We start from the raw sequence: 72,089 nt of genomic DNA, 5'->3' as shown, positions 1-72,089 counted from the left end.
TGGGGCTGTGTTTGGTTAATTTTTCCTGCAGAGCGACGACTTGCACAAGTATTTCCAAAGCTTTGGTATATTGGCCTCCCCTCAGACAGCCATAAGCTTCCTCCATCTCTGGTCTTATTAAGAAGTCGATAAATTTTTTGGATCTCCGGACACATTTCATAGAATACAGAAATCCCAGATAGTCCCTGAAGGCTAATTTTCTCTCATTGATCATTTCCTCTGTGAAATTTCCAGTTAGGCACTTTTTGGGAAAGGTCAAATCTTCCATTTCTTCATCAAAGTCCTTCAAAAGATTTTTGTGCAGTTTTTCAAAATCTGAATATCGACGCTCAATTACAGTTTTGTTGCCATCAAAACTGCCTGTCTGGATGATGATGATTTTATACAACTGGAAGGGGGAAAAAAAAGTAGCAAGAAATATTCAGTCTTGTTACATAAAACTGTAGGCTTGCTGAATGTTGACAAACATATTTTAAACTTTACTTTGGTTTTGTCTGCATTGGGATTTTGCCCTGATAGGACTGACACCAGGGCAGGTGTAAATGTAAACAAGGAAAGCCACAATTTGCACCAATGGAGTTTGTCCCAGCTTGAAAAAGCCTCCCCCCAAAAAAACAATTTTCACCAATTTACATCTAATTGTGCTGATCTGCATTTAGATGATTGTGTGCAGCACTGGTTCTGCTACATCAGTGACTGGCCATCAGTTGCAAGAAATAGAGCATATTCCCAAGATAAACAAGGTCTTTGAGATTGGTGTCCATTGAGTCAGTAATTTCTAACCACTACTGTTTCAGACTGTTGTTACTAATACCTAGTGTTTGCATGTAGTGCTTGCATATAGGGCACCTTAGGGGCTTAATAAGAAGGCACTCAGCACCTGGGGTCTTTAATTTGGTAAATTAGCAAATTGCTTGTAAACGTTTAGAAGGAGTGCTTTAAATAATTTATGGTTCATTCATGTAACTGTACTCCTTAATAACACATATGGTTACTACAAACAATCATCCATAGCAAACTGAATGGATTTCCCAGAACTAATATTGAATTTAATATATTTTTCATTGGTTATAACTGTTAGAAATATTTCTATCAGATATTTCTGGGGATTTCTGGGCATTATTAATGCTCTGAAGGAGAGAGCTGGAGGGGACATTTGGTATATGCAAAAATGAGATGGAGCAACTTCAGAGATATTTTTTTTCTGAATCACTGTCCTATTATGCAAAGCCTACCACTTTATATAAATACTGAAAAAGTGAATGCCACATTTCTAAAACAATCTGTTTGCTATCCAAGATCCTTCTGCAACCTATAGCAGAAACACTTTTAATACAATAATTCACAATTTAACGATACTCAAGAATACATTTCTCTGAATTTTGGACTGACTTTGATACCAAAATGAATTTAGTAAACGTGACATTAAAAAAAAAAAAAAAGAAGAAAGAAAAGAAAAAACTCTTAGAGCTGCAAAACAGATTTTTGATGCTACATATTCTTCAAATAGATTTCCACCCAGGGCTTAATCCACAACCCATTAAAGTTGAAGAAGTTTCCAATTAGGCTAGATCCTCGCCCTGTATAAATCAATGTACTTCCATTGAAGTCAGTTGGGCTATGTCAATTACACCAGCTGAGGAGACAGCCTGTGGACCTGAATGGGTTTTGGATTGGGTCAAGATGTTACTCACTTACAATCTCATCCTGTTCCCAGTGATTTAAATGGATTTAGGCCCACAGTTTGCTTAAGTCAAACTGCTCCTTTGTGGAAATGGGCATTAGATGTTACAAACCAATACTACCATAAGAAATTCCCTCATTCTGTTATAAAAGACATTCTCCATCCTTTGATTTTAAGCCTGATAAATCATTGTTTTAGCAAGCTTCTCAGTAGCTTCCTAAAGCTGAGGTGCCACTGCTCTGATCTCTCTTCATTCATTAACACTGTGACATTTTCCTATACTCTGCCCTGCTCCCTGATGATAATAAAGTACCTACTGGTTATGCAGATTCCTAACAACATTGCAAGAGAGCAAGAAAATTGCATAGAAGGTAAAACAATGATTTAAGAAATCTGACTACCAAGGGCAGCTGTGTGAATAATTCACAACAAACAATCTGTTAGATGAATTTATCCCTTATCCCTTCATCACCCTCCCCCCACCTTTTCCCTGGTTTGTGGAATGTCCATAAGCAAAAGAGGTTAATGTCTACTAAAGACATTATTCAAATTTGCTCAGCAATTTTTTTAAGTCGTTATTGATCTTGGAGCTAAGTTCTACCACCCTCACACACACTACGTGGTACCTTTATTCCTTGAGCACTTTTATTGAAATCAGTGGGCCTATTCAAGAAGTCAGATATTGTTCAACCTGTGCAAGGGTAACAGAACCTAACTAGAACATGTATAGCATGTGAATCTCCTTTGAAAATATAAGATCATACTAGGCCAGACTCTGAAACCTTTACTCACATGCTAAATAGCATCTTATTCCAAGAGTCCCCCCACTGGGATCAATACACCAGTGTGAGTAATAATAATACAGTACATAGTTCTCAGCACTTTTCATCTGTTTACCTCACTTCACAGAGGAGGTAAATAGCATCATTCCAGTTTCACTGCTGGGGAAACTGAGGCATGGAGTAACTCGCCCACAATCATCCAGCAGATCTGTGGCAGAGTTGGGAATAGAATCCAGGTCTCCTGAGAGCTCAGCACAGTGAGTAAGAATACCTGGCCCATTGTGTTGGTTTTCCCCTCTTGACATTCAAATGTTAGATGAAAGAGCAAATTTTTTACACTAATTGGAAAAATGTGATTAATAAAAACATGGGTTTTTTAGATATGATCAATAGGGGATTTTTCCCCCTTAATGTTGATAAATAGATCTGAGATGTCACAACAGTGGAAATGCATAATCACAATCGCACAGTGTCAGGAAATGTCCTTTTCACTTGCTCTTGTCCCTGTCCCTCGCCCTCATGCTTTTTTTTTTTTTAAATGACTCTACTGCAGGACTGTGTGTGCAAGAGGATACAGTCCAAAGTTGGTCTAGTTGTAGGATTGAAGCCTTAGGGTTTGTCTGCATATGGAAATGTGTACTTACACCGGTGCAAACCTCAAATTATAGGTATGTTAGACTGCCACAGTGTGGGGCTTACCCCAGTGTAGCTTTGATGTGCTTGCAGCAGTATGAATTTCCTACTGTGTGTCTTGTCTTAGTCTACATTGTAAACTCTTTGGGGACAGGAACTGTCTCTTTGTTTTGTTTGTACAGCGCCTGGCGCAATGGAATCCTGGTCCATTACTAGGGCTGCTGCGTGCTACAATCATACAAATAACAATAATGAACACAGGGCCTACATAATTAGCCCCGTTACTGTGTTTTTTTCCCCCTTGGCGCAGCCTTTATTATGAACTGCTTGTTGAAGGGCTTTTTTGGGGCAAGATTCTGCCAGCCGTGCTTGCTTTAAGTATTACCTTACTCTAAGAGTAGGGTCTACCCAATGGGAACAAGGGTTGCAAACAGGGTTGCCAACTTTCTAGTCGCACAAATCGAACACTGTAGCCCTGCCCCTTCCTCGAGGCCCCCCCTCCCCCTTCCCTGTGTCCCCACCCCCACTCACTACATTCCCCCTCCCTCGGTGGTTCACTCTCCCCCACCCTCACTCATTTTCACTGGGCTGGGGCAGGGGGTTGGGGTGTGGGAGGGGGTGTGGGCTCTGGGGTGGGGCTGGAGACGAGGGGTTTGGGGTGCCGGAGCGGGCTCCAGGCTGGGGGGTGGGGCCGATGGATTGGGAGTGTGTGAGGGGGCTGTGGGTTGAGGCGGGGGTTGGGGTGCAGGAGGGGGTGAGGGCTCTGGGGTAGGGACGGGGATGAGGGTTTCAGGGTGTGGGAGGGGGCTCAGGGCTGGGGCAGGGTGTTGGGGTGTGGGCTCTGGGGTGAGACTAGGGATGAAGGGTTTTGGGTACAGGAGGGTGCTCTGGCTTTGGGGGGGGGCTCAGGGCTGGGGCAGGGGTTGGGGCTCGGGATTGGGGTGTGGGCTTACCTCGGGTGGCTCCTGGGCAGCGGCGCAGTGTGGGGGCTAAGGCAGGCTGCCTGCCTGTCAGGAAGCTCCACGTGGTGCTCTCACCCGCAGGGAACTGGCCAATGGGAGTGTGGAGCTAGTGCTCAGGGTGGGGGCAGCACGCAGAGCCCCATGCTCCCCCCTTCCCCCGCAGCCTCCCTGCCTAGGAGCCGGACCTGCTGGCCAATTCCGGGGCGCAGCGCGGTGCCAGGACAGGTAGGGACTAGCCTGCTTTAGTGGCGCAGCACTGCCGACTGGATTTTTAATGGCCCAGTTGGCGGTGCTGATCGGAGCCGCCAGGATCCCTTTTTGACCGGGCGTTCAGTCGAAAGCCGGACACCTGGTCACTCTAGTTGCAAAATCTGGTCCTGAGTGACAACCGATGCTGTGCAGACATCTGCAGAGTGAATTAAATTATGTTACATATTCATTTGTTAGCTTACCACATATTTAGATAAGTATTGTTCTACAATTCTGGTTGATGGGATTTCAAAAAGGAGTTTGACTTGTCTACAATGGCGTTTCTCATTCCTCCAGTAGTCCTGAAGCTGCTTAGTTGTCATTGACGAGCTGGGACTTGGGGAGTTACTGGTACCTAAAACAATATATTTAATATCTCATGTTGTAGCCAGTGCATCTGGGAAGAAAATCCATGTACATTCACCAGGAAAGTGGAGAATTGAATTTCTGATACTATATTGCATGAATAATGTGTATATCACTACCTTTAAGACTGATAAAATAAGATAGTTCACAGCTAATAGGAACAGCTTTAGGTCATCTAATTGTGAACACTGTTGCTCTGAAATTTGAAAGAAAATAAACTGATTACACAAAATTAAACTCATCTAGTCCATTGTAAAATATGAAGGCTTGTTAGTAAAGCTTGTTAGTAAAATCCTGATGACAACTACTTTGCCTGAAAAAAACATGGTGAAAAAAATATCCTACAAGCATATTGTAGAGCTAGGTTGTGAGTTCACTATAGGTGAACAGGATGCACTCTCCCAGGAGTAGCCACAGGGAGGTCATGACTCTCACGTGCCTCTGAATCACACTGTCCTCCTGTTTACTTTTTGCTGGGGCAGTGGAGGGTTGGGGAGAAAGGGAAGGGGTAGTATATGGATGGCTCATATCTGCAGCAAATTCTGAAACCCCCTGCACCTGCTCATGTGCTCTGGGTTGATGACTAGGATGGGGTGAAGCCAAGACTCCATCCATACTCTGCACTTTCTATTGGCTCCAGGTAGCCAGTGCAGGAGCAAAAAAGGGAGTTACTGCCCCAACTCCTTTTTGTGTACACATAGTCCAGGCTACAATCTAGACCACAGGTCATAACCAAAGCCAGAATATCATTTGTTGTAAATGTAAAAATGGGGTATAAGAGGAAGTTAACTTACAGGGAAATTGGGACTAGATTTTAGCAATGATCTCTGTCTTTGGAATCCAGCCCTGATAATTTTGTTCAGGCGAACTATGGCACAGCAATGTGGATAATGTGGCACATCACTACAACTGCTGTTTCATATGGCATATCTGGACTTTGCATCACTGAAATTATTTGTCTAGACAACCTAGATCATTATGAGCAAATTATTCAGCATTGCAAACAATGTAAATGCTTGGTCACAATGGATAAGAAGGAAATCACTAAACACTTAGATTTTTCACATTCAAATTATAGGTGCCCAGAAAGTCCCTTAAATAGTTGGATTTCTTTAACCTGCTATTTAGGTTAAAATACCATTAAAATGAGTTTCTCTTCCTCAGGGTTTGACCGAGTCTTTCCTAAATGTATATGGTTTTAAGAAAGGTGTGCTGTTCATGACAGCATTACAGAAAGAAACATGAATCGACAGTTTTCTTTTAAATAAAATCCATTCCTTTAAAAAATTACCAACACATGTATTTGCACAGTTAACAGCATTGGAGTTCTTAGTCATTGTACAAGTTCAGTGCAAACCTCCCCACACACCATACCACAGCGTGCCTTCACCCTGGCCTGAAGAGACTACCACTGGAGTAGAAGTGGTCATTCACTTTTCATTCCTGTTCTCTCCTTGGACTCTGTGCAATGGGCTGGCAGATTTTTGTGGTGTATGTGAGAACTAAACGGAGAGCACCAATTTATTTCATATAGGCCACTTAAGAGTCACCATATGGTCATGGTAACTAACTTTGATCACTCCTGTGCAGTTAAAACAGAGTAAGATTTTGAAGAAGACTTTTGAAAAGAAAAACTTGTGCTTGTGCGTGTGTGTGTGTGTGTGTGTGTGAGAGAGAGACTGACTGATTTGCCATTGCATTACTCCTGTTAGCTCCAAGTTCAGTAGAATTATGCCAATGTAAAACTGGAGTAATGCAGGAGTGAATCAAGTGCACTGTTTGTAACTCATGAGACATGTAGCACTGATAGCTCCATGAAAAAAAGTAAAATAAATGGTGGGTCCTAACCTGAGAAAGCAGCAGTTTCTGGGTTGTCATTGTTCACTTGAAATGAAATTTCAGCTTCCGTTTCATTTTGTTCTTCATCTGACTGAGCGGCTGCAGGACACCTAGTTATGTCAGTTACAGGCTCCCACTGATCTCCTTCTGCTGGGTGGTGCTGGTCTCTGTCCATCGCAAAGCTGTCGCAGAAGGAATACAAAATCGTGCACTTCTCATCATCAGACACATTAAGAGCTTTAGAAGTCTCCCAAAGTCCATTCTAGATAATTGTTTATTTTATTGAGTTAGGGCTTGAACCTTGATCTGACTCCCACTGAAATAAATGAAAAGATTCCCATTGATGTCAGTGGGCTGAAGTTTACAGAGCTGCTAATTCCTCAACACCTATGTGCTTAGACACAAAGTTAAAGAAACAGACGTATACAAATATCCACAAGGGAGAGCAATAAAGGAATGCTGCAGCTGCCAGTAAGAGTGCTGGGACCTATACGGGCATTTTGTCAGCAAGAACTTATGCCAACTAATTTGTGTATTTAAGGTGAAATCTTGAATCCACCGATGTCAATGGGATGTTTGCTGTTGCTTTCAGTGGGGCCAGGATTTCACCTCTTGTATTGTGCCTCAAAGTTTTCTGGACTTGGCCACAGATCAGTTGTTGAGGGGAACAAATTCTGGAAGCCCTTAAGGGAAACAGCCAGACTGCTGGAGAGTTTACCCCCCAAGATTTAACCGTCTCACTGTGGCTGCCCGAGTACATTCAATCACATCTGAGAGCCTAGGTATCTGGGCAGCTGGCCCAAGCTGCTGCCTTTGCCACCGCAGCAACACAGCTGTTTAAGCATGCGAGCTCAGTCCGTCTATGCGAATGTCCACCCACACTGGAAGTTACACCTACTGCTGCATTGCAGATGAACCCCCGAATCTATCAATGGCTAGGCAGGTGAATTACTAAGTTTTCTATTTATTATGTAACAACATGTTCCTCCTGTCCCCCTTGCTTGTCTGCTTCAGCTACTTGCTGTGTCTTGTCACAAGCTAGATTTGTAAACTCTCTGGGGCGGGGTTTGGCTTTTTTTGTGTGCGTGTGTGTGTGTGTGTGTGTGTGTGTTTTAAACTATACATTTGTATAGAGCTTATTATAATAGGGTCTATATGGCAGTACTCAAATACAGCTCCCTAATAGGGACCTATAGGTACTACTATAATATAAATAACTATTTATAATATCATTGTGATTAAAGGGTTTTAAAAATTTGTAACAACTTTGTCAGTGGTTTGTGTTTAATCAGTTATGTGAGATGAACTTTTTTGCTCGCCGTTTGGCTAAAAAAGAAGGAAAGACAAATAATATAGGTTACTTTAAAAAGTCACAGCTGCCATTCCTGCAGTAAAACAAAAGATTAGTGAAAGATGTTATTGAGAGTGAACTGCTACAGTATGTTTAGGAAGTGGGAGCTAGTCAAGACTGCTTGGTTCTCATTTCTGCATAATTTAAGGATCTTTGTGTACAGTCACGCAGTGCTGTACTTAGAGGTGGGGGAATTCCTTCATGGACTCTCTTGCAGTCTATTGTATCAGTAGACATTTACAAGGTTGCAAAAGCACTTACGTTAATCCCTCCCTGACAGTAAGGTGGAGCAGCATTGAGGAGAATGCAGCTTCCCCAGCTCTACTGAAAGTGCTGAGGGAGAGCTGCCTCTGCTCCCTGGCTTGGGGAAGCAGCATTCCACAAAACTCTCCCTTTCTCCTTGGCAGGGACCTGATTCCAGGGCTGCCCGGGGGGGGGGGGGGGCAAGTGGGGCAATTTGCCCGGGCCCCACAGGGGCCCCGTGAGCCCTGGCCCGGTGGCGGTCCGGGTCTTCGGTAGCATTTTGGCGGCGGGGGGGCCCTTCAGTGCTGCTGAAGACACGGAGCGACTGAAGGGCCCCCCGCCGCCGAAATGCCGCTGAAGACCCGGTCCACCGCCAGATAAGTACAAGCACCGCAGCTCCCCCGCTTTGCCCCAGGCCCCCTGAATCCTCTGGGCGGCCCTGCCTGATTCAAAGTCCATTGGCTTCAAAAGGTTTTGGATCAAGCCCCTGATGCAGTGAGAGGTGCAGTCACAAAAGTGAAATACCTGCAAGCTGCATGGAAACTTTTAAAAAAACACCATAATAGAGGCTCAAATTAAATGTATACCCCCAATTTAAAAAACATAGTAAGAGGACCAAAAAAGTGCCAGCAGCGCTAAATAACAAAGTATAAAAGAAGTGGTTAGAGGCATTTTTTTAAAGCTGTAAGTAAAATCCTACTGAGAAAAAAAGAAAGGAGCATAAACTCTGGCAAGTCAAGTGTAAAAGTGTAAAAGTATAATTAGACAGGTCAAAAAGAATTTGAAGTGCAACTAGCCAAAGACTCAAAAACTAACAGCAAATGTTTTTTAAGTACATCAGAAGCAGGAAGCCTGTTAAACAACCAGTGGGGCACTGGATGATTGAAGTGCTAAAGGAGCACCCAAGGAAGATAAGGCCATTGTGGAGAAGCTAAATTAATTCTTTGCATTGGTCTTCACAGCAAAGGGCGTAAGGGATATTCCCACAATGAAGCCATTCTTTTTAAGTGATAAATCTGAGGGACTGTCCCAGATTGAGATGTTAACAGAGGAGACTTTGGAATAAACTTATACATTAAACAGTAGTAAGTCACCAGCACCAGGTGGTATTCACCCAAGAGTTCTAAAGTTCAAATATGAAATTGCAGAACTACTAACTGTAGTATGTAACCTATCATTTAAATCAGCTTCTGTACCAGATGACTGGAGGATAGCTAATCTGACACCAACTTTTTAAAAAGTCTCTAGAGGGGATCCTGGCAATTACAGGTTGGTAAGCCTGACTTCAGTACTGGGCAAACTGTTTGAAAGTATAGTAAAGAACGGAATTATCAGACACATAGATGAACACGATTTGTTGGAGAACAGTCAACACGGCTTTTGTAAAGGGAAATCATGCCTCACCAATCTATTAGAATTCTTTGAGGGGGTCAACAAACATGGACAAGGATGATCGGGGGATATAGTATGCTTGGATTTTCAGAAAACCTTTGACGAGGTCCCTCACCAAAGGCTGTTAACCAAAGTAAGCAGATAAGAGGGAAGGTACTCTCATGGATCAGTAACTGGTTAAAACACAGAAAACAAAGGGTAGGAATAAATGGCCAGTTTTCAGAATGGAGAGAGGTAAATAGTGGTGTCCCCCAGGGTTCTGTATGAGGACCAGTGCTGTTCAAGATATTCATAAATGATTTGAAAAAAGGGATAAGCAGTGAGGTGACAATCTGCAGAAGACACAAAATTACTCAATATAGTCAAGTTCAAAGCAAACCGAGAAAGTTACAAAGAGATCTCACAAAACTGGGTGACTGGGCAACAAAATGGCAGATGAAATTCAGTGTTGATAAATGCAAAGTAACGCACATTGGAAAACATAATCCCAACTATACATACAAAATGATGGAGTCTAAATTAGCTGTTACCACTCAAGAAAGAGATCTTGGAGTCATTGTGGATAGTACACTGAAAACATCTGCTCAGTGTGCAGCGGCAATCAAAAAAGCTAACTGAATGTTAGAAACCAGTAGGAAAGGAAAGACAGAAATATCATAATCATAGAATCTCAGGGTTGGAAGGGACCTCAGGAGGTCATCTAGTCCAACCCCCTGCTCAAAGCAGGACCAAACCCAACTAAATCATCCCAGCCAGGGCTTTGTCAAGCCTGACCTTAAAAACCTCTAAGGAAGGTTTTTAATGCCACTACATAAATCCATGGTATGTCCACACCTTGAACGCTGCGTAAAGTTCTCATCATCCCATCTCAAAAAAGATATATTAGAATTGGAAAAGGTACAGAGAAGGGCAACAAAAATGATTAAGGGTGTGGAGCAGCTTCCATATGAGGAGAGATTAAAAAGTCTGTGACTTTTCAGCTTGGAAAAGAGATGACTAAGAGGGGATATGATAGAGGACTATAAAGTCATGAATGGTGTGGAGAAAGTGAATATAGAAAAGTTATTTACCCCTTCACATAACACAAGAACCAGGACTCACCCAATTAAATCAATAGACAGCAGGTTTAAAACAAACAAAAGCAAGTTCTTCTTCATACAATGCACAATCAACCTGTGAAACTCCTTGCCAGGGGATGTTGTGAAGGCCAAAACTATAACAGGGTTCAAAAAATAACTAAATTCATGAAGGATAGATCCATCAATGGCTATTACCCAAGATGGGCAGGAATGCAACCTCATGCTCTGAGTGTCCCTAGCCTTTGTTTGCCAAAAGCTGGGACTGGATGACAGGGGACGCATCACTTGATAACTGCCTATTCTGTTCATTTCCTCTGAAGCACCTGGCATTGGCCACTGTTGGAAGCCAGAATATTGGGCTAGGTGGATCAATGGTCTGATCAGTATGGCCATTATGTTTTTATGAATGTTTTCACTGCTCTTTCAGTCTTTGTCAACCACTGCTCATTGCACATTCAAAATAGCCAGTTATTTAATGTTCAGTTAGTCAACCAATTTGATTTATTACATTGAAAACCCAGAGAAACAAGTTCATTTTATAGACTATATACTTCAAAAACCTTACTTTTTAAAATTGGGAATGTAGATTTTCCTCCTGAGTTGCAAGTTTATATGATGAGATACATTGGAGTGATATTTATGTTCAAGATATAAACCTCTGAAAATAAACTTGTATAATGGAAATATTGACATACCCATAAATACAATGGTTCTAAAGGTGCCATTATGGTGATGAAATAGGTCCAAACTTCATTGTTCATTGTGTTCAAAAGTAAGTACTACATATATATATATGAAGGAATATTCTGTCATTGTAACATACAAAAATTAATCTAAACTATTTAAATTAATCATTAAACTACTATTTACCTTAACATCTAAAAGCACAATAAAGTGAAATCCGCACTACCATTCACAAAGACAGTCTGTTGCTTTAAAAAGGCTGTTTCATGGTAATATTTATACTGAAAAATACCATTCAAAGTTATTTAACTGAATGCTTATTAATATTACAAAATATAACACACAAAATGCTGACCTTTGAGCTTCTGAAGAGTTTTCAAGGGTGATGAGATTGCAACGCAAGCCTTGATCTTTATTTTCAAAACACAGAAAAACATGTCTGTTGTCTTGTAGCAGACAAGTTCTTTATTTTTTCAAAAAGGAAGGAGGAAGTCTTGCTTAAATTTGACTTCCTCATCCAGTTGGTTTGTTGCTTTAGTGGGTGGTTACTTCAAAATGAAAGTGGCTATCTGCCTTAAGGCGTTTTTCATATAGTTTACAAGCAGGATAAACCTAATCCAGTTTCCATTGTGATACTTTTTTTTTTTTTTAAACAACACTGCAAGTTACAGACAATGCCAACTTTAACTTGGATTATCTTGGTTTCTGTCACAAGTTCAGTTCTTTTTAAAGTTAGATGTATGATTTGCTTACATTGTGAACAGACAATCATGGGTGAAATCCTTGACTTCAATGGAGACAGGATTTCACTCTTGATGATAATATATAGCTATATGAGAATTTCAGATTTTAAATCTGCCCGTTTATGTGTAGCCATATTGTTTTATGGTTCTCAAGGGTCTGAATACTCTTTGGTCTTGCTAAAGGAAAGTGGCAAAGAAACTCTTTCAGTGTTTTAAGACCTATAGGCTCAGTTATTTCAAAAGAAGGAACTCCTAATTAAATACCCTGCAGAAATATAAACACATGGTTATTACCAGCATTGTTCACTGACTATCAAAATCATTTTTCAAACATTGACTTGATTACTAAAACCTGTCAAAATGATGATTAGCAATGTAATAAAATTAACAATAAAATAAGCATATCAATGAAACTCTGAATATCAACAGAATAAAAATGTAATATATGTCTCCTTATATCCCCAGTTTCATTTAAATAATCAAATGAAGCATGAAAAATGGATTTAAGAGCACAAAAGTGTATTATGCAGGTTCTGCCTGAATGTGATTTTTTTTTAAAGTTTAAGCAAAAAGTTTAGCTATTTGGGAGTACAAGGAGAGTGGTTGGGGAAACTTTTCTGATTGTAAAAAAATATATATATTCTTGCAACCTGTAATGAACAGTACGTTTGAGTGTTCTGGTGAAAAATTGTTTTTGATTTTCACATGCACAACAATAGTGCAATTGTAGTAGTGGTAGCACACATTCTGAGGGAAGAAAAGATTTTCTAAAAGGTTAATTTAGCTGACTACTTTAAAATTATGGAAAGTTAGTAGTGATTGATGCCTGGATCCACATGCACTGGCTCATTCATCATGCATTTTGTATGAAATACTTCCATTCACTTCATTTGTCCGCCATATACAGATTAGTGCACACTAGTAAAAGATGATACATGTGTACCTAGGGATATAGAAATAATAGTCATATTGTATTATTGGACAAATGGTATGTTTATAGTCCTATGTCCATATGACTTCAGCACATAAAAATAGCGTTCCTGGGAGATGTCAGGACTACATCATGCAGGTTAGCTTGCTGGTGGGAATGTGGTATTCATTTTAGGGAGAAAAACCTGACAGTTCCAGTGAGGGAGGCTTGGAGGTATCAGTTGCTATGTTGGCTGCTGTATTCAAGGATGTGCACATCACAGATCGTATTAGTCATATATTAATAGATTATAAGGCCCAAAGGACCACTGCGGTCATGTAATCTGACCTCTTGTGTAACACAGGCCACGGGACTTCCCTGAACTAATCCTGTTTGAATTAAAGATTTAGAAAAAATCTAGTCTTGATTTAAACTTTCCAGTGATGGAGAATCCATCCCAACCCTTGGTAAGTTGTTTCAATTGAAAATTGCCTTCTCTGTTAAAAAAATCTGTTCCATATTTTGCTATTGTCCACTTGGGATAGTAATAACAAAAATCTTATTTGGCCATCTGACTACATTTGTCCATTCAGATTCAAACGGATAAAAATATTTAAATATAGAATACATAGCGCAGTGGGTACCAGCTTGTCTAAGGCAAGTCTCAGACAAGGAGCTTGTACATTTTGTGAACACACTAGTTTTCTGAAAACTTTATCTTCCTGTAATGAGCATAGCAAGTTAACATTGTGCTAATATTTTGAGGATACCAACATGCTAATTATCCTGTTTACTGGAGCCACGCCCATGTCTCAGTCAATTTGTGGCTGTGATATTTGTATTACCAAATGGTACTCTATTTCCTTTCTTAGCAAACATGACTTTGAGTGTCCTGATATGCCCATTGCTTTTTTTCCTTTTATGGCTCAAACTGTGCAACTAATCCTGGTATATCAACATCATGATTCGTTAGACACTGAGTGACAGAAAAATCAAGATGAGGCAGAAATGCCTAACACAGTCATCTGAAGCCCTTTTTAAAATCACATCACTGATACCGAAATAGTGGGTACTGTCACCTTACATGTTTCCACCAGAAATCTGCCTTTTATTTTTATTTTTATTTTTTTTAATGCAGCGGGATATCTGATGAAACAGAAAAGTTCAGCGGCTGTACATGGATGAAATTGTGAAAAGTGTGTGTCAAACTACAGTGCCAGTACAGCACAAAAAACTACTTCATATTAATTTGTATAATGTTTAAATGTATAATATTGTTTAATTTGAAACAGATTTGTTTTGCCTCAGTCACTATTGTAAAAGAAACAGTGTAGTCGGCTTCCTTTGATCAAGAATGTGATTAATGAAATGTATTTACACACCTTAATGGAAAGTGTTCTTGTGCCAATGTTAAAATGAAGGCAGGGCCCTTCAGGTGGGATTAATTTAATAATGTACTCACTTTAAGGCCCACTTACACTGCCAGAGCGATATAAAGGGGGGTTAATGTTCTGTAAAATAACAGTCAGGCATCTCGTTCCTTCTGTAATTTTTTTTCATAAAATTATAGCTAAAATTCATGATCTTTAAATCCGTGTGATAGAAGTAATTAAATTTAGCTTGAGTAGTGAGGCTATTCTATATACAGAAAGTAGATTTACTAAATGAAATAATGTAGTCATTTTCCTCCCCAAATACCTGAAAGGATCAGTCAATAATGTAGGTGGACTACAAATTTATTTTCAAAATATTCAATTTGTTTTTGAATTACTGAAGTACAGATAGGAGATGCAATCACTTCTAATATTTTAGATGTTTCATTCTTATAACTTTAACAAACAATCCAAGTTTATTTTCAAATGTGATTAAGATATTCTCAGATTAAGATTTATATGCCAAATTCCCAGTATAATGTATTTATTGGCAAGTTATAAACCCCATGAAATTTGGGATAATAGGATTTATAATGGACATATTGATGCATTCTATAGCATCACAAATGGAGCCCTAATAATGAAGGAAAATGCTGCTGCTTTGTATAGATAGCCATCTTGAGCATTAACAGAGTATAACTTGGTGTTATTATGTGCTTTCAGCTTGCAAAATGAAGGAAATGGTCATGGTGAGTAATAGGAGCCTATATAAGAAAAAGACCCAAAAATCGAGACTGTCCCTATAAAATCAGGACATCTGGTCACCCTACAAGCAGTCAACCCAACTCACCTTGGATTCTGACATTCAGACTGAATCAAGTCCATCTCACACATCATCACAATAACAGAAGGTTCTTACTTGTGCCCTCTCTCCATTTTACCGAAAGGTGGGCATTTTTCAGTTAATAACTTTTACCACAGTTATATTCTCGAGCCCTGATTCTGGCTGTAGCTGAGCTTTTTGTTGCTTGTTTGCTAACTTTGCATCTACTGGGTTCTGGAGACCTCTGGAGACCAGAACAGTAAGTACCCTGTGTAAACCAGGACAGCCCCAAGGATTGTTTAAAATAATGCCGTGTTGCAACAATTACTAAATTACATTAAAAAACCACATTAAAAGAACATTAAGGATGCAAAGTCAAGCTCTGAAAAATTAGGAAATACAACATGTAAGGTTGCCTGTGAGATCTTAATTTGGACTCGTTCTGCATGTGCATTATGATACAGTCTTTAATTACATGATCTCATACTATTTTTTCACAGCTTTCTATGCTTATCGGGAACTCATTGCTGGAAGCACAAGCTTCAGAGAGGGCAAATGTTTTATATGATTTAAAATAAAACAATTATTTAAGTCACCAGTTAAAAACAAACTTATATGGCTAAAAGGATGAACCATAAATTTGCCTAAAAATAAATGCCATGGTCCAGAAACCCAAAATAAATAATGAATGAGAGAAAATATTGGCTTATACACATATACAGAAATAAAAAGTTAAGCAGCTGCTAAGTTTGCATTTTAATACAGTCATGTATATAGTAATCTGATTTTATAATACTACTTTCCTAAGAGTATGAAGCATTTTTAAACTGGATATTAAGATTAGAGGACGTTTAATGTTCTCACAAAGATGTGTGTAAGTATCTTTGCCATAAAATCTTCATTACTGAGTATCCCATGAAGCACTATTTAAAATAATTATCCTATGAGTTCTGACTGACAATGCTATAGATTGGGGAAAAGTTGATGCAGGAGTGGCTGTGAATTTACTTACTAGAAGAAAAAATTACAAGATATCAAGTGGATTTATTTAACTAATGTACAGGTGCCAAATAATGTATTGTCCACACATATGCTGTATAATTAAAGTGTTATCCTGCCAAAATATTTTGTCAGGGCCAATTCAAAGCCCACTGAATTCAACAGGAGTCTTTCCAATGATTTCAACGATCTTTGATTCAGGCCCTTAAATCCCCAGTTATGCTGACTGTAGGCAATCTAGCATACAATCTTAATTGGATTCTTCACAAGGATAACAAATGATTTAACAGAACACCCTTTCTCCTACTACATAAAACTCATGTAGCTACTGATATTTTGTGCATTGCAACATATTGTCTAGTTAATTAATAAAAATAAACTTCCTTCCTCTTCTATCAAGGTGTAATTGAACATTTTTCATCTAAATGTGCACCATCCCCGATTTGGATAAATGCAGTGTAACTGGTCTGTGAATGTGCAAATGACGTAAGTGAATGTCTGATGCAGCAGCATGCATGGATATCAGGTAACCATACAGAAATATATTAGATTTGCACTTACTGTTTATTTTATGTGGAAATGGATGCTTTCACATTTAAAGAAGTATGGTAATCAGATTGGGTATTTGCACATCTAACAGTTAATGATTGTATCTGCATTACTGATTGAGCCATATGTGCACTGCACACAAGTTCATTACACATTTAAGGTGTGAGGTGTCAGACTTTGGGCATGCTGAGTAAATGCACATCTGTGGGAGGGTGAATATATAGGCATGATGGGCTATTCCATATCTAATGGACCATGATTTGGACAGACATGTCAGGTCATTATACATCTAAAGGGTGAGTATGTACTTGTACAAGAAAGGTCACTGCAGGTTATCTGCACAGCTACAGCTCACTGCATATCTATATTGCAATATTTGGTGTTTCTCTTCAATCCTCAAGTTCCTGTAATTTAGTGAGAATCTCTGAATTATAAAAAAATCCAGAAATATAAAAAAACCAAAAATATGAACTAATCTCCAAACTATGTTGTGTTTAAAAAAAATCCAAAACAAAACAGCTATTATTGTTAAGCCAATCTCATGATTTTTTTAACACTTAGTGTTGGCAATGCTGGTGGTATCATATTAAGAAGCCTGGGGCTGGCCGTGCTTGAGGGCACATTATGTCATGCATATCTAAGGGGAGAGTGAGTTTGCGAGTGTCATGTTCGTTTAGGCATGATGTTGTGGGGATGTTGTGATAATTGGGCCTACAAATGTACCTAAATTGTAAGCTCAACTGTGAAAAATGAATGACCGTTCATAAAGTGCCACAATAACCTATAACGATGATGGTAAAAGATGCAAAAGGGAGACAGATTGATTAGTACAAGCAAAAAGCCCTACTGATGAAATTCAAAGATTGTGCCTGATAAACAAGAAAAATGTGGGACCAAAATTGGTGTATTGGAAATTAGGTCTAAGTAGTAGATAAAATAAGAGGATTGGCTATTCTTCCCATCACTCCCTTTTGGGGTCCTTAAAAGACTGTGGAAAGAAAGCCAGCATTTTCTATCCTTGCTGTACTTTTCATTCCTCTTTCATATGACGGGTTTTACCCATGGGTGGCAGGTACCATAGGCTGGGGGATGCTATGCCTCCCCAAACAGCCAATGGTGGCCCTACCCAAACCCTCCCCACTCGCGGGCGGCTCCAGTCCCCCTGTGCAGTGGCCCTGTCTCAGGCTGGAGCCATGCCACTTGTCCTCCCTGAGCTCCAGGTAGGGTGACCAGATGTCCTGATTTTATAGGGACAGTCCTGATTTTTGGGTCTTTTCTTATATAGGATCCTATTACCCCCCACCTCCTGTCCTGATTTTTCACACTTGCTGTCTGGTCACCCTAGCTCCAGGGCTAGCCTAGGGTGGGGGCTGGTGGCTGTGGCTCTGGTGGGGGGACGGGAGGCACAGAAGAGGCAGAGCCTTGAGTGGAAGGGGCAAAGCTGGGGACTAGCCTCCTCCAGCTGGTGGTTCATGGGCTGCCCATGGTTTTACCATCTAAGAGACTGTCCAACAAGGGGGTGGTGGTGGTGGTGTGTGTGTTCTTTCTTCAAACAAAAAGACACCTCTCTAGCTAAAGGAAAGGGAACAAGGGTGTTAAAATGAAAGCCCTATTTGATACTTTACATTTCAAATACTTTAACTGCCCCCCGCCCCCCATCTTTAATACAAAATGTAAAGGTTTGCCATGGCCCTAAGCTGCCTGAGCCCTCTGCACGCCAAACATTGTTCAACACTGGGGACAGTTACAGGGTCACATTAAATCCTGGGGGCCCATTTCTTTTGCCTGACAATGCCACAGGGACAGGTGCAGCCTCAGGGCCCGGGGAAGGGAGGTGCTGCTGGGCAGACCCCAGGGCTGGGCTCACTGCCTGAGGAGCACGGATGGGTCTGAGCCCCTCCCGCCCCTACTGCCACTGCTCACTGCACTTCCCCCTTAGGGCGGGGCTATAGCCTGCTCCTGATTTAACCTGCACCTGGTTAAACTCTACCAATCGCTAGAGAGCGACTCAGGTGGTTCAACCAATCAAACCGAAGCGTTCCTCCGCTCCTCTTACGTTCCCTCCACCCCGTCTCTGTAGCCAATCTGCAGGCCGGCCGGGATTAAAGGATTTAGCCAATGAAACCCATCGGTTTGACTCCTCCCACCCGTCAGTTCCCGCCTTCATCTGCGGCTCTGCCAAGCATGGTGGAGTGGAAATCCCCGCGTAGGCGCAGGCTCTGTGTGTGTGTGTCGGGCCAATAGGAGGGAGGGTGGCCGGCTCCGGGCCTTGTGGTTGGCTCCGGCAGCTGGCAGGGGGCGGCGCTGTGTGCGTAGCAAGGTAGGTTTCGCGGGCCGGGCCGCCTGGCTCCTGTGCTGACTCTGAGAGAGCGGGCTACGGGCTGCGTCGCTCCGATGAGCCCCGCGGGGGTGTGAGCGGGCTGGGAAAGTCCCCGCGCCGGCGGCTCCGGGCCTGTCAGGAGGGGCCGCCTGGGCAGCAGCAGCAGCAGCAACGCGGTGGCTCGCTGGGCCGAGGATGAAGAGGTGAGTGAGGGGCCCGGGGCGGTCGCGCCGCGTTTCGGGGCTGCCTCCCGCTGCCCTGGCCGTGGGGGCTGGGGCCGGGGCTGGTCCCCCCGCTGGAAATCGGCGGGGGCTGCGGACGTGCCGGTCTGTATGTGCAGCGACAATACGTGTGTGTCCCCCCACACACACACGGGGGGCCGCGCTCGGAGGGCTGCCGACGGACCGGCACAGGGTGCGCGCTGTCAGCCCCCTTCGTCCCGGGCGCGTAAAGCACCGTGCGGCTGAGTCGCCTCAGCTGGCCTAGGAGGTTAGAGGTTGGCTCTAGAGCAGCGTAGTGGGACGTGGGTTCTAGTTCTGCGCGCGTGTGTGCGCGACCTTTCCTCTGTTAGGGCTTCTCACAGTGAGTTGCTTTGTTTCGCCTTTTTCACCAACGTGCAGCTTGAAGGCAGGCAGGCAGGCTGGGTTGTGCTGTGCTGCATACCTGAGGTAGGCCCGGATCCTGCAGCTGGCTCTGGTAGCTCATGCAGAACATTGAAGTCAGTTGGGTAAGAGGTTCACACTGTCAGATCTGATTGTAGGCTTAAGGATTTAGCAATATAGTGATCCCCGCATTTTGTCAGGTGCACACTGAAATAGATAAGGGCTATCTGTGCAGGCGGCACTGATTTTGGCCAGTCCAGCTCCCGGGTTTAATGTAATGATCTGGTCACCAGTCATCCCATTTATTTAAAAGTTTAAACTGTATCTTCATTTACACATGTGCACAAAAAATAAGAGAAAAGTCTAGGCTAATGTAAAATAAAAATCTGTGTTTAAAAAAAAGTAAGCATTTAAAAGCAAGGAAATGTTTAAGCATATTTTATGCTGCTCAGAAAATAAACATTCTTAACAAGTATAGAGAAGTATATATTAACTATAAAGCAAGAACATTAAATCTGACTGAAAATAGTGTTTTCATCTTTCATCTCAAAATATGAACACAATGCACAATCCCTCTGAATTAGAGACAAATGGCACATACTGACATACAAGTGTCATCCCCAAATCAAGTCCATGTACACATTATACCAAACAGCTACAGAGTAGTGCTTTTTGTTTTAAAAAAAGTTAAGTAGTAAAATCCAAATAGTAAAAATACATTTAAAAGCTCCAATAATCCATTGGTCTGTGTTAAGATGTATGTTTTCACTTAGCAACTAAGCATTCTTTAAAATGCACATTTTTTATTTAGTATTGCAAACATGCAGCTTTGGCCTCCCTTGGATGCTGTTACATTTGCCCACTCAACTACTGTGGGTTCTTCCACTTAAAACATTTTTCAGACTGACAGTCTTGGTTGTTTGCCCTGTACATGGGGTTATTCAAAACATGACATTTAAACTCGGGAATTTACAAGAGACAATTTGAAACAGGTTGATCCAGTTTTCCCCACTTGTTCTATAGTCTGAATCAAGGCAATATACTTGTGTATATTCATGCTGAAACCTGATAGGAGATACAAACCACACTGCTTACTCCAAGTAATGCTATCCCAAGGCAGAAACAAAGTTCTCAAATTTCAGAACAAACCTTTTTCTCAGTGAGATGATTCTCTGTAACAGTATATGCTAGTGACTCAGAGGGCGAGGTGGGGGGAGAGGAATTTAGGGAACTTCTGACTGGGCTAACTACAGTGGCTTAAACATGTGCAGAGTTTCACCCTCTTAGCTACACTTACAAAGTTTCAGTCACTTGCTCCTTTTCTCTCTTACCCCTCGGCCCATTTTGGTACTAAGATAGGCTCCGATATCACAAAGATGGCCATGGCATGAGAACCTAGATGGACAGAACAAGTTCTTAAGTATGTTACATACTGTCATACACAGGGCTTAATATTCATCACCGCACTGCTGTGCAGTGTAGTAAATTACACATGCAAATGTTCATGGGATGTGTGTGGAAGAGTGGATGGCAAAAGGGAGAGAGGGGCTTGGGGTGCAAAGAAGGGGAGGATCAATTATGGGGGTAGGTAGGTAGGAGAGGGGTTAGGTGTGGGTCAGTGATAGGGAGTGGGAGGGGAGGAATGGGACAATGGGAAGGAACACATGGGAGTAAGTTCCAGGGTGGGGGAGAATAGGGGCAGCGGCACCTGTCAGCCCTACATTTCCCTCTCATGTGATTGCTGGCATCTGTGGGAGGCAGCCTATCTTAGGGGAGAGGAGGTCGGAGCCTCTTCCCCTACCTTTGTGTTTGTGCCAGATCTGAGCACCCCATCCTTGTATACCCCTTCATGTGAGCCAGATATGGGGTACTTGCCCTTCTGGGGGTGTCTGAGTCCCTGCCCCTTATACAGGGTGACACCAGGCACCAGCGCATGCCTGGGGCGGCAAGCCGTGAGGGGCAGCCTTCTGGTCGCTGTGAGGGCGGCAGGCAGGTGGCTTTTGGCGGCGTGCCTGTGGGAGGGCCACCGGTCCTGTGGTTTTGGCGGCGGTACGCCGAATCCGCATTACCGGTGGACCTCCCGCAGGCTCACCGCAGAAAGCTGCCTGACTGCCGTGCTTGGGGCGGCAAAATACATAGAGCCGCCCCTGCGCCTGTATTTGTGCCAGGGTCTGTGGGGGGGGGGCTCCCTGTATGCTTCTATGGGGATCTAATCCCCCTTCCCCATCTGCCCATCTCCATGTGATATCTGGAGTTCTGTGCCCTTCTGCAAATGTCCGAGCCCCTCTCCCTACCCTTCTTTATGTAATCTGGGATCTTAGAGGGCTTTGTCTCTCTAGGAGGATCTGAGCCCACTTCCCTATTTCGCCACCTGGATATGAGCCAAGATTTGGGGAAGCCCTGCCCCTCTGGTTCGGGAGCTTAGAACAGGTACGCTTAGCGCATGCTTTAAGAACACACTGCTGAGATGGGGTGAGAATTTGAGAATGGATGTATTGGATGCATATTACAGGCTCTCTAGCACTGAGGAAGGGGGATGAGACACCCACTGACATGAATGGAGCAGTTCACAATGGAGTTATTATTTCAGGCTGTATTTATATCCGGGGGTATGGTCTTTCAGCTGAGAACATCTCAATGAGATGAATAGGTCACTTCATACCTCTCTAGGCCTGCCATGCTGCAGATGGATATGTAGAGTCCTTTTCCTCTATCCTCCTTCTGATTTCATATAATTATAGTTGTGCATCAGCATGCTTACAGGGACTGTCTTGAAATTTGCATTGTCTCATGGGAGCGTAGGACAGGGTTTGTGATGCAAATACGGGTTAATTTGAGTAAGGGATTCCTGAGATACAGCCCCAACCCCCTGGACAAAATTCAGTATTTCATAAAGTTCACAGATTCTAGCAGCTTCTAAGTTTGAAACCCACAGATCCTTGTCAGAAATCTGAGAGTGAGCTGTGTAAACATTGGGGTAAAGCCACCTCTGTCAAGGGGTAGGTAGGGCTTGAGAGAGAAAGGTAATCTGAGTATGGAAGATAATTCAGAGAAGGCTTCAACTGTGTTTGAAAAGAATATAAATTATACATGTGAGTGCTTGCTTTGAGGGGAGGGTGATTGGGATGGAAAAGTAGATGGGGAGTCGGGGGAGAGGTTTGAATCTACTTTGGAGGATGGGCATGTTATGGAGAGAGGGATAAATGGCAATGGGTGGTAAGAAAAGGAAGAGAGGGTTGGGGCTTAAGTACAATGGGCGAAATAGGGATTGGTGGAGTGAGAGGCGAGAGGATGAGAGGGTTTGTATAGAAAGTTGGAGATATAGGGGTGGGTGAGCCTGTTAGCCCAAAATTATACCCTACCATGGTTGTGCTGGGATCTGGGTGAGTCCTACCTGTGCTGTGTGGTCTGGGATCAGGGGGACCTTGCTCCCCTTGGTCTGCTGAGCCCCTCTCCTTGCTCTGCCATGTGAGCTGCAAAATGCGGATAACAATGTAAAATTCTTTGAGCACTACTGATGAAAAGCACTATATAAAAGCTAGGTACTTCAGTAGTACATCCACTGTAAAGCTAGGTGAGAACCACAGCTGTCTAAATGACCACAGTCTCCTACTAGCTAACATCTCTCTCTCTCTCTTTTAAAAAAAACAAACAAACAAAAAACCCAAACCAATAACCCCAAACAAAAAAACCACAGAAGGAAATTAAATGGTAAAAACTTTAACTCGGAGTTAAGGTTGCCCAGAGATGACTCATGACCTTTCAGAATGTCAAGTTCAGCAAAATTCAAGCTCTTGGAAACAGAAATACAGGAAATAGAGAGTTAAGGTAAATGTCTGCTTAGCCTTAACTCTGCCCTTCTCAAGTGATGCCCCAAAACACCCATAAAAAACATGCTTGAAATCTGCCTTTTCATTGCAATGCACAGGCACTACCGGCACCTGTCTTACACTTACAACACTGAGCGTACTCCCCTCATAGATTACAACTTCTCACAGTTTTATAAACTCTTCTTCTTTGCACACAGGATATCACCTAAACTTATGCTTTCTCCTACCTATCATTAAATCCGCAGACTGCTTTCAGTACTGACAATACTCATAACTAGGGCCCTACCAAATTCACGGCCATGAAAAATGCGTCACGGACTGTGAAATCTGGTCTCTCCCTGCGTAAAATCTGGCCTTTAGTGTGCTTTTACCCTATACTATTCAGATTTCCTGGGGGAGACCAGTGTTTCTCAAATTACGGGTCCTGACTCAAAAGAGAGTTGCAGGGGGGTTGCAAGGTTATTTCGGGGGGGGTGTCATAGTATTGCCACCCTTACTTCTGTGCTGCCTTTAGAGCTGGGTGGCCAGAGAGCGGCGGTTGTTAGCCGGGTGCCCAGCTCTAAAGACAGCAACCCATCAGCAACAGCACAAAAGTAAGGGTGGAAATCTCATACCTTGCTACTCTTACCTCTGCGCTGCTGCTTTCAGCGCTGGGCAGCCAGAGAGCGGCAGCTGCTGACTGAGGGCCCAGCTCTGCAGGCAGCAGCGCAGAAGTATGGGTGGCAATACCATACCATGCCATCCTTACTTCTGTGCTGCTGCTGGCAGGGGCTCTGCCTTCAGAGCTGGGCTCCTGGCCAACAGCTGCTGCTCTGCAGCTGCCCAGCTCTGAATGAAGAAGTAAGGTAGAAGTATTGCAACTCTCCTCCCTAATAACCTTACAACCCCTCCCCTCAACTCCTTTTTGGGTCAGAATCTCTACCATGACACACCATAAAATTTCAGATTTAAATAGCTGAAATCATGAAATTTGCGATTTTTAAAATACTTGGACTGTTAAATTGACCAAAATGGACCATGAATTTTGTACTCATAGCTAAGGCTAAGATTTTGTCATGGAGGTCACGGAAGTCACAGAATCTGTGATTTCCAGAGATCTCTGTGACATTTTCCACTTCAGTCCCAGCCGCCGTGGCTCCTCTCACCCTCCGTGGCTCCAAGTTGCCGTGGGCAGTGTGGGGGGACCCTGTGAATTTTTGCTTACCATCTGTGACCCGTCCCTGACTTTTTACTAAAAATAACTGTGGCAAAATCTTAGCCTTACTCATAGCAAGAAACCACCAATGCCCTGCTGTTGACATAACCTACACAATTCTGTATTGAAATGATGCAGAGTGGAATCTCAGAGTACCCAGACACCTCTTTCCTTTGATCACAGGCATTGAGGGACTCAGACTGACATCTCCTCATATCACAGCCAGAGCTGTGATGTTTCTCATATCACAAACAGGTCTACCAACCTGTCCCATCTACTGTCTCCATTCAGTATTGATATATCTAAAACACTGAATGCAACTGGAGTGCATGCAGACAAATCCCAGTGGCTCTTGCCAGCCCCAGTGAGACTGAGTTAAGATTGAGTGGGTGTTTAGCTTAACTCTGTATTTCCTGGTTTTCAGAAGTTTGAGATTTGCAGAACTCTGTTCTGGATAGGCACAAGCCATCAGCGGGTATACTTATTTGAACTAATTAAGTTTTTTTGCCATTTAATAATTTAAAAAAAATTGCTTGGTATAGTGAATAGAACTTTGTAAGGCTTTGTAAATGCTGAGTGACTGACCATAGACTGTATTAAGGATACCATTATATAATCTAATTAAAACTGTTACACATTTCTAGTTTAATTAAATGTTTTTGATTAAATCAGATTATAACATCGTAGACCTGGCCCAGTTAGCAAGCTATAGTTCATGTAATAGTTACAAAGGAACCCTAATTAAATAGAGATTCATCTTTCCTTCAAAATTTTTGTGCAGACTGCTTTATAAATTTGTTTACACATTTTCTTTTTCATGTGTTTTCATATTTAAATGAAGTATAAGTTTTAGATATATATTTGAAATGGTTAAGGCCCCAATCCTGCAACAACTGATGTTTGTGGTTAACTTTACACAATGTGGGTAGCTCATTGACTTCAGTGCAGTCACTCAGTTTGGAAAGTTAAGCATGTGCATTAGTCTTTGCAGGGTCAGGACGTAAGATTGAATGGTGAAGAATGGGGCTTCTGACTCTCTGAGTTGCAAATAAAAAGTTGTGTGGCATCAGTGCACAAAAATAAGTTATGACATTAACTATGAATACATCAAATTTCAGATTTTTGTGTCTGGGGTTACTTGTAGTAATTTGTACTTGATCTAATGTGTCACATGTGCAAACTCTTAGTGTATCCTGTCAGTTCTTGATCAGCTTCAATAAAAAAGTTACTGGTGTTTGGCAAGAAAAACAGCAAATAGACTATTGATTCTATTTTCCCATTGGCTAATTTAAAAAAAAAAAGAATAAATAGTGTATTTCTATTTTAGTTTGAAAACAGATTGACAACCTGTACCAGATTTCAGCTCAGTGAGATCTGGAACTGTCCAGATGTTGTACTTCAACTGAGACTTATACTGGAAATGCAAACAGACTTTTAAATGCATTGGTGCTACCAGTTGCCGCAGTGATACAGAATGTTAATGACATTGATATTCATGTGCCTTATTAATAAAGATGAAACAAAAAGTGTATTCAGTAGCTGAATGGCTGTATTATTGTAAAAGAGCATCAGAAGAAGGTATTGTTTTTCAGTGCGGAAATCTGTGAAAGCCTAGTGATTAGAAAATGTTTGGTTGGTTGCTTTAGATGTTTCCATTAACCCTCTACTACTATGTCATAGCATAACTTTTGGTTTGTTCTGAAGCATGAAAAAAAGGTTTTGGGGGGGAAAATCAGCATGAGTGGTAGTTACAAATGAATAGCTATAGCCACTTCATTGGCTTCTGGATAGATTCCAAATTTGGGATCAAACTGAATGACAGGAATATTAATAGATTGGGGGAGAGCCTGGCTGAATGCAATAAGAGAAAAGATGTGAACAACAACAAAATCACCAGAATAAGAAGGTAGATTAGTAAATCATCAGTGAAATATTCATCGGCTAACTAAAATGCAGCAAAGTTATAGACATCAAAAATTTCAGCTGGAGAATATATATTTAGCCTATGTGGTAACTTTTACTTTCTGAATATAAATAAATTGTGATGTATTTCAGATGAGTTTTTTTTCTTTAAATCTAGGTAGTATAGTACAATTTGTAGATAGCTCTTTTACTTAACTGCAGATTATCTATCAGGAGATTAAGTGTTTTGGAACATTACTTATTAAAGTTTAATTTATACATCCTATGGATTCCAGTTTACCACAGTATTTAAATGAGATGACCTCTTCTTTCAAGCCTGTTCTCTCTGGCACTTCTACATTGTTAAAATATAAGCAAAAAAGTTAAATGTTTCATTACATTTACTACATTTTAAGGATAGCTTTTAAATAGAATGGATAGAATCAGATATTGTCTGTTTAAAAAATAAGTATTGCAGTGAGTTCTGTCTGATGTGGTGTCTTATTATGGCAGATCCCATTATAAAACATCTCTTGTGTTTCTCACATTTCATTAGCTATTCATTAGCGAGCTAGCTCAAATAACTTAACTAAACTTTCAGGTTCTTGCTTCTTGGAGAAGACCTGACCTTCCTTCCACTGTAAGTCTTCATTGTTGTAAGACACCTTCTCTTCATTACTCCTACTTCTTTTGTGCATCACAGGAAATTGAATCTTAAACCTTGTGTCTTCAAGATAGGTTGAATTTGTTCCCTTGTTCCCCTAAAATACTTTTTTGTGTGCCTAATATGACAGCGAAACAGTTCTTCTAGCAAGTGCACCCCTTCTTATATGGGGGCTGTACTATAGTAGGCTTCCCTAACTATAAGCAAGAAATAGGTCTCTTTCAGAGGATTGCTTTGCATCTAAATCAGCCACAATAAATAGATGAATTACTCCCATATTGCCCTTCCAACCCCTTTATCTGAGAGGGATGCCTCTGTTCTGCTGGCATGGGAAATGAGATACTACCAAGATAAATATTTCATTCTGGATCACTAAACAATAGTACAGTGCAATTTTGGGCACCAGGATGGCCTTTTCTAGATATTTGTTACAGAAAAGTGTGATCTACCTGTTAGTCCTCATGATCCTCAGATTTGTTGCTCAAGTGTTGATCTTGAGAACCGAAAAACATGGTTGTACAATAAAAAGTAAGGTATGTTTCTGTAACCTTTCTCTGTAGTCAGTTTCATTCCATCCCATAGGGTGTTATCTGATATATTTTAAATATAATGTTAAAAAAATAAGACGATACACTGTTGAATACTAAATTGATCTAGTTCATAAACATTAGCTTTGATTAAAAAAATTTGTATTAGACATAGTATCCTTCACAAATTGTACTTCTCAAATTCTGGTTTTGTTCATTTCATGAAAATACTACTTAGCTTTGTGTCTTGGAAATAGCATTACATAGTAATAAATACTTTACAAATTTCTAAACGTGGTAGGTTCAGAAAAAGTTGCATACATGTTCAGTAGCATACTTAATATAACACAGAAATACTTTTGCTGTATCAGAAATGGACAGTCACTAAAATGTGTAAAGGATCATTTGTTGTGGAGAGAGTCTTCTCAGAAGCTCACTCACTATACATTTGGTTTAGTCTTTTTCTGGTCACTTAAAATTAAAGACTCCTCCTTTTCCTTTTAACTTATGTGGTTGTTGCATGTCATTGAATTTTAATTTTGTAGTTCCTTTATTCAAAACACTAGAGAAGGGTAACTGGAATAGAATCACAAGCTTGTTCTGCAAAAATATTTGTCTGTTTTTAAGTTACCTTTAACATCACCCAGCTACTTTTGTTTTACTGTATATGAAAAATGTTTGCATTTTAAAATGAATTCCTATTGTGCTTAATTTTAACTGTGATTCTCTTAAACTTAATGTTACGTTATGTTTGTTTTTGTTTATCCTAGGCTTTCTGTTCTGGATTTAGCCCTTGACAAAGTTGACACAGAATCGTTAAACAAATGTTGGATCCTCTAGGAATTTTCCTTTGTAACTGCTGTACGACTATGTCACCAAATCATCTTTCCTGAATATAAGTGCTTATTTATAAAGTTTTCATCACAATGAATTCAGGCTTATGGAATCAAGAAAAAGCCAGTTCATCCTATTGGGAAGAGCGTATCTTTTATTTGCTTCTCCAGGAATGCAGTGTTTTAGACAAACAAAATCAAAAGCTTTTGAAAGTACCCAAGGGTAGCCTAAGCCAGTTTATTCAAGATCGTTCTTCTGTGGGACACGGCAGAAATATCCCTTCTAAAGGCAAGAAAATGCAGATTTGTTTAAAGGTTCTGGAACAGCCGCATCCAGTCCTGTTTGTGGATGAGAAAGATGTAATAGAAATAAATGAGAAACTAGCTGAGTTGCTTTTGGCTATTACCAACTGTGAGGAAAGATACAGCCTGTTTAAAAGCAAAAGTCGATTAAGTAAAGGCCTGCACATAGATGTTGGTTCACCTGTGAGAGTACAGCTGAGGTCGGGAGATGATAAATTTCCTGGAGTTGTTCGCTTCCGGGGACCCTTGTTACAAGACAGATTATTATCCGGGATATTTTTTGGAGTAGAACTACTGGTAAGTTTTTTGCATGCTTGATACATGAGCTCAAACAAACTGTCACGTTGCCATTTTTTACAAATTGAACTTCCATCCAGAAGGTCTGGATGCTCTGCAATTATTTAAAATTGAATACAGAATTATACAAAGCATCTATTTTCAGCTTTGCTACTTCTAGTACATTAAAGTAAGATGGCAGCAAGGACAACTTATGGGTGGCTTTTTATTATTTTTATTAAATGAGGCTCCAATTCAGCTAAGTAATTAAGCACATAGCTAACTTTTTTTAAGCATATGAATAGCCCTGGTGCTTAAACCAATATGACTGCTCAGGTGCTTTTAGTTACTCACGTGCGAAAATATCTTGCTGAATCAGGTCCTAATTGTTTTATTGGAATGTCTCCAAAATGATGCATTATAATCCCTACAAAAATATTAGTATTTTTAATATTTTGGTTTCTCTTTCCAAAATCCAGGAAGAAGGTCGTGGCCAAGGCTTTACTGATGGACAGTACCAAGGAAAACAGTTTTTCAGATGCGATGAGGATTGTGGAGTTTTTGTTGCCTTGGACAAACTAGAGTTGGTGGAAGATGATGACAATGAACTGGAGAGTGATTATGCAGCTCCAGTTGACACGATGCAGGTAGAACTTCCGCCTTTGGAGATCAACTCCAGGGTTTCTCTGAAGATAGGAGAAGGTATAGAGTATGGGACAGTTATATTCTGTGATGTCTTACCAGGAAACGAAAGTTTAGGATACGTTGTTGGAGTGGACATGGTAAGAAAATCTGATTTTTTTTTAAATAACTTTTGCATGTGTGTGTTAGTGAAAGTACATGCAATTAGAAGATAAACAGGTATCTATAAGTTACTTCGATAGAGGCTGATGACATGAAAGTGAGAAATCAACACCGACATATAAAGATGACATTCAGCAGCTATTTTGGCATGAGGTAACAATATAGTATTTGACTCAACAGTTTTTAGGCAGAATAATCTGATTTTAAGTTGCCTCTACTGAGTTACTTGCTTTCGTAGATATCATGTGAGGCTTGGTATTATTGAACTAATGGTTTGGCTTGTGAGTGATTTTTACATTTATTTTGCTTTTAGGAGAAATGCACTGAATTACTTTTTCCTTTTTTTGCTTTGGATTTTATTTTGGTATAACCAGTTTGTCTGCTTCACAGTATTTTTTTCATCTGAATTTGGAAGAAGACTGAGGTTTTGAAGAATAATACTTTACCTACCTATAAAACACTAAATCTTTTCTCTAAATTTCATTGTCATGTTCATCTTGTGTTTTTTTTAAACTTACTCTTAGCAATTTCTGAAAAATTTACTTAAAATAAACAATACCCATGCTTTTGATGGAACCTGCAAAATGTTTTGGCCTATGCTTCCTTTCCTGATTGCAGCATCAGTTTGAACAGCCCCAGTGCTGGTTAGCTAACCTAATTATTAGTACAGAAAGAGAGCTTAGCAGATAGCACATTCATGCAAACAGGAAATATTTGTGAGGTAGACTGGAAGAAGTAATTTTTTTTTTTTATTTTAAGCCCATGCATGTAATAAATAAGTGGAATATTTTAACTCTTAATAAAAGAAGCATGAGTCTTCCATAGTGCAAAAACCTATTGTGCCACTGCATGAAGAATTGCGTCAGTTGTGGCATTTCTGTATTGATGACCAGTATTAAATCAAGAATAGTTTTTTAAAAATTTTAATTATCATCTTTAGGGCACTTCTGTTAATTTTATTACTGATCACATGTCTTTTGCATGTTAATATATTGTAGCGGAACATTATCTATTGCCAACATTTATGGATTCTGAGAATGGTGTATGTAACGAGGGCCTCCTTTTCACCCTTGCTCTATGGGACTCCTGCACCGACAAATCAGCCAGAGACTACTTCTGGGTGCAATCACCAATGCCTTTTATTTACAGTGTCAGCTCCCATTGTCTTCTATTTACAGACCACTCCAAACCAGCAACCTGGGGGACAGCTAGCTTCTCCAGCAAGCAGGGACGCATAGCCCTTGGCTCCTTCCTTTCCTTTCTCCCACCCTCACTTCCTTCCTGCAAGCCTTATATCGCCCCTTGGCTAATAAGGTTGTCAGGTTCTTCCCTTCTATCAGTTAGGCATGGCAAACTCAGCCAGCCCCAATTAATGCTTCGTAATTGGAGCTGGGCTAACGGCTGGCTTAGGACCTCCTGGCCAGCACCCTGTTACAGTGTACTATGGATTTTTAAAAAATTCTGTACTCAAAATTTTGTTGCCACATATGGCCAAACCTGCATCTAAACCCACAAATTTGTGTGGTTTTCTTAAAATTCTGTAAATACTTCTTTTGGATAATACTTTGAGATGTAAATTTTTTATTTTTAGGATAATCCTATTGGGAACTGGGATGGAAGATACAATGGAATACAACTCTGCAGTTTTGCAAGTGTAGAAAGTACACTTCTCTTGCATATCAATGATGTTATCCCAGGTATGTTTTGTGGATTTGAAAAACACTTGGCTAGTTAATATATAAATAGTGCAAAGTGTATAATTAATTGCAAAATAAGTTCATTAACATTTTTAAATATAGCCCACTTATTAGCTTTCCTGATATCTGCAACCCCTTCTGTTTATGCAGTAAACATTCAAGTGGAGAGGAGTTTTGATGGGAAACAGTGTTATGAATACTTGTGGATAAATATTTGAGTACTGGTGGTGGCAGTGCACCCATTCTTGAAAAGATTCTTATTAATCATCCATCAGCTTGTGGTGAGCAATTTGTGAAGATCTGGAACAAGAAAGTATTTCTTGTGTGAATGAAGCTTAGGTCATCCAGTAGAATGCAAATAATACTATGTGATTTACCAGTATCACACAAGGCAAATAGCAGATACCTATAGCAATCATTTCTGAAAAATCCAAGTTAAAACTGTGTGGAATGCATGCAGTTTGTTGTTCACATCAGTTCAACGAACTAGCCTATAATAACTGCAACCCTTTTGTGTGGATACTTCACAAATGGTGTACTAAACCTCAGTTTTCAAATTGTGATTTTTCTGGCTCTGGTCAAAATACTGTGCTCTGTGATAATCAAAATCCTGAGCTAGAATATGTAACCACCTAACTAAAATTTGTTACCTTTAGTAGTAATTATATATATTTTTTGGGGGTGGGGTCTAGCATAGTTGCGGAATTACACAGCTGTGGTCTGTAACTACAACCTTCTCCCCACACTAACTATTAACCTTTCTTCAAGAGTACATTCATACTGAGAAGTGGTGTGAAATGGCACATGCACATAATGCCACTCATGGAAGCATTTGTTTAGTTTGCAGTACATGGGGTACACGAGATTCGGTTTTGTTTCTCCTCCAGAAAATAGGTTTCTTAATGACTCCCACATATTATCAGTAAAGAATGTTTATTGCAGCAATTTTTGACAAAAATCATAAGGTATTCAAAATTGCAGGTCTTACTTGGAATGCCACTAGTGGAAACAACTTATTTATTCTTTTGAATAGGGATTTTAATATAACAAAATCTGAACTCAGTGAATCTAGTTTTTCTGCTTTAAAAATGTAGACTTCAAAGTACAGCAATAATTTGTGGTCTTTTTACTTAATAAATACAACTGAGTATACCTTTTAGTCATCCAAAAATTAGGTTTTGTGCTGCTCAGTTTTGCTAAGTTGCTGTGTAATGCCCAAATACAGCAAGGTATTTAAGCATATGACCACCTATCTTTAAGCAGGTGTGTAGTCTAGTTTATTTTAATGGAGTTACTTGCATGCTTAAAGTTAAGCATATGTTTAAATGCCTTGGTGACTTGGAGGCTTAACAGTTCAGAAGGAATGACTATAGGCTTTTTATGTTTTAAATACAGTTTTATTGTCAACTGTGTCATGGTAAGTTGATGGAACTTAAGAGGCACTATGCACTTTATCATGTTAAAATGGTAAATTTTCCAAAAAAATCCCAAGTATCTTCAGGGGATGTTGTTTTGGATGGCTGGGCAGAGATAAGCTAATATACTCCAGTAGAAGTCACTGAAGTGTGTTAAATGTACTACTCCTAAGGGGTTAGGCTGCTAAAATGCAAATGAACCACTATACTGATTCAGAAACATGAGGATTTTTTCATTTGAACTCTTTAAAAGATATGTTGCATGTTCCAAATCTTCTGATGTTACGCAGAAGAAATAATTTTTCTGCTTGCATGATAACTTGTTGTTTTAAAAGAACTACGTTTAGCTTATTGTGCATAAAATAGGAGGCAATGCAACCAACATTATATTTAAATTGTTGCATGACCTGTTTTTTAAATTCTCTTAACTTTTTGTCAATTCTTTCTGTAAAGTCGGGGGGAAAGATCATCTTATACGTGATGGTGAGGGAAGGAATTGGCTTGCAATTAATAATTGTGTTTTTGACCACATGCAGAATATGAGACAAATTAAGATAAAGCGCAGCCTAACAAATGTATAATTAATATAACTTTGGGGCAGCTAGATTGTGGCATAAGTTCATTTAAAGTTATGCCTGTTTTGGGGTCTTGTGTCTTCTATATTGCCTTCTTGCAAGGTTCTATTATTGTTTCATTTTGCAGTGTACATTGTAGATTTTCCAGTAGCAGTGAACTATTTCTTAATCTCATTCATAATCTCATGAAAAATCTCATGGATAGTTCTGAAATACATTTTGGTTCTTCATGCTTCAACTTCTTGCAGTAAAAATAAAATTGGCATGTCACCAAATGCAAGTTTTTTATCTTGTTGCTTGACTGAAATGTTAAAGGATGTCTCATGGAACAGTACATAAAATATAGCTACTGAAATGGGGGGGGGGGGAACCCCTCACAATGAAATTAAAGCATTTCTTACACCTTCATCATAACATCAGATTTATTCCAAGATGTAGTCATTATAAAAGGCCTGATATCAAAAAACAAACAAAAAAAAACATTGTAGATCTGCTTCTTCAAGACACCGACAGATACCATTTAAATCAATGGGAGCTATATGTGCCAGTATTCTCGAAAATTGGGCCACCTGTTAAGACTCTGACCTTGTATACCCAGGCTTGAAATCTTTGGCCTTAGTTTTTTAATAAGAGAAATGTTGATGGAATATTTTATTTTACTGATTCTTCATAGTGGTAGTAGAGGGACATTATTGTGCTTTATTGTACTATGGTTTTAAAGGTTTTATACTTACTTATTTTTTGCCTTTGTTATGCTTGCACCTATATGAGAAAACTAAAATTCTACCTCTATGCCTATTCTAGAGACTGCATCACAGGAGAGGCGAGCTCCCAAACTTACCTTTGCCTCAAGAGGTGGTGGTGACAAAAGCTTATTCAATCATAGTAAGCAAAAGCTCACAGGTACTTGAGAGTAATTTTACTTCTTAAAAACATAGTCCATCTTACTTTATTTTTAGGGATGTTTGTATGAAAAGGGAGCTTTTTATTTATATATATATTTTTTGTTCATCTGCTCTTCCTTGACACTCAGAGTCAGTCCTTTGTGAAATCATAATAAAGACTTCAGGTGAGAAATAGCAGAAAATCTGTTTCCATGAAAATGTCCATAGGGAAAAACACTTACAGGGAAATGCAAAAAATATATTGCATGGAAGCAGAATACAAAGCTGAATGCGTTTTTCGGTTTTCCTTGCGGTTCAATTGGTTGGTTGTAAATAGGTTTGGAAAGTTTAGACTTTTCGGTAAATGTTGGTAAACGACAATTTCTCACCCCACCACCCCACAACAAAAAACAGACCACCTATTGATGATTGGAGATTGCAGATAGGCAAAGCAAGAAAAATGCTACTTGAGAACTTATTAATTTGGTTAAGAATATTTACTATGTATATTTTGACACATTAACATTGTTAAAACATAAATTATAAAACTTTAACATTTGTTAAAACACGATGTCTGCTTTCATTAAATAAATCTGAACCATCTCCATAATTTTGCACAACTGTAAAAATTTAAAATGCTTAAATAAACATTTATGTTAGCCGTCAAAATTATAGTCGTTTTTTAATAAAATCAGTTTTTTGCCGAGCCTAGTTGTAAATTACCATCCACAAAGTGAGTATTTTGCAAAAAAATAACCCCACCGCCACTCCCCGGCTCCAGTCGTACATTAAGTGGATGTCCATTGAGATCAGTGTAACTCTGTGTGGACACAGGGATCTTCCTGCATGGAGTTCAGTGTGGAATTGGACCTTAGTTTGCTCTTCTGCTCTGAACTAGTTAATTGAATAGTTTTTATTTAAAGGGTAACTAGTTATATATAATAATATAAAATTTCAGCTTGGACAATTAAATAGGAGCTATGTTACCTCAGTGCAGGCTTTGATCTATGTTGTCTTTGCTGCAGGAGTGCTCGCTTCCCCTGGAAAGTGGGAGGCAGGATTGCCCTTGTACAAGATATGTAATGAAATGAGCACAAAGCAGGATTTTTATTAATAAAATTCTGTATTTTTAATAAAACATGCTATTTCTTCTAGGATCTACCTCCGAGCCTGGAAATAGAAACAGATCTGAATTTTTTTATACATTAAATGGCTCTTCAGTTGATTCTCAACCACAAACTAAATCAAAAAACACATGGTACATTGATGAAGGTAATGAGGGATAAGTTACCCTTTTATACAAATGCATGCTGTTTCACATAAGTCTATACTTTAAATATGGTCATTAGCACAGTGGAAAGTGAGTGTTACTGGGGGGAGGGGGAGGAATTAAAATGTTTTGAAATAGATGTTCTGTGTTAATGAGTGTGTTGATCATGCCAAAACATTGGTGAGTGCCCCTTTAAACAGTGGTGGACAACCTGCGGCTCACGGGCTGCACCCGGCCCGTCAGGGTAATCCGCTGGTGGGCTGCAAAAGAGTTTAACATTGACGGTCCACGGGTACAGCCGCCCATAGCTCCCAGTGGCCGCAGTTTGCCATTCCCAGCCAATGGGAGCTGCGGGAAGCAGCAGCCAGCATGTTCCTGCGGCCCGCGTTGCTTCCTGTAGCTCTCATTGGCCAGAAACAGCGAACTGCGGCCACGAGGAGCTGCAGGCGGCCATGCAAATGTAAACAATCTGTCTGCTGCCCTGCCAGCGGATCACCCTGAGAGGCTGCAGATTGCCCACTACTGCCTTAGAGGTATTATATACACTTAATCTTAGCTTGAAGATGGTAGCTTTTCAGCTCTGTTGTAGGTAGGTCTGTAACAAACTCATTGTATGTAAGTGGGGACAGGTTGTACACATAATATTGTTGAGACACATCTCTGAATGTGGATGATACTTTCAAACCTCCTTCTGGTACATAAAGGAGTTTTATCTGACTTCTCCTTCTGAAGTTAAATTAACTCTCCAGTTTTAAGTGGATCATAATATTTTGTCATATTCAGGATACCAGTTATTCAGATTTACAACAAAATCAGCCACTTGTTTGATAAAAACAAAAATGCTTGTATCATTTTTGATCTTTTAAAGTTTATTCTTGAAACTGCAGACTTGATTTTAAGGAAATACCTAAAACATGTAGAATCAGTAAATCTTGACTGTTTTTGCTCTTAGCTAACAGAAGACGGAGAGGTTTATACTATCCCCAGAAATTGCTTCTAGGGTCATAACAGATGTGTTTCATCTGGCAAGGAGTTCTTATGGCTGAAACTGGGGAGGGGAACTGCTGAAAACATGGGTTTACAATGAAAGCACATACAGCAGTAACGGGCACTGAAGTCCATAAACTGTTAAAAATGAAACTGAGTTATGATCATTCCTGGCTGCCTAGTAAATAATAAATGCATTACTTCAGTGTAAATTCAGTTTATTTGAGAGATGATTCCTCTGATTTAAAGTGAATAAGAAACTTATCATTTCCTGGAAAGTAACAAGCATGAAGGAGTTAATTTTGTTTTTTGGAATTTTTAAATATTGTCACATAACAGCCTTTTCTTGTCAGCCTAATTAAGTTGCTACTTGCTCTATAAATGCCAGCTGTGAATTGTAGACCAGCTAGGAAGTTGAGGCAAGATGTAAGATGCTTATAAATAGTATCGTACTAGTACATCTGCTTGTGACCTCATTTATCTAGCACTGAATTGCTCATGATTTATTTACGTTTTTTCAGGTAGCAAGTCAGTTACTTTATCCTGTATGAGCACTAGATGACAGATCCTGTCTCTGCGTGAACCAAAATGTACTCTTATGCTATGCCCAGGGGATAAGTGATGTCCCAGAGCAGATATTTATAACCTATAGTTAATCACAAGCAAATGTGAAACATACTACACTAGTTACTAACTGTCAGCTATCAAGTCATTCCATGATTCCTGCTGACATGTGTATTAAGACAACTGGGTATTTTTTTGGCTTTGGCTATTCCCCATAGCATATTTCTTTAAATTTCTGACACCTGGACACAACTATAAAGATTGGCAGTGTAAGAAAATTATATTCTTTATTTATCTTCAGGCTAAGCCTTCCTATAGTTGCCTGCTAATGTACCCTACCCTGACCTAGAAAATCTGTGCTCTTTGCTGCATTGTGCTGTGGAATCTCCTCAGCAAACACTGCAAATATATTATGCCTAATTTAGAGTGATAACTTTGTGAAATGGATTATTATCCATTAGGGAGAGAGGTGAAGTTATAAACTAATTTACATAGTTTGGCAGACTTGAATATAAATACAGAAAAAATCGAGGGGCAAAAGGAACAATGCTTTGTGATGTCAGGAAATGTTGCGCCACAGGCATAATAGCATATTAGCTGCCCTTTTCATTTTAAATGAAATAATTTAGGCCTTCAGCAAAGTTTTATGTAATTCTGAGTACTAGCTCATACAGGAGGAAGGGGGATAGACACTCTTCCCCAGCAGAAGACATGCATCTGGGACACACAATTCTTGGAGCTTTTTGGCATACTGGGAAAGTGCGCTTAAAGCACCAAATACAGTAGCACAACATGGCATGTTCCCTGCTCTATGCCCAGCCAGTTGTGTTGATTGCTGTGGAAGTGAGTACAGGTCTAGCCCTACCTACTCACCTGGATGTCTCATGCTTCCAGTAGTGTTTGAAGGCAGCGATTCCTGGTATATCTACTATTTGTGACTAGTTTCTGCTTGCAGTGGTAGGGAATACCTACTGGTGCACCTGCATAGTGACCAGTCATAACTGGGCTCAACATTTCTCATCCACAGCTACATTAAGACATTTGTTTTTGACCTACAAAGCCTTTCTTTGGGAAGCAAGAGCGAGCTACTTAATTTGTCCCTTGTTTGTTTCTTTCTTTCTTTCTTAACAGTTGCTGAAGACCTTGCAAAATCACTTGCCGACTCATCTTCTGGATTCGGTCATTCTTCACCACCACTACAGCCGCCTCCAACAAACTGTTTATCTAACGAAAATAGATTTCACTCTCTACCTTTTAGCCTGACAAAAACATCTAATACTAATGGTACTATTGGACATAGTCCCCTCTCTCTGTCTGTTCAATCAGTTATTGGGGATTTGAACACTCCTGCCACCCAGGAAAGTCCATCAACAGTAATGCCTGTCAATAACTTGCATGGTCTTGAAGCAGGTTCACTGGCTGAAGTTAAAGAGAATCCTCCTTTCTATGGAGTAATCCGCTGGATTGGTCAGCCACCAGGCGTAAATGACGTTTTGGCTGGATTGGAACTGGTAAATAATACAAACTGCACAATTTTACTGTTTACAGTTTTATTTGCTGTCTATCTTGCAATTTAAAATAATAGTTTTGTAGCTGAAGACCATAGCCCATGTACTCTACAAAAGTAATTTGGCTTGGCTGAAATATAGTTGTCACATGATCTGAGTGCAGTATAGTTTAAATTTGTGAATAGGATTTAATCGTTTTATAACTCCATTAAAGCTTTGTTTCATCACCAAGTTATGAAATGGTTGGGGCCTGTTCTGTACTACAGATAAAACTGTTGTAGCCTGCTCAGTGAGCAACAAATGTGTTCTTTTAGTTAGACATATCTGTAGTGTAGAAGAGTCTGGAATTCCTTTTATTTGTTTCTTAGTTTATATAGGCTGCTGCATCAGAACTTGTGAATTACTGGACTTCCATCATTTTCTGTTTAAAAAGACAGGGAATACAACCTACATAAAATATTGTCTGTAATAGTCTTCAGAATGTGAAGGCTGTTGTCAGATGGTAGAATATTAGCAGAAAGATTGCCACCATAGTTCCACGGTAGCTATAGTTCTATTCAGAGACTTGAATTTAGCAGTGGATTTAAATCATACTTACAGGTAGAGCAGAGCAGGAAATGGCTTTCCAAGTCCTGTTCTGCACTGGAACAAAACTGAGACTTTCCAAATATTTTTCTTGGTGGGAGGAAGGGAGAGAAAAGAGACACACCCACCCAAGAATAGCCCTAACCACCAGGGACTAGCATTCACCTAGTATATGGGAGACCCAAGATCAAATCCTTGCTCTGCCAGATGAAGAATGCTCTAACCACAAGGCAACTGGCTGTTTTGGGGTGGGTTTTCCTTTCTCTTTCTTTCTTTCTTTCTCTCTCTGTCTCTCTCTGTGTGTGTGTGTGTGTGTGTGTGTGTGTGTGCTGAAGCAGCTTCACTTCATATAAAGAATAATTATTGGGCTAGAGAGAGACACTATAGCTAAGTGATTAAAACATTTGCTGGGATGTGGGAGCTCAGGTTCCAGTCCATGAGTCTTTCACGTCCCATTTGAGTGTCCCAAAAAATCTTTCCTGACAACAGTTCCTGAGAAAGGTGGTTTTGTTTTTGTTTTGTCCCCCCCCCCCCTTTTCAATTTTGATGAATCAGCATTGTCATTGACAAACCATTTTGACAGAAAATTCCCAACCAGTTCTACTTACAAGGCTAATTACACAAATTTCAAATAAAGCCACAGTTGCAGCAAAATTATGCAGATTTGTGTTATGTTTTTGATATTTTTATGGTATTCATAGACCTGGTTGTGACTGTGCAGCAACTAAATTATTTTCTGTGCATGTAGGAATATGATGCCTCTTAAGAATAATTTTCTATTTTACACAAGTATACATCAAAATCATAGCAGTATACATATGGTAAACATGCTCTGTCTCTTAGAGGCAGATGAGTACGTGGGTGCATTTTGAGTTGTCACCAAAAAAAACCACTGCAGCTGATTAGCTTTGTCCTTTATCGTATATTTTCAGTCACAGATGATCTGCAGGCTGTTTTATGACTCCATGGGCTAAACTTGGCCTTTGGACTTGCACATACACTTCTGCAATCGGTCTAACCTCTGTTTAATATCCATTAATACCTTTGACAGCATTCTTGAAATAGCTATCTTCCAGTCTTAATCATTTTGTTCCCTGTTATAATTATACTGCAAACATTCGGACTTCCTTCATGCTCACACTGTTACAGAGGCTGCACTGGACATTTCCTCCCAGCCTACAATGAAAAAATTCAAATGATAATTATTTATGGTGGAGAAAAATTCCACATAGAGAATACCATAAACTTATCTGATTGCAGAGGGGTTAAAGGGCAGAGAAATGTGGCTTTGCCGCTCTTATCACTAAACTAAAAATAAATCACTCATGAGCTGAAGCCATATATACCAACTTGTAGCCCTAAATCAATCTTGCATCGCAGAGTGGAAAACTTGAGTAGAGGTGTCTTTATCATAGATATCTTGTCAAACGCCTAAATCACCAGAATCCTAGGAATTGGAGTTCTAGGACAGTAGTTCTGCATGCACCTTTTTCAATTTAAAAAAAAAGTGGTAAACCCCCTCTGTTTCATTTTCAGGAAGATGAATGCGCAAGCTGTACGGATGGAACATTTAAAGGAACTAGATACTTCACCTGTGCCCCAAAAAAGGCTCTCTTTGTTAAACTCAAGAGCTGCAGGCCAGATTCTAGGTTTGCGTCACTGCAGCCTGTTCCCAACCAGATTGAACGCTGCAACTCTCTAGGTATTGAATGTGTCCTTCTCAATTATTTACTAATGTGGAAGTAACATTGTTTCTGATTTTGGTTCTTCATGCAGTAGTCAGCTAGAAATACGTAGCATTTAAAAGGCTGTACAAGCATTACTTAATCTGATTAGTCAATGGTGAGAGTACTATGCACAGAACATAATTTAACATTTTTCTGTGAATTATTCTGTCAATGACTTTAAAGCAATAAAATGGTCAACTTTCTTAAAAGTAGTAGTAGAAGTTTTTTCTTATCATTGCAGTCTTGTATATCATGTGACAAAGATCAGTGTGTAAATTGTGAAATGTATTGGAAATTGAAGTTTTTAATTACACTTGGCATTTCTTTCTTTACTGATGGCAGCAGCAATCTTGCTGAGAGTTTTATAGAAATGTAGAGTTGGAAAGGATGTCGAGAGGTTATTTAGTCCAGTCCCCTGTGCTGAGGCAGGACACCCTGACAAGTGTTTGTCTAATCTGTTCTTAAAAACCTTCAATTATGGGGATTCCATAACCTCTGTTGGAAGCCTGTTTCGGTGCTTAGCTCTCTCTATAGCTAGAACGTTTTTCCTAAATCTCCCTTGGTGCAGGTTAAGCCAATTACATTTGCGACTCCAGCAATATATGATCTCAGTTTCAAATACTGTAAGCCCGCCTCCATTCTCCTTCGATATGGCTCATTTTGAGAGGGGGGAAAAATCAGCATGTTAATACTAACAATTTATTAAAATGGAAAAGAGTGCCTGTTTACATATTGGAGGCATATTCTCTGGATGCAGAATATTCAGACTGTCTTGATCTTGTGCTAGATGTGTTTTGGCAAAGAGAAATAGAGTTTCTAAACATTTATACTTTTAAGATGATTTAAATAAAACATGTAAAAATGAGGGAGAAATTCATTTATGCTCACTAGGTGAAACTCTATTCCAGTGTAGTAGGCCCAACCCGAGTGTGGTAATGAGACATCAGTGAGGCTTTAAGGACTTGTGCACCATTGCTGCAGAATGTTTCTCACTCACTGAGAGTAAATAGTAGAATAAATGCTGCTCTGCTTCCTTCCCAGACCTGAAGAGCAGCTCTGTCGCTCGAAAGCTTTTACCTTCCACCAACACAAATTGGTTCAATAGAATGTTACATCACCAACCTTGTCTCCCTTTCTAGTATAGGGAAAGAATGGTTTCAATGTAAGCAATATGTTGTCTACAAAGCACTTTAGGAAAATCTTGATGGAGGTGAAATTTTGAAGCTTTTAAATGACTTGTAAAAAAATATTTTCAGCCTTTGGAGGATACTTAAGTGAAGTGGTAGAAGAAAACACTCCTCCAAAAACAGAAAAAGACGGTTTAGAGACCATGATTGGAAAGAAGAAAGGTATCCAGGGTCATTACAATTCCTGTTACTTAGACTCCACCCTATTCTGGTAAGCTTTTTTTTTTTTTAATTTGTGCAACTGAATCCAAAGATGTGGGTGAGAGGGAGAAATGTTACAAATGGAATAGAGTAGCTGATTACTAATTTGTATTGAATGTTTTGCATTCTTGCTGTGCAACTAACAGTGACATATTGTACATGTAATGCCTACTGTGGCATAACATTATTTTCAATTGAATTGGTCCACGAGGACTGGATTGGCTCCTGAGTGTGCATTGTGATTTTCACTAAGCGGGTTAAATAACTTCCTAACATGAAATGTTTAATTTGAATTCTTGTCTTCTACATTTATTTTTGCTTGATTTGTTCTTTACTTCCTCCTCTGGTCTTCATTGGTTTGTTCTGAGACTTAGCTATGCTCCTCAGCGTTTTATAGAATGAAAATAATTTTTTTTTCCTCTTTCAGCCTGTTTTCTTTTAGCTCTGTTTTGGACACTGTTTTACTTAGACCTAAAGAAAAGAATGATGTAGAATATTATAGTGAAACTCAAGAGCTGCTAAGGACAGAGATTGTAAACCCTCTGCGGATGTAAGTAGATGTGTAGAAAACATTGTACCAGAACTAGCCAATGAGTCTCCAGTCTAATATAAATTTTATAAATACCTAGCCACCTGTGCAATACCATGTCACGGGAATGAAAAGTTCCTTCCTGAGGACCGCTATTGTAAGGCGGTGAGGACAAACAGCTCTGGTGATTTTTTTTTTTTAATTTATTTTTTTAAATCTAATTGGTTTTTATCTAATCTGCAGATGATCTTACAAAAAATGTAAGAAGGCATAGTCGTATCGGCATTTCCATTTCCTAGAACTAGAAACAAATATGTCTCTAGCTTTAGATAAATCATGTATGTTGGCACAAACATAAGTGGTAATAAGCACCAGTGGTGACTTGGACAGACATGGGTAGTTAGAACAACCTAACATCTGGATACTTATGGCATGAAAAACAGTTGTTGTGCCTCAGTTTCTCTTCTGGTTAGGATTGTGTGATTCAGACTGACTCTTCTCTTATTAGTCATTAGTAACAATCACAACTGCTTTTAAAAAGTTTCAGAAAATTCTGCTTTGTGGGCATATCGTACACTGAAATCACTTAGCAAATTATATTAAGAGAAATTCAAAGGTAATGATGAGTAGAGACGAGAAGTTTGAGGCTCATAGAACAAAGGAAATGTTACAGTATGACATATAGCAATATGCAGTGGGGATTATAAATTATTCCTCTTTAATTCAGAAAAAGACCACTAGGGTCTATGAAAACATAATTAATTAGTAATGGTTATACTATACTTTATATATACTTTATATATACTATAGCTCTACTTTAGTTTTACCATTAATAGCTTATTTGTAAAGATTTTAGCTTTCTTCCTTTGAAGAAAAATGCTGGATTTTGAACCTCTTAGAAGTGAGGACATGCACACCACTGGTGTATTCTGTGATTCCAGGGCCACAGAATGGATTGCAGAATCTATCTCCAGCCAAAGAAATATCAAATGATTGCTGGCACAGAAAATTTAAAAGCTGTTTGTTTTTTTTTGTCTCCCTCCTACCCCCAACATTTCAAGGCTTTTCACTACACCTTCCCACAATATAGAAAGAGGAGACACATCTCCTCCCTAATTCACAAAACTTCAGCCACCTCCATGTGTCAAACACAGTTTTTAGCATTCAGGAAAAAGTGAAATACTCTTAATTGGAACAATTTCTGCAATGCTGTTGCGTACTGTCATTATAAAATTTGATGGCACACTGAAAACTGAATATGGTGGGATAGTGCAAGTTAAATTGACAACTATTCCAAAACTAAAATTTGGGTAACATTTAGTATTCAGATAATTAACACAAGGAGGATTAGTTTCATGTTTAATAAAACTCTGAAATTACTTGAAGCTATCACAAATATGTCAGTGCACCTCAGAATTCAGCAGCGCTCTGTCACAAAAACCTAGACCATGACAAAGAACTTGGTTCATTGTGCTGCAGAATACAAGAGGTCTGGCATTGAGGTTTGTACGGGGAATGCCAGATACTATAAAAATCAATAAAGGAAATAAAGGTGTTTTTTTTTGAGCAAATAGTCTGTATTCTAGCCTCTGGTTATTAAGTCTCTCTTCTACTGACTTGATGAAAAGGTTTGGCTAATAGTTTATTAAACCAATTTCTTAATGTAGTTACGGATATGTGTGCGCCACGAAAATAATGAAATTGAGGAAAATACTTGAAAAAGTTGAAGCTGCATCAGGATTCACTTCTGAGGAAAAAGGTAATTGTAGAGTTTTTTGCTTCTAGATATGTAGTTCTTGCTATAAGAAGGGACTGAAAACATATATTCATTACATAGTATACGTTAAGATATACAAATATTTTTCTGTAGCACCCATCACTGTAGTATCAAAGCTTTGATTAGGGATGGGGATTGAAGAATTTACCTTCCTCATGGAATGACCTTGAGCTCATCCATAAGGCCCTTTCCCTTTCCCCATTCAGATCTTTCCTGAAGACTCACCTATGTTGTGATGCTAATGGGGAAACTAGCTGACCTTTACTTACAGGTTTGAGAATAATTGGGTTTGTTGTGTTTTGTTTTTAAATATATTTTATAGTCAATCTCTTATTACCAAGCTGTGACCAGTCACTGCTCAACTACTCAGCTAACTTCCTTTTTTGTTGGGAAAGTAGCATGTACTTTGCAGGTACTGCTAGAAGCAAATTAATAATCCCTTCAATTAGGAGTGAGAAGAAAACACCACCGCTCTTTCTTTGATATTGAGATCTGGATAGCAGATGTCTGTCCGTCTGATCAATATTAAAATGGAGGCTGTGACCCTCCAACAAAGTAAAAATGGTTACCACTGTAGATATTTCTTGCATCGATTAGCAGATACTGTACGTACTTTTCTATTTCCTCTGCTTTTTTCCCTCTTCTCAGGATAAAATTTCACAGGGTCAAATAATTCCCTTTGGAGTAGGATAGCTTTGTTAATCTGTAAGCCTTGTTATCCAGAGTTTAGCCTTCATCTGTTTATAGTTCTGTTTGGTGCTTAGTAGATAAAGTTTAGGATTTTGTGCTCCCAAATATGGCAGTTGATAAGTTGACATAACTACTGTGCTACTAAAATTGGAATGGTTTTTTGTTTCAATTAGAATAAAGTTGCTTAATTTTATTTTAAAAACAGTCTTGGAGATTGTATGTGCTTTAACATGCTATTATTACTTTTATTTTTGTTCAGATCCAGAAGAATTCTTGAATATTTTATTTCATCATATTTTAAGAGTAGAGCCACTGTTAAAAATAAGGTAAAATGCTCTTTTGACTAAGCAATAAAAATGTATGTGTTGAACTCTTACAGCCAGATTTATCCTGGCAATGATGCTAGGGTCAGTGCAGGAGTTGAAGAAAGGTTGTCTACACTGGGGGGGGGGAAAGCATAGCTGAAGTCGACGTATCTTATTTCGACTTACCTCCCGTCCTCACGGCACGGGATCGACGGCCGCAGCTTCCCCATCGACTCCGCTTCCGCCTCTCTACCTGGTGGAGTTCCGGAGTTGACGGGAGCGTGTTCGGGGATCGGTTTATCGCATCTAGACAAGACGCGATAGATCGATCCCTACCCGCCGATCTGGCAGGTAGTGTGGATGTACCCCTAGGGACAGTTTAAGTTATGCCTCTTGCTAACATTGCCTCAAGCCTCGTTGGGGATGTGACAGGGTGCTGAGTAAGGAGGGCTTAATCAGCCCCTTGCCACTCCAGCCCCAATCAAGGGGGATAGATTGGGGCTGGTTGAAGAGCCCTGTGCCTGCCTGGCAATGAGAAACAGCTGCCAGCCTAATTAGCCAGGGGCTATAAAAGGAAGCCAGAGGAGGAGAAAGGCCATTCACAGGGAGGGGTGGGGCCGGGGCCGGGCCCTCTGGTCTGCTGCTGGCAAAGTTTGGCTGTGAAAAACCTGTACGTAGATGTATAGCAAGGTGGCAGTGTGAAACAGCTATAAATAAAGAGCACTGGTGTTTGCATCAACCTGAGGTGTTCCTGGCTGATTTGCAAGGGAAGCAGGGGCAGAAACCAGAGGGGCCCAGCTTGTGTCTCACTACAGGGGGGTATCAGCAAAGCATATTACTTCTTTGGCTGTGCCTACTGCTGCTCTGTCTTGCTTCTAAAAGCCCTTTGTGTCAAGGTTTTTGCTTCCTGGGGGATGGTGTAAAGGTCTCCTCCCCCTGTTCGTTGGCCTTATGTGGCTGACTTTTCTGGCCCCTTTGTACCAGCATAGCTAACCAACAGGGCCCATAGAGCAATTCTGAATCTAGCCCTCGGTGTGTAGCCAGTTACTTTTGGAACAACTTTTTGAAGCAATCTTAAGCAGTAGAATCTGACATAAAATATTTTGGCTTTTCAGGAAAAATATTATTTGCTTTGGAGGAGGCATAAAGATTTTGATTTCTTAGTTCTTTTAAAATTAAACACATGCAGTCCTTATTAAAAAATAATTCTTTCTAAAATTGTAAGGCTTCATTCTCCCCTATGCAAGTTATTCTTTCGAAGGCAGGAGGAAAGAACTCTGCAAACCTAACTCATGGAGTTTTATATTCATTCTTTGGGAATAGGATGTTGGGATTTATTCACCTCCACACCCACATAAGATTGGCAGAGATTTAGCCCCCTAAATCTGCATGTCTTTGGGCTTGCAATGGAAGTAAGGTCTATTACGTGGAGGCCTACTGCTTCCATGCTGTTGCCTAGCCCTTGCCTTTCTGTGGCCCCTTGACAATACATCTCTTGCAGCAGCCTTGTTGCCAGGAATTTCCCAAGGGCTTCTTTCACTGGGAATCCCTTGCTCCCTACAGGCTCTGCAGTAAACTTCCCTGAATTGCCCTGCAGATTTGAGTTGAGATTACTAAACCTATTGTGGTCAGCTCCTAGCCCTCTCCTTCGGAGCAAGTTGTGGGAAAAGATAGCGGAAGCTTGCTGTGGGGCTGGTACACTCTACTTTCCTCCTCTTTCTACCCTAGCCCAGATTCATGGGCTTTTGTCTCTCCTCCTCTTTCAAAAAAATAAGGAAAAACTGAGTTCATATAGAGAATATTTTCAGAATATAACTTGCAACATCCTGGCCCACTATATTGCAATATTTCAGCACTGTGAAACTGTGATGATTTGCCTAATCAATCTCTAGAAATTGTGGATGTTCCAGATGTAACAGTTTGGGAATTTTGGATATTCAAATTAAAATAGATGTAGTATAGTTTTATAGTTGAACAAAATGTTAAGAATGCTTTAAGCTCAAGGATTCCCAATGCTGTGCTTTCTTAAAGGGATACTGAAGAGATAAAAATCATGCTTCCAGAGGAGATACTCTTTATCAGAGTTCTTAGTGACAGACTTTAGCATGTATTGCATTTTAATAATCTCGAGCTCAGTAGTCCCCCTCCCCTCCCCCCACACACAAGCAGATGGGTGGGCTGGAGCATTAAATGAAAGTGAGGAAGAGTGCCTCTGCTTTATGCCTGCCTCTTACTTATCTTTTCTGGAGCACCTCACAGATGCCTTTTCTCCCTGTTCCATAAAGATGGAACACTAAGGCAGTTTGTGTAAGGGGTAGGGCAAGGCTGGATAACAGCAACTTTGAGTTTTGTGCTCTGAGGATCCTCCCTTATATCCAGGCAGAAATTAATGCTGCTTATTACAGCATTGATCTGTGCTCTAAGGTGGCAGTTATTGCACAGACAAAGAAGTTTAATGACAGTGTGTCCTCAGGAATACATGCCGGCTAGGCAGAAAGTCCAGCAGTGTGGTGAAGTAGCTCCTCTATAATGTCATTTCCCTGTGATCTGTGGGGTTAGAGGCCAATGATGGACTCTCACATACCCCTTTTCCCTGATTGGAGCGTTAGTCAGTCTTTCCAACGTGAAGATTTAATTTACTAAGGTCCTTTTGCAGACTTACTGCAGGAGGGTATGATATGACTTATGATGTAATTTTTCAGTCTTTCTGCTATCTTACTACTTGAACCTTCACTCAGCTTTCAGAGTGAAAATTGTCTTGGTGAATCTCGTTTTCTGATAGTCATGCATTTGGAAGTGTTTCTGTTGGTGTTTCCAACAATGCATAGGGCTGCATTTTTAAAACATTAATCAAAATATTTCTATTCCTTTAAATGTTTTATAAAAAAAAACACACCCTTTTCCTCAACTCTACCTGTGCTTATCTACTACTTGACCATGTCCCTTCAAGCTTTTATTTGTGGCAACCTGAAAAGTGCCTAGCATTATAAAGTTGTTATAAAAATGAAAATACACTTAAAAGTAAAGGGAATGGTGTGAAATGGTTTTCTTCAAGTATTTGTATGTGTGGATCCCACTCATGGTCCACATGCATTGTATGTGTAGGAGTTCAGAATGTTTTTTCCAGCAGTATCTATTATGGGTCATTTGTGAGTCTTGCATGCCTCACGCACTACCTCTCTCAAGGGCATAAAAGACCACGTAACTTCAACCTCCACGCAGTTCCTTCTGACTGTCTGCCAAAGAGCAGTCAGAAAAACTTCCATATTCCTTGCTTAATCTTAGATAGTTTTTTACTTTGTGTTTACTGTAGCTTTTTTTATAGTTTTTGTGTTTCCTTTAGCCTACTGGCTATATGTAAGTATGTTAACCATTGTTTAAAAAATTCCATTTATTTTGAAGATCTATTTTATCTGTATTCTTAGATCAGCAGGTCAAAAGGTACAAGACTGTTACTTCTATCAAATTTTTATGGAGAAAAATGAGAAAGTTGGAGTCCCGACAATTCAGCAATTATTGGAATGGTCTTTTATCAACAGCAGCCTGAAATTTGCAGAGGTTGGTGACAGTTGTTAGTTTGTTTATACAGATTTGACCTTTTACACAGTGGAAAATATTCTGTTTATAAAAAAGGAGAAATGTATATTTTGTGGTATCTTAATCACTGGGTAAACATTCAATATTTATGAGAAGAGTGGTCTACTAATACTGGTAGAAAAAATGCTTGATATTACCTTTTTATAAAATCTCTTTGAGATGGTTTAGTGTGTCTCTGTCATTTGACCAAAGTGATTGGAAATAAAGCTAATGTTTTTGGTATATTTAAAAACAAAGTTTTTGACATTTTTAAAAAGTTAATTTTCTTTTGTTAATCGTTTAATTTTACAGAGAAATAAGATTTGTGATCTCTGCATATGTTAAAATTGTGCAGAGACTGGCTGTTCAGGGAAAGGGCATTAGTATATGTTTTAATATACCATTTAAACACGGCCAGTACCTACTGCACATAAAGAATTAGGTTAGCATCCTTTCATCTTATGTTTTTAGAATTTTTATGAGATTACAGAGATATATTTGTAAACATTAAATTATTTTTGTTTCATTTGTTATTTTGGTTAATGATGTATAGGCATGTGGCCTATTAGCTTTAAAACATTAATATGATTTAGCAACTATAAACAAATATAATATTAGGTGAAAATTATAAAATAGATGTATATTTTGAAGATCTAAATTGCATTCTATTTTGGGATTTTTGGTAGGCACCCTCATGTCTGATTATTCAAATGCCTCGATTTGGAAAAGACTTCAAAATGTTCAACAAAATATTTCCATCTCTGGAATTAAATATAACAGACTTACTTGAAGACAGTAAGTATAAACTGTTGCTAGGTATAGTAAAAGTAAGTAGCCTGGTAGCCATATGCAAGACTATATTAAAAATTTAGAAGTCTGCAAAATAGACTGAGCTTGAAATGAACTTTTGATCATCTCATACTTAGGGAAACTATCATAACCAATAAACTTTTTTTTTTTCTTTGAGCAATGTCCCGACACCCTACCTTTTAAGTGGGGCAACTATTGTCTGGCTTGCCAAGGGAAAGGGAACAGTGCTTTACGGGTAGGGTGTGGGACGAGAGGTCAGAAGCTGCTGCAAAAGGAGGTGTGGATCAATGTTGTGGCGATGACTCCATCCCTGGGACCAGAAGGGTGGAGAGGGGTGAAAGAGGGCAAGCTCTTTTTCTGCCGAGAAGGCAAGGCCGCACCCACCCACCCTCCCTCCCTCCCCTTGAGGTAGCAAAATATCAAGTTTGGTCAGGACCTGCTGTGGGTGCCACGCTAGCCTCTCCTTTAGGGGGCTTGGGCGGGGGGGATCCCTCACCACCAAATTGGCCTGGGGGTGGGGGTGAGAAGGGGTTTGCTTTCCCCACAGCAGTTTCAAGGAAGGCTTTGGTTATGGTGTGGACTGAAAGGAGTTAACCTACATGTTGCAACTTATGTAAGTGTGGCTCAGATGTCCAGTGCAGGTAGTCCATAGGGAAGGTGTAGAGTGATTGGATAAATGGCCTAGTAAAAGGACTTAAAAAGGAAGTGTGTTTTAGTTAATGGAACAGAATAGGGGGATGGGTTTGGGGCTCCTATGAATGGCTCAGCAGGGAGCCAACCCCCACTTTTTATAGCCCACCTTACGAAGTGGGAGGGAGGTGGATGGTAAAGACCCAGTAATGGGTTGGCTGGGGGACCTGGCTAGGAAAAGAGGGGAGAGGGTTGGCAGAAGCCCCCAGAGTAGTTATTGAATGAACATATTTACTTGCACTGTATGCTTTTATCTGCCGGGTACTCCCAGACATCTGATGATAAAGTTGTGGCTCGATTAAAACCATATCAGGTGTTTCCCGTCCTCCTTTTGGTATAGTCGGACCCTGTGGGTGCTCCACTTCAGGTGTGTCTGTGCCTTTTGAGTAGAGATTTTTTGGTAGCAGTGCCCATTTGGCCCATACATGTGCCCTATGAATTATTGTGCCCTGCGCTGGAGTTATAGGGAGCAGCGTGGGTGAAATATCCTCAGTTTCTTCTCAACCACCTTTGGCCAGAGATGGAGTCTACTGTGTGCCTGTTTGCTATAGTATTCTTTAGTTAGCATATACAGTGAAACCCTGCTATAACGCGATGTTTGGGATCCAAAAAATTCCATTGCAATAAATGCAGGGTCACGGTATAGCGGGGTTTCAAGCCATTCCGTTTGTCAGTGGTCCCCAACGCAGTCCATTGATGTGCGCCGCCTAGTGCCCAGTAGGGGAGAGAAGCCATGGCCCCATGCCTGCCGGGGACAGAGAACTCCGAGGCTGCGGGCACCGGTGCTCTCTGTCCCCAGCAGGCGCGGGGCCGCAGCTTCTCTCCCCTACTGGGCACTAGGTGGGGGGCACATCAATGTCCCGGCGGGCGCCATGGCGTTGGGGACCTTAAAGATCTTAGGCCTTAAAGGGGAGCCAACTTATGATCGTGTTATATGTGATTTTTGCATTATGGCGGGGCGTGTTATTGCAAGGTTTGACTGTAGTTCGTTACCTTATAATGTGCATAGTTGTTGGAACAGTTCCCTTTTTTCTCTTTGTAAAAATACATTTTAAAAAAATGTATCACTATATATAGTTAGATGGCAGATAAGAGTGCCAGACTCTCCAGGATTCAAAAGGTGCCTCCTTTGTGAGGCAATTTCCCTTCTGGGGTTGATATTCCCAGAGCCTCTGCTGTTTGGGAGATGCAGATCCTTCAAGAGCAGATTCTGGAAAAAATAGGGAAATCAAGTTCAAACTTCTGATGATGGATAAAGCTTTATGACCAGCTTCAGATCAAGGGGCTGAGGAGTCCCCTGTACATAGACCTTCCAGTACCGCGAGTGCCCTGTGCACATCAAGATATTGGTCACAGGAGACCAGTAGAGATGTAGACTGTACCTTGGTACCAAAGTCCTCTATAGTGGTAGCCTCAACATTTGCTTATAAGCAAAAGGAGGTGGGAGTAAATCTCCAAGAAAATCTCAGGCTATGTCTACACTATCGCGGTAAGTCGACCTATGCTACGCAACTCCAGCTATGTGAATAACATGGCTGGAGTCAATGTACCTTGGTCAAGTTACTGCAGGGGCTATGCTGCCAGGGGTCGACGGGAGAAAATTTCCCGTTGATTTACCTTACTCTTCTCGTTGGGAGTAGAGTACGGGGATTGACTGCAAATCACTCTTCAGTCAATTTTGCAGGTCTTTACTAGACCCGCTAAGTCGACTGCCAGTGGATCAATCTCAGAGCGTTGATCCCTGCTGTAGGATAGACCTGCCCTTAGTCACTGACACAGAAATTGACAGAGACCTCAAGTCCCAAGGGGAGTTCAATGCAGGCTCTGAGTGATGCCGGTACTGAAAAGGTGAAGAGGAGTCAGTCTTCTAAGGCAGACTCAATACTGGGTTCGGGTACGCATACCCAGAATGGCAGAGACACTGGTGAAAGTTCTAAGGCTGTCCCTGGCTACTGGTAGCATGAAAATCAACAGTACCAAATATTATTGTCCACTTATGGAACCAATGGAATTGAAGTCAACTCACTCCTATGCCAAATGTTTGGTACCAGATGCATTGATACTGAAGCCATCTTCCACAAGTTCTTCTTGATCCCTTCTTTGATACCTAAATTCTTGTGATATCAATGTTATCCTAAGGACTTGCTAATATCTTTGGAGCCAGAGTCTCCTCTGTTAACAAGTTGGGGGTTGGGGGGTGTCAGCATCAAGACTTGGTCACTGACTCCTCTGTTATCTACAGTTCCATACTCACCTTCCTATACTTGAACAGGCTGAACAACTATTCCCCCACCCCGCGAAGTGTATGGAAGAGGATTCTTCAGATTCCCAAATATCCATGCAGGGTTCCCCTGTTTATTGTGGGACATATTGGTCTCTCTCCTACATTGACATAATACAGGAGGATAGACCTCAAGTGACACCCACATGACTGGAACACAGATGAATACCTCTACCTATGCTATTTCTCCCTCCTCATTCGCCTTTCTGGGACTTGTGTGCATTCTATTGTCAACAATTTACAATGAAATTGTCACACCATAGGAAGGGGCAGAAAAGGGCCCATTTTCCAAAACCACCTATGTCAGGAAGAGACCTTCAAGGAGCAGGAAGCTAGGGCAGATAAGGAGGTGACTCCTCTCACTAAAATTTCTGCCTCATTACCTGATGCAGCCGTAATGTTTCCACCACCTCCTATGGCGTATGACTTCAGGCAGTTCCAAGAATTGCTGAATTGAATCAGACACTCTTCGGATTCACTTAGAGATGCAGGCGCTCCATCATAAACTCCTAGATATTTTGAATACTTTGACATCTATAAGGATTGCCATTCTGGTCAATGAAACTGTTATGGAGCCCACTAACGCTGTTTGGCAAATCCTAGCTTCCACACCATCTACCTGTAAGAGGGCAGATAAAATATTAGATCCCTGCAAAGGAATCAGAGTTTCTATTTTCTTACCCAGCTCTGAATTCCCTAGTAGTGAAGGCTGTTCATGAACAAGGCAGACAGCATAGCTCAAAGTACACCCTGTACAGTAAGAACTACAAGAAACTAGATCTTTTGTCACAAATTTTATTCTTCAGCGAAATTTCAGAATAGCAAACCATCAGGCACTCCTGGTCAAATACGACTATTTGAATTATAATAGATTTAATTAGTTTATTGAGCACTTGTCAGAGGAACATCTTGTACAAGGGTCTTAAATTGTTCATGAGGGTCAACTGCTGGCAAAGACATCACTCCAGGCCTCCTTTTGATAGTGCTGATACATCAGCATGGTTTATATCCACTGCATTGGTTATGGAAGAGCATGTTGGCTACAGCTGTGCGGCTTCCCAAGGGAGAGGTCCAGATGACATTGAAGACTTTCCCTTTGATGGTCGCACATTCTTTGCAGACTCGACAGATATATTTTTCCACAGTTCAAGGGTTGCAGAATGGTTCTTGAGTCCTTTAGAAATTTATGCTTCTGTTAATAAGAGGAGATTTAGTATAGTGCAGGGTTGGGCAAACTATGGGCTGCGTCCGGCCCATCAGACCTTTTAATCTGGCCCTCAAGCTCCCACCGGGGAGCAGGGCCGGGGGCTTGCCCTGCTCTGTGCGGCTCCCGGAAGTTGCAGCGTGACTGTTCCCCGCTCCCCCACCCCCCAAAGCTCCTACTCTACGTGCTGTCCCCGCCCCAAGCACTGGCTCTGCAGCTCCCATTGGCTGGGAACCACGGCCAGTGGGAGGTGCAGGGGGTGGCGCCTGCAGACGGGACAGCACACATTGCTGCCTGGTCCTCCGCTGCACCTAAGGAGACGGAGGGGGGGCATACCGCTGCTTCCGGGAGCTGCTTGAGGTAAGCGCCACCTGGAGCCTGCACTCCTGACCTCCTCTCGCATCCCAACCCCCTTCCCCAGCCCTGATTCCCCCTCCCATCCTCCGAACCTCTCGCTCCCAGCCTGGAGCCACCCTCCTGCACCCCAAACCCCTCATCCCCCAGCCTCACCCCAGAGCCCACACCCCCAGCCCAGAGCGCCCTCCTGCACTCCAAATGCCCGAGCCCAGAGCCCCTTCCTGCACCCTGAAAATAGAAACTCCCACCCTGGAACCTGCACCTCCATCCCAGAGCCCATACCCCCTCCCAACCCTCTGCCGCTGCCTAGAGCCCCTCCCATACTCCGAAACCCTCTGCTCCACCTCCTGTACTCCAAACCCCTCATCTCTGGCCCCACCTCAGAGCCCACACCCCCAGCCGGAGCTCTCACCCTTTCTGCACTCCAACTCCCAGTTTCGTAAACATTCATGGTCCGCCATACAATTTCCATTCCCAGATGTGGCCCTCAGGCTAAAAAGTTTGTCCACCCTTGCCCTAGTGAGACTTTCCAATGGAGAAGGAACTGAGGGCAGTTTGCCTGCGCAGCTCCATATAACCTTGGTGTGGGGCACAAGGATGTGTGGGTCACAAGCACGGGAAAAGGGGTATTACTACCAAAATGTCAGCTCAAAGGTGCAGGATGCCGGCGTACTTGGAATGGAGCACCCACAGGGGGGCACATCTCAAAAAGCTCCAGTTACTGCACAAGGTGAGTAATCACTCCTCTTCACAATGTTTCAAAGTTCCATCTTGAAGACATTGTAGAATGTAGATTTGTCTGGATTACTCCTTTCCCCTCTCTCTCTCGTGCTCTCTCTCTCTCTTTCTTTTTTTTTTTTTTTTTTTACATCAGGGATAGAATTAAATCTTAATTCTAGTCATTGTCAGGTCATGTGTGAATAGTGTTTCATTAGAATTTGTCTAGTTCTAAGGAATAATTAGATGTTAGCAGCTGTAAGAGGTGTTACAGCACAAGTATGATGCGTATCAGAATTGTGGGCGAATGATGGTCATCTAGAGGCAAGTAGCTCTGAGATCAGCTAAATGAAAGACTTTGAACAGCCAATGACAGTCAAGTTTCACCTGCCGGTGCTCCAGCTCCACCAGAGTAGTGCCTAAAACACCTAGGGCAGGTCTACGCTACCACTCAAGTCTATTTAACTTACATCACTCAGGGGTTTGAAAAAGACCCCGTCCCCCCGCCAAGCAATGCAAGTTAATAGTGATCTAAGCGCTGTCCACACCGGTGCTATGTCGGCGGCAGGTGCTCTTCCTCCTCTCGTGGAGCTGGAGTAATTATGCCAATCGGAGAGCTCTCTCCCATCAGCATGGAGCATCTTCACCAAACGCAGTACAGCAGCCCAGCTGCATCAGTGCAACTGCACTGATGTAGTGCTTCTAGCGTAGACTAGCCCTCAGTCTTCTCTTTCTGTAGCTTGCCTTGCTGGTGTCTGTTCACCAAACGGGGCTAAAAATCAGTTCAATTTTTTATTAGACACATAAAAAATTTAAAATATTTTTACTTTTAATTGAAAAGAGGAAAGGAAAAAAGACAGGAAATTTTAGTGTTTTTAGCTTTAATTTGTGATGTAGTGTTTTATATTGGAAAGGCTGGGATGACCTTAATTTCTGGGACTGCTAGTCACCTCTTGAACAAAAACATATATAATACCTACTTATCTGTTTCAATACAATACCTGTAGGTAAATCTCTAGTTTAAAATTGCTTGAAATTACTTCAAATATCTAACACTAGCTACTTTTTATTAAGTTCTATTCTTCCAGAATGTGGCTTGAGATGACCCATCATGGCTTTTCAATTAGTTGAGTTAAGGGTTTGTTTGTGGTTCTTTACTTAGCTTAGCATTTAAGCAGAATCTATTTTAATGAATGTAACACTCACTAGATTAAGAAAATACATTTTTGACAGAGAGCAGGAATAACGTGTGGAGTATGCTTTAAAAAAAAAAAAAGCACGTGTGCTGTTACATCCAGTAAACCAGTACTGAAACACTTTCTACATCAGCTGTATTTCTGAGGTTAAGGCTTAGTACTTAAGTGTGTGTGTGTGTGTGTGTGTGTGTGTCTCTCTCTCTCTCTCTCTCGCCCTTCCTCCCCAGCTGTAGACTAGTAAAAGAGCAAAAGTTAAGACCACAGAAAATAATGATGGATTTTATTTTTATTTTTGTCTTTTTTTAAATTGACGGCAGTGATAACTGGCTTAATGTAGGTTATATTTTTGGATCAAAATAGATCTTTTGTACAAAAATCTGAGACAAAGCATTTTTTTTTAACCATAATGTAGCTCCTAGGCAGTGCCGTATATGTGGAGGACTTGCAATGTATGAATGCAGAGAATGTTATGAAGATACTGACATTTCTGCTGGAAAAATCAAGCAGTTTTGTAAAACCTGCAACACACAAGTAAGTGTACTTTTTTTTTTTTTTTTTAAATTCTATGGCCCTTTAACCAGTATGTACTCGCAACTTGGTGTAGTATAATAGTATCAGAAGGCACAGACTGACATGTGGAAGCAGGGATATTGGCAATTGGGCACGACATGAAGGTGCAGTCCTCATTAACAAGATAACACTCTTGATTTAATTCATTAACACACCCTTGATGACTACATCTATTGAGCAGCATTTTTAGTAGCCTTTGGCAACTACATAGTCCAACGTTGTGAACCAATCAGAAGAATGCAGTAATTCCAGTTTACAGGGGTTTGGAATCCTTTAACTTTGGTCAACAGGAGAGCACCTAATAGTAAAAGCAGAAAAATGCTTCTCATTTCCTGTGTTGCTGGTTCAAATTCAGTTCCGGGTAGTAGTGACTGACTCTGGTTACTGTTTGACAAGTTAAATTATTATGGCGTTGATTTGGTTCCCAGTGGGCAGATGTCCATTTCCAATAAGGGTGTCAATAGTGATGATGATTTTTGTAAGTCTGGACAAGGAGGGGCAAAGACTTGATTAGGTTTGGAGCCTGAACTCCTCTCATCTCTAGAGTGGGCTTCTCCATGGCAGGTTGGAGCTACATTTGGTATAGGGGAACTTGCACTGCTGTGGTCCATGTCAGACCTGTTCTTTGGTTAAGTAATATTTCATTCTCTAGTGCTGTCAGTCTGCCCTTTTAAAAATAATAAAATCCACACAGCCTTTTAAAAAGAGTCCCTCCCCCCCAACACAGTTGCCGACTTTCACGTGGTAAATAAGCACCCCGACACTCACAATAAGACAAAAATCAAGCTAATCCCATTTCAGAACAAGGCCAAAACAAGCCAATCCCTAAGAACCCCAACACTCTCTATGTGACTAGATCCCTGCGGTGTGCAGTCTGGGACTGTGCTGCGCCCCTGACTCTCTCCCCTCCCCCCAGCTCCTGCTTGCCGGGAGATGATTTAAAAAAAAAAAAAAGCTACAAGCCAAACAAGCAAGAAGTTACAAGCCAGAAATTAGCCAATAAGCAACTCATAAGCCAATTAAGCCAAAAATAAGCCCAATTTCTGCGTTGTTTTCACGGGTCTGCCCCCCAAGTGTGTTGGTGGGTTTTTTTGTTTGTTTGTTTTTCTCTTTCTGAAATATTGATCTAATTTTAGGTTCACCTACATCCCAAGAGACAGAGTCATAAATTCAATCCAGTGTCACTTCCTAAAGATCTACCAGACTGGGATTGGAGACATGGATGTATCCCTTGCCAGAAGATGGAGTTATTTGCTGTTCTCTGCATAGAAACAAGCCATTATGTAGCTTTTGTTAAATATGGGAAGGATGACTCCGCCTGGCTCTTCTTTGACAGCATGGCAGATCGGGATGGTATATTTTTACTTAATTTTTTCTGTTAGACTGTCACATTAAATAATGTTAGCTCTTAAGTACTGTGACAATAAACGTTTTCCAGTACCAGAACACATACCAGAACCATTATGTCATGAGGTTTGAAAAGTAATTTATTTTTAAATGCCAAGACACAGAAATCTGTTTTTGTTTAGTTTAAGTCCACTGGAATGTAGCTAGTTAATAACTACGCAGTGTGCAACTGTCATTCTCACTTCTCCAAAATCTCAGGCTTGAACAATTCAAACAGTAGCTGTCTTTTGGCATTATAGAAATTAAAATCTCTATATTGCAAAATCTGTGCCCTCTGGTTTGGTAGCAGTAGGTCATTATAATTGACATTCTCTGAATTAACACTGGTGAATTGAGCTGGACAGTACATACAGTACTTGTGGCTAGTACCTTAGAAAAGCTTATAGTAATAGATACCACAGGCGTTTGACTAAGGGGAACAGTTGTATTTTTTTTGTGGCTTGCACATTATGATAGTTAATACAATGCCAACTGCAGAATGTTTATAAGCAGCTCCAATGATGATATGCAAGCCACAGTAGACTCCAGCTCTCTCTCCTATAGCTGTATTGGTTCTGCGGTGCTAGCAGGAATAAAAAGTTGCAAAATTAAAAGTCCAATAAAATACACAAATCTGACTGGTGCTCACTGCAGATCTGCTGATTAAGATGTAATTTTTCTGACTATAACTGCACTTGCCTATTGAATGCTTCAGCACACCTGATAGCACCCCATTAGTTAGGCAAGTAGTTAAGATTGGGGTGATAATGGCTTTGTGTAGTACAGCAATGCTATTTGACTGACACATTGTCAAGTCCTCATGCTAGCTATGGGGTACTAATATTCACTAATCATGTTTCATTTAAATAGTTAAGACCAAAATAATTTATATTTGTTCATGAGGTTCCCATAAGCTTACAAATGGTTCCCATGGGGTTACAAAAATCTGTTGTGGCAGTTGCAATCATTGGGGGTGTTAATACTTACTACAGAAGTTCACCATGTAGTAGCCCACAGTGACAGCTTTGGATTTGAGACATCTCCATTTTGTGGGGGAGGGATAGCTCAGTGGTTTGAGTATTGGCCTGCTAAACCCAGGGTTGTGAGTTCAATCCTTGAGGGAGCCATTTAGGGATCTGGGGCAAAAATCTGTCTGGGGATTGGCCCTGCTTTGAGGTCCCTTCAAACCTGATATTCTGTGATTCCAAGACATGTTTCAAAGATGTACGCATTAAAGAGGAAGTAGGGATGTTTAAGATGGTAGCCTAATCCTGTTGCTCTCCTTGCTTCCCCCACAAAAGGAGGCCAGAATGGTTTTAACATTCCACAAGTTACACCATGCCCAGAAGTTGGAGAGTACCTAAAAATGTCTCTAGAAGAACTACATTCACTGGACTCCAGAAAAATTCAAGGATGCGCACGAAGACTACTTTGTGATGCTTACATGTGCATGTATCAGAGCCCAACCATGAGCTTGTACAAATGAACATTATACTCTGGAAAGGAGAAAAAACTGTATGCAGATTTCTACTGTTGCATTCACTATACACCTTAGTCAGTTTTGATGCAACCGTTGCCGGCAATGGATGCTATTATAGGGGGAAAGCTGACTGCTAGAGCAAAAAGATGAATGTTTTAAAAACTACATGTAGAGTTCTGTTGTTGAAATATTTAATAAGCATTTTGCACTCTAGGAAGTGTGTGTGTGTGTGTGTTTGTTTTATAAACAAAGTCTAAATGAAGTTGCTAAAAACTAAAGCTTTAAGTTAAGTGCATTGATAATATGTTGATTTCTGAAATGAGAAAAGCAGAATTGTAACAGGAAAATCCTCCTTAGTCCATTGAAAATGTAAACACACGCTGTGTACTTGCTCAGTGTATTTCTGTGGACCAAGGAGGATTTTCTTTCTTTCTTTTTTTTTTTTTTCTTCTGTAGTAAGTTGCCTTCAGGAAGGAATAATTTTGGTTTTAATAAGATTTGGCTGATTTTAAACTGATCATTACAATTTACTTCTGTGGTCTTGTTAACCCTTAGCGGTCTACTGATATCATGCATGTCTACTTCTATAGAATTTCAGGTCTTCACAACACCCATAATCTCAAAACTGCTCTATTCCTTGAGTTTTTTATTCCTGTTTTATTTGGGAAAGTCAAACATACCTTCTTTTCATATGTGATACTTTTCTTCAGGAACTGGGGCAATACTGTCCAAGCATAACCGTAGATACATAAACTGATACATAAACATCTAAAAGATGGAAGAATCTTTAATATATATATTTTTTGTGGAACATAAAATTAAATATATACAAATGTTTGGATGGCAAGCTAAACGATGTGGTTTATTGCCTCAGGGAGTGTTAATAAAGTAGAATCCGTAGTCCTTAGTAAAATGAAGTTGACACTTTGACTATCCTACAACATACTGAGCTGCTATATGTAATAGGTCTAAATTTTTCATTGTTTGGGATCATTAATGTTAAAAATATAAACATCAGGAAAGATAAAATTATAAATTTAAAAACTAGCATTTTAAACATTCTACTTGGTACCTGGTACGTAAGAACAAACAATAAATTACACTCGTTTAAAAAAAAAAATCACTAAAGTATTATTGATATTTTGTGACTTGGAAGTTGATTCTTATTTGCAATGGAATTCTACTGTATTAATGGCCTTTCAGCTACTTCTGTCTAAACTATTTAAAAAAATGTTTAGAAATGTCATGTGTACAGCAAAATTTGGATGTTGTAGAAATTATAGGTCATAAACTGCATTATTGTGGGTTGTAGCACATATTTTCAGATTTTTAGGAGCTGTTTTACATGAGTAACTGCCTCTCTGGGATCTACTCTGTGTAGAAAGGATGAAGAACAGATAAACACACTATCATTTAAAACAAAACAAATAAAAAAAACCTAATTCCAAAAGACTTTGCCTTCAGAATATTGTAAAAACTTAGTTTTGCACTTCTGTGCCAGAAAATGTAGAATATTTCTCTGGCTGTTTTGTCTGATTGTTAGATACATGCTAGGGCAAGTTTTGAGAATTGCATTGGAGTAGCTGGCAGACTAAAAGCTGCCAGCTACCGGTAGGTACCAAAGTTAGGGGTTGGATAAGGAAATGGTTGGAGTTAGTGAGATGCAGGGGAAAAATTGGTATTAATTCCAGATCATAGCTAATGGGAACATAGGGAGAGAACTTAATCTCCTCATTCTCTAGAGCTGCCTGATTGTTGAGGAGGGGAAGAGACTGACACTCCAAGAGCCTCCTGGCTTGAGAGATCTGAGGAGGAAACAGGTCTTTGTTTCATAGTCTTTGCTGCCTCAGGTAGGTGGTTGGTTCTTTGTGCAACTCCAGGGCCTGCCTCCTGATTAGAACTCTGGGTGGCCGTGAAACTAACAACCATGAAACTGTTCATTTGTGGTGGCCGCAAAACTACCGGAGCACGCACGCGCAGGCACACACACACGAGTTATCTTTCTACAGACTAAGAAAGTCAACACTGCATTGACTTAACCTAGTAATGGAACTGAATGTATCTTAAGCACAAAGGCTAGTGATAATTTACTTTAAACAAAAGGTTAAATTTAACAAATTGTTTAGGCCCTCATACTAGCAATGGCTTTCAGCTCAGCAGTGATGAGTGGATTTTTCAAGCCATGTGCTAGACTCATATGCATTTCTTTCATTTGTTCTGTTAATAAGTCTGATATTCAGCCAGCTCCAGGGAAAACATGAGCAGCCTCCTAACACCTGAGAATCTCAGACTTATTTGAAGTGCATATAGGGGAAAGGCAGGAACGTTTGAAGAACAAAAAGGGAAGAAGCTTCTGCTTAGAAATAGCCAAGTCCACTAACTGTAAAGTTGGTTGTTTTTTTTTAATATTGTCCTTGATTTCTATGGCCCTCATCAGCCTTATATCTGAGTGCATCTCTCAAATTTTACGATTATGATGATGCACACATTTGTTTTTCCTTTCCAACAAGAAATAGCCTTAGGGATTTTGGGTGGCTTTTTCTGGGTGAAGAGGTGGAGGATGATCCTGCTTTGAGGTTACTTTACTTCTGTAAGGAAGAGGCAGTTGGGTATGTTTTGGGTTGTTTTTTTAAACTGCTGACATGGCACATATCCTTTCCAGCTGGAGTTATTTTCTTTAGTTTCCACAAAAAATTTTGGTGTGAGAAGAATGAAACCTTCAGCATCTCCTTGTCACCTGACACTCCCCCCCCCGCCCCCCATCCCAATATCTATTTGTGGGGCTTTTTTAATATACTGATAGAGTACCATGTTCTGCGTTGAATAATTGTAGGAAAAACGTATCTGTTCCTACCATGTCAACAGGCAAGACACTGGAAAGGCTATCTCTTGTTTTTCAAATGACCATCACAGTGGTGGGAAGAGCTGGGGGGAAATTTTCAGTTGGAAAAATGCAGATTGGGGTTGACCAAAATATTTTGCAAATATGTATTGAATGTGTGGAATTGTCAGTCAGAAAAAAAATCAGTGTTTCAAGAGTTTCAAAACAAAACTTGATTTTTTTTCCTATTCAAATTGACTCTTTAAGAAAATTACTTAATATTTCCAAACAGTAGCAGGCTTGTGTGGTCATTTTAGCTGAAAGTATTTTAATAAACTGATTTTCTAAGCTCTCTCTCTCTCAATCAGAGCTGAGTATTTCCACTGACCCTAATGTTTCAGAGAACAGAAATGCCTACTGACCAATGTGAATTATAAGGGCAAGTATAAAAGGCCTCTTGGCTTCTCCCTCTCAAATCGCTGAACTTCTTTCCAAAGAGAGTGATTTCAAATATAAATACTTTTTTCACTGTGTTATACTTGGAGAATTTGTATAAAGAATTGATGTAATGTCAGTATGTTGCTTTTTTGGTGATTGTCTAATATTGTTTTAATATACAGGTTGTGCAGTATACATTTGTTGGTTAATTATGAACTACTCACCACTTTGGGGATTGTATGTTAGTGTGGTGGTTCACTATAGTTCATAGTCCAGTCTTGAGTTAATAGGTGGGAGAGATGCTTGTTGTAGTTTGGAAACACTTTTGAGGAAAAAAGCTATTTTTCTAATCTCAATCTCTGTATTATTCTATGACATAGTTTTGCATCAGATTTGAGAAACACATACATATTCTGACATAGTACAGTGTGTTTTAAAGCGTATGGAAGTTGACCATTCTGGTTCTTTTTACTGAAAGTATTATGCAAATATATAAAACTGACTTCAATGAGAGGAGAAGTTTAAGCTACAAAGAATAACTTTTAAACAATGTACATGATATTTACCAGAGTGATGTAAATCCTAGGCAGTTACCTCATCTTATTTATGAGGAAACTAAAAAATGAAGGAAATTGGGATTCTGTAGGGAATAAATGACACTTTTTTTTTTTTTATACTCCATTATTTCCTGGAGAGGGAGCTCACAGAAAGATGGCATTTTTAAGCAGTTGCCACTGTTGTTTTATACAATGCCAACAAGCATTTGGGGGCTCCTTTTTTTAAGTCACCAGAGGGCAATTAGTTACCCAACTCCCTGACATTCAGTGGGAATTGGACATTTATTACCCTTTTTTTATTATTTTGAAAATCTCCCTTTCAGGTCTCAGGCACTTTATTACAATGGTGTATCTTCTCCTAAAATAATTGTTTACTTTGGAGGATAGGATTTTATTATTTAAACTAAGATTTCGCTTCTGCAAGTGTGGTTAAGGAAGGCTTTAAACAACTAAAATTGATGTGAAAATAATGTGGTTCACCATCATGAATCTTAACTTCTAAATACCTTTAAATTGGATAGATGGCCTGGGAACAGCACATAACACACCTATATATTCATTTTAGTTCAATGAACAAACTTGGAAATTAAGTATCGGAGTCAGTGGAAACATGAGCAAGTCACACCAATTGTCATACACTTAGGCTGGTGTTGTGAGGTCAGAGAGAGGTCACTAAAGCAATTGTCTTGCACATAAATCAATGCACAAGCAGTATAGATTTGTGCATACACACAGCTACTTCTGGTTTTTCAGTTTGGAGGTGATGGAAGAAAAATGTAAGAAGACCTATGTTCAGTTGAAGTCTTTTCAGTGACTTGTTGTTTTCTGTGCAATAAATTTCTAATGTATTTGATGTTTGTTCTGATACTGTGCCCTTAAAAATGTAATTCTGTGTTTTTTATTATATGGGGTGAGAATTTTCCTTTTAAGGAACTGTAGCTGTAACAATTATTATTCATGGTCATAAGCAGTCAGTTACTTCCGTTCAATGCATTTCTTTTTATTATGCACTTACACTCCTTTGGAATGGATGAGCTTGTCACCTCAGTCCTTGATGATAGTCTGCTTCATAGTAGTAAACCACAATGAAAGATTGAGTTGGCAAGAAGGTTGAATTAAGCTTTACCTTTATTAAGGCTGCCTGCTTTAAGTTTTAAGGTTTGAGTCAATTGTTCTGCCATTGTAATGAAGCATGTTTTTGCATTTGCTCTATTTTTGGTATTTTGTTAAATAAACATCTCAAGTTTTTGTGCACACATAGTTCTTTAAATTTACAAAGATTGTCTCCAAGGGAGGTTAGTCAGGGAAAAAAAATAGTCATATCAGGTTGCCCTGATTTAGCCTTAATACTTTGCAATAACTTTAGAGAAGAATGAATTGCTACCGGAAAGGACTGTACTATATGCTATTTCTGTATTAATATTTATTATTAAACTTAACATTCTTATGGCTCTCCTTTCTTCAGAGGCTTATAGGTCATCTGGGTATGTTGGAAATAGAAATGTTGAATTCATGGTGTGAACTAGTTTATTTTGTATGGACTTTCTATAATCTCTCTGAGGGGGCTCCTAACTGAATTTTGCACAGGAAACAGGAATTGCTATATCTGATCACATCAGGGGTCCCATCTAGTACTATATTCTGTCTTGGGCAGTGCCTAGTACCCAATGTGACAATAGAAAGTGCAAGAAATCCTACAGTAGATGAATGTAGACTTAGCTTCCCCTAGGGAAAACTTCTTCCTAACTTCTATTAGTTACAGATTGGCTTGTCCTTAAGCATGAGGTTTAATATCACTTCCAAAACTGCCTCTTGTGCCTGGAAGGAAAAGCACAAGGATGCTGCTAGGAAGAAATTATCTGACAGCAGGTGGATGAGTGCATGTGAAACCTGACATTGGGACACATTAGGAATAACACATCTCAAAAAACAATAGTTAATACAAGGTGAGTAACCTCTCCATATAAGTATAATATTGCTATAATGTGAATTTTGTTTAATTCCTGTTAGCTGAGAGCCACTCTCATTTGTGTAAGAACATGACTTTTCTAAAAAATAATTATAGTCTAGGACTTCACAATCACCACTACAAATGTATTCAGAAGAGCCCCCATACATAGTACCAGAGTAACTCTGCCTACATTGAACCAAGTAGTTTTGCCAAAAGTTGAGACATATAAAAATGACTAGTATCAGAGGGGTAGCCGTGTTAGTCTGGATCTGTAAAAGCAGCAAAGAGTCCTGTGGCACCTTATAGACTAACATGTTTTGGAGCATGAGCTTTCGTGTGTGAATACCCACTTCGTCGGATGCATGCTCCAAAATGTCTGTTAGTTTATAAGGTGCCACAGGACTTTTTGCTGCTTTTATAAAAATGACTGACTACTGGAAACTGGGCTGCATATTTCCGATATCTTGTCTCACAAGAAGACACTGACTTGTAACAGCTGAAAAACCTGATCCTGAACTATTGTCCTCTGTGGTGTTTGGCAACAGGAGTTTAACTCTGACGTGCTTTTGGGTGTTTAAAACTGGACTTGGATTTGTAATTTGTAAGTATCTGAAACTGACACGTTCTTTAAGATTACTAGGTTTAGCTCATTTACAAAACTTGTATTTAAGAAGCCTTTCCTTATTTTTCTTAGCCTTGAAAATTTGTAATCTAGGGAGTTCTGTCTGCAAGTATTTGCTGGAGGAAAACACTGAATTTGCTTAATTTGCAGTAGCAAAATCACAGGTGCCAGGGATGAGGAAAAAGATTTAAATCTCTCCAATGACTCCGACCTTCACAGTAGTGTCCTGATTTAAGTACTTGGTCATAGTATCGGTTTAATCGTAGCTGTAGACTTGAAATAAGACTGTTGCCACAGACAACCCCAATTGTCTGTTAGTAACCTGCGAAACCTGTTGCCCTCTCCATCAGCTATGCCCTAGTCATCCATGCCAGAAGCACAAAGGGCTGGATTGCTGACGAGAATCTGGTCCAATCACAACCAATACATATAATTTGAATTATAACTCAAACTAATTGCAAGCTACTGTCTAAAGATTAGTGGTAGAACTTACTGGGTAAAAATGACAATATGCTAAGCTACCTGTAGACAAGAAAAAGAAGGGGGAATTCCCTGTTCTATACTTGGCTATAGCTAACTCTATGGCATTTGGTACAATGGTTTTCTAATGGCTTGTCTACCCAACAGAGCTGCTGACAGAAGACATTGTGCTGGCATAGCAAAACCACTTTATATTTATTTTTTATTACGAATGCGCTGTTTTAAAAAAAAAAGTATATTCCAATTCACCTAATACAAGTACTGTAGTGTAATCTCTTTATCATGAAAGTTGAATTTACAAATGTAGAATTATGTAAAAAAAAAAATTTTTCATTCAAAACTAAAACAATGTTAAACTTTAGAGCCTACAAGGCCACCCAGTCCTACTTCTTGTTCAGCCAATCACTCAACCAAACAAGTTTGTTTAAATTTGCAGGAGATAATGCTGCCTGCCTCTTGTTTACAATGGTCACCTGAAAATGAGAACAGACGTTCACATGACACTACTGTAGCCGGCGTTGCAAGGTATTTACGTGCCAGATGTGCTAAAGATTCATATGTCCCTTTCTGCTTCAACCACCATTCCAGAGGACATGCGTCCATGCTGCTGATGCTTGTTTTAAAAAATTTGTGACTGAACTCCTTACAGGAGAATTGTGTATCTCCTGCTCCATGATTTTATCTACATTCTGCCATATATTTTGTGTTATGCTAGTCTATGATGATGACGCAGTATATGTTTGATTTAAGAACATATTCACTGCAGAGCTGACAAAACAAAGTTTCCAATACCAGATTTTAATTGAAATATACTATTTCTTTTGTTTTTTACTGTGCAAATATTTGTAATCCAAACTAATATAAAGTGAGTACTGTACACTTGTATTGTGTTGTAATTGAAATCAATATACTTGAAAATATAGAAAAAGCATCCACAATATTTAATAAATTTCAGTTGGTATTCTATTTAACAATGCGATTAAACCTGTGATTGTGATTTAATTTTTGAGTTAATCACGTCAGCTAACTGTGATTAATAGACAGCCCTAGCAGAAATTGAATTCGCATCTCAGTCCAGTGTTAACTGCACCTGACCATCCTCTTATCTACAAGCCAAAACTAGGCTAATATTTGAGTCTCCACCTTAGTATCTGGGTTTTGAATTCCCTCAGTCTTCAGAGGTGTATGGATCTAAATGGTAGGTAGACCCCCTGTGACATTCAGAAGTAGATTTGGATTGTGCCCATCCACCTCTTCCTCTTCTCCTCTCCCAAAATCGGGTATTTGGATGCACGGTCTTTCAAATGTAGTTAAAATTGTTAATTCACCCTGAATAACTCCTTAATACTCCTCAGGCCCAGGCTTTTGCTCTTTCCCTGGCTGCGTTTGTAAACTTCTCTCCCTGAGCTGATATGTGCAAGGGATCCCCAGCATGAACACCACCATCCTGCGGCATCCCCCTTCTCCGCTGAAAAGAAAGTAAATAGAACTGTTGTCAAATGAATTTGGCTCTTTTTTCTCTCTCTCTCTCTCACACACACACACACACACACACACGCGCCCGCGCTTAGATTGCACTGTTTGGAGTGGCTCACCTAGTACAACCTTTGCTTTCTAAGGTACTGTTCCATTTCAGTAATGTCCAGTGTTTACACTAGGAGCTGTTCAGTGTGCCTGTTTCACCAATTCTGGAAAAGGCAAGCTACAGCTTATTTGCATGACCATCTGAATATATGTCTAGGTCTCTAAACAGTTGCTTTGTAATAGCCATGATTCTCACTGGTGTAAAATGATGACACACTACTGCCCCTAAGGGAACTAGATTGATAGTAAATGTAACCCTTCTGCCAGATGGAGCCAATAGAACCTACTATGAATAAGTTCCAGGGTCCTCTCCATTCCTAAATGTCCAAAGTCGTCATACAGGGCCCTCGGGGCCAGGGCTCTGTACTCTTTTGGTAGCACTAGTTGCTTTTGTAAAGGGTCAGTGGTAATTCAGTGAAGCACCCCTTGAATCAGTTTTAGTTTGTTCCATTCTCTCAATAGTAGTTTACTCTCAGGGTTAGGTGGGATAATGACAGGGGGCTTTGCCCATCCCTTTTGAAAAGTAGTGTATCACAAATTTCAATATCTTACAGCTGGGCTTCTTGCCAGGCAGATGCATTGAGCATGGGCAATGGAGATTAGTCCAACACAATATAATTCACCAAGGCTGATGGCACGCTTCCAGGGAGCAGACCCAGAGTGTCTGCAACACACTCTCAAAAGCTCTCATGGGCCTTTTGGCTCTCGACGACTCACACAGCAAATAGCTCTCACTCCGTCCATAGATATCACAGCAACTTCCAATGCCTGCAGATGCCAGGATAATGGATCTGCACCTACATTGCTTCTCCCTGATTGGTACTGAATATTGAACTCCTAGCTCGCCAAGGTGGCCACCCATCTCTGCCCTGTAGCATCCAGCCTAGCACTTGATAACACATAAGTCAGTCTGTCCACACTTGAAACTGAGCACTATACAATAGTCTCGAAATTTCTCAGTGATGGCCCATTTCAAGGTCAAGAACTCCAGCTTGTGGATAGGATAGTGAGGTTCACTATCAGATAGCCCGTGGTTGGCAAAGGCTACAGGTTTATAGTTGTCTTCTACTTCCTGGGACAGGACTGCTCCCAGATCCTCCCAACTGGTATCAGTATGCAGGATAAACGGCTTGCTTGGGTCAGCAAAGACTAGGACTGGAGCATGAGTTAGGCAATTAATGATTTCCCAAAAAAGCCCTTTCACATCTCTCATCCCACCGTGGTCCAAATGGTTCTAAGGGACCATTGTGTTTCTGCTCGGGAGGCTTTGGGGACCTCCCCTTATTCTTGGTCTTAGATTTGTTCTTGCTGGACTGGTACCCCCGGGTAAGATCTTTCAGGGGTTTTACAATGGTAGCATAGCTCTTTATAAATCTCTGGTAGTAGCCACTAAATCCAAGAAAGGTCTTGAGTGCTCTGTAATTACTCAGACGTGGCCATGTAGTGAGGGCATCTATTTTGTCAGGATCAGTACTCACATTCTCTTGAGACACAATGTGACTCACATACTTCACTGAGGTTCTGCAGAACTGGCATTTGTCAACTGAAAACTTCAACCCATAGGCTTCCAACTGATCTAGAACTTTGTCTTTCTTCATGCTCCTCCAAGGTTCTTCCAAAAACAGCCAGGTCATCCAAATAAACACAGTAAATTCACGTCTCCCACAACTTTCTCCGTAAGACCCTGAAACATAGCAGGTGCTGCAGAAATGCTTTGGGGGCATGCACTCAAATTGATAAAACCCTAATGGACAGATCAAGGCCATCGTCTCCTTATCCTTTTTCTCCCAGAAGGATCTGGTAGTATCCACTTCAAAAATCCAACACAGAGAACCGCTGGCTCCCCAACAAACAGTCCAAGGCATCTTGTACCCAAGGCATGGTGTATTGGTCAATTACAGTGCACCTGTTTAGGGTGTGGTAGTCAATACACATCCGGATTTTCCTGCTCTTCTTATGGACCACCACAATGGGAGAGGCATATGGGCTGTGGGACTCTGTAATGATACCATTCACGATCAGCTGTTGAAGATGATGCCACACGTCTTCCATCTCCGAGAGAGCAATCTTCCTAGATCTCTCCCTGAAAGGTTGGGATTCTTGTACCCAGATGTGGTGGTCCACTCCTGTTGCACATCCCATGTCCCACTCATGCACTGAGAATACCTTGAATCTTTTGCAAACTGCTTCCTCGGGTGATCCTTCCACTCCACAGACAGAGGTGAGTCTCCAAAGTCAAACTTTGCAGGATCTATCACCGGAACTTCAGCTTCACATTGGGGTCTCATGATGGTTTCAGGCTCAAAGAGGTCTGCAATCTTCTGCCCTTGTCTCACAACCACATCATAGCTTGTTTCATTAGCAATCAGTATAATCACTGTTTCCTGGGCTTCAGCAGGTAGCATCATGACTCCACTGGGAACCAGCACTCCTTCAGGGAGCCCTCCCTCAGCTGGCTGCTCTATGGTTGCTAATATTCCTTTACTGCCTTTTAGCCATAGCCTTTTATGGCTGTTAGCTAAGGCTGTACAGCAGAGTCATTAATCTCTCTCTAAGTGGTCTCGGTGCCAGTAGATGGGACAGAGCAACACACCCAGGAGATGTGTGGGTTACAGAAAAATCAGGTAAAACTTTCTGGCCCTGTCTTTTTTTTTCTGTCTTACTCATAGAATTTGAAAAGAAACCTCTGCAAAATTTGATTAAATATTTCCGTGATGCAGCCAGCAATCCCCAACTGCTCTCTTCCACACTTCTCACTGAAAGTCTAAACACAAATGTATTTTAATTACGCCTCTTGCTCTGTTGAAACAAACCATTGCTCATCATTAGTTTGAGGATATTAGCCTTCCTGTGACTGAAGGCATAAAGTGCCATCTTGTGGCAAAAGGGCATTGCTGCATTCACCAGAGCCTCACTACTTTTCCCCCCCTCTTCAAATAGATTTTGATAATATCAGCATCTCAGCACAACATATTGATGTAGAATAAGCAGTTATATACTTTACACTCCATAGCAGGGCCTTAACCTCAGGAATATAAATAAGTCATTGGATTGTTTTAATTTTGAAATTCATGTGGAAATGATTTTTTTTCTGAGAATTTAAAAATAGCTAATTCTAAACAGGGGAAGCTAGTTGCTGCTGCTGCTGCTTTAGTTTTCATTAGGGTTGTCAAGCGATTCAAAAAATGTATTGCAATTAATCACATATTAAAAAATTAATCATGATTAATCATGCGATTAATCGCACTGTTACACTAATGCAATACCATTCATTTAAATATTTTTGGATGTTTTCCACATTTTCAAATATATTGCTTTTAATTACAACACAAACTACAAAGTACACAATGCTCGCTTTATATTTGTTAGCACTGTGCATTTAGTATTCTATGTTGTAATTGAAATCAATATATTTGAAAATGTAGAAAAAATCCCCCTAAATTTAATAAATTTCAATTGTTACTCTATTATTATTTAACAGTGTGATTAAAAGTGCAGTTAATTGCAATTAATTTCTTTAATCATGATTTTTTTTAGTTAATTGCATGAAT

General features: G+C 40.2%; 2 protein-coding genes across 5 annotated transcripts in view; one reads left to right on the top strand and one right to left on the bottom strand.

Moving 5' to 3' along the window:
* The window catches only part of SNX20 (sorting nexin 20), a 12,381-nt gene extending 656 nt beyond the window's left edge, over positions 1-11,725 (bottom strand). Inside the window, exons 1-4 of the mRNA XM_039502621.1 lie at positions 11,620-11,725; positions 6,525-6,697; positions 4,514-4,665; positions 1-388 (exon numbers count right to left, since the gene is read on the bottom strand). The exon at positions 1-388 is cut by the window's left edge and continues 656 nt beyond it. Of these exons, the coding sequence (XP_039358555.1) occupies positions 1-388; positions 4,514-4,665; positions 6,525-6,690 (706 nt within the window). The 5' untranslated portion in view covers positions 6,691-6,697; positions 11,620-11,725. The remainder of the gene's footprint in view (positions 389-4,513; positions 4,666-6,524; positions 6,698-11,619) is intronic.
* A 7,095-nt stretch (positions 11,726-18,820) lies between these two features.
* On the top strand, positions 18,821-61,534 carry CYLD (CYLD lysine 63 deubiquitinase). 4 transcript variants are annotated; one of them, XM_039503293.1, is made up of 18 exons: positions 18,821-19,184; positions 21,923-22,013; positions 28,472-29,134; positions 29,593-29,895; positions 31,509-31,614; positions 34,409-34,507; positions 35,644-35,760; positions 38,441-38,820; positions 40,939-41,104; positions 42,386-42,527; positions 42,945-43,067; positions 44,714-44,805; positions 45,773-45,839; positions 49,244-49,376; positions 50,081-50,189; positions 57,062-57,180; positions 58,356-58,572; positions 59,907-61,534. In XM_039503293.1, the coding sequence occupies exons 3-18, from the start codon at positions 28,628-28,630 to the stop codon at positions 60,089-60,091; spliced, it is 2,865 nt and encodes a 954-aa protein (XP_039359227.1). In that variant the 5' UTR covers positions 18,821-19,184; positions 21,923-22,013; positions 28,472-28,627; the 3' UTR covers positions 60,092-61,534. The 4 variants fall into 4 exon arrangements, with proteins under 4 accessions (XP_039359227.1, XP_039359229.1, XP_039359226.1 ...); XM_039503295.1 differs by lacking the exon at positions 21,923-22,013 and having other exon boundaries at positions 29,593-29,760; XM_039503292.1 differs by lacking the exon at positions 21,923-22,013.
* The last annotated feature ends 10,555 nt before the right edge of the window (positions 61,535-72,089 follow it).

The sequence above is a fragment of the Mauremys reevesii genome, linkage group 16 (assembly GCF_016161935.1).
Source record: "Mauremys reevesii isolate NIE-2019 linkage group 16, ASM1616193v1, whole genome shotgun sequence".
Classification (NCBI taxonomy): domain Eukaryota; kingdom Metazoa; phylum Chordata; order Testudines; family Geoemydidae; genus Mauremys; species Mauremys reevesii.
Note: the sequence above shows the minus strand (reverse complement) of the source record. Positions and strands in the feature narration are given on the sequence as shown.

Bases quoted from the DNA above. Each gene is read 5' to 3' on its own strand.
- CYLD (XM_039503292.1), top strand. From the start codon at position 28,628: ATGAATTCAGGCTTATGGAATCAAGAAAAAGCCAGTTCATCCTATTGG. The intron at 41,105-42,385 runs GTATTGAATGTG...AAATATTTTCAG, and splicing joins TGAACGCTGCAACTCTCTAG to CCTTTGGAGGATACTTAAGT. The intron at 50,190-57,061 runs GTAAGTATAAAC...ACCATAATGTAG, and splicing joins AACAGACTTACTTGAAGACA to CTCCTAGGCAGTGCCGTATA.